General features: G+C 40.9%; 2 protein-coding genes across 2 annotated transcripts; both read left to right on the top strand.

The window, feature by feature from the left end:
* The first annotated feature begins 32310 nt into the window (after positions 1–32310).
* LOC133782021 (cytochrome P450 89A2-like) lies at positions 32311–34247 on the top strand. Its single transcript, XM_062221162.1, has one exon. It carries the CDS (start codon positions 32558–32560, stop codon positions 34097–34099), a length of 1542 nt encoding a protein of 513 aa, XP_062077146.1. The 5' UTR covers positions 32311–32557; the 3' UTR covers positions 34100–34247.
* A 1280-nt stretch (positions 34248–35527) lies between these two features.
* Positions 35528–37186, top strand: LOC133784942 (uncharacterized). Its single transcript, XM_062224207.1, has one exon. The coding sequence runs from the start codon at positions 35528–35530 to the stop codon at positions 37184–37186; it is 1659 nt and encodes a 552-aa protein (XP_062080191.1).
* Positions 37187–72089: the final 34903 nt, after the last annotated feature.

Below are 72089 nucleotides of genomic sequence, written 5' to 3'. Positions count from 1 at the left end.
GTGAGTGCTGAAGCAGTCAAAGCTGAAGTGGACAAGCTGATGTCCATAGGCTTTCTCCAGGAGTCACACTATCCCGTGTGGTTGGCCAACCCGGTTCTGGTCCCGAAACCCAATGGGTCCTGGAGAATGTGTATTGACTTCACGGACCTAAACAAAGCCTGCCCAAAAGACTGTTTCCCTCTTCCGCGAATCGATCAAATGGTAGACGCTACTTCTGGGTATGAACTCTTATCCTTCATGGATGCATACTCCGGGTACAACCAGATCAAGATGCATGTCGCAGACCGGGAACACACCAGCTTCCTCACGGACAAGGGTGTCTACTGTTACGTGGTCATGCCTTTCGGTTTGAAGAATGCTGGGGCGACATACCAGCGTCTAGTAAACAAGATGTTCAAGGACCAGCTGGGGAGGAACATGGAGGTGTATGTAGACGACATGTTGGTGAAATCCAAGACCTCCGGGGACCACAGTGACGACCTTGAGGAAGCTTTCGCCGTGATCCGAAAGTACGGAATGAAACTGAATCCGAAGAAATGTACTTTCGGGGTCTCGTCTGGGAAGTTCCTCGGTTTCATTGTCAGCTCCCGCGGAGTGGAGGCCAACCCTGAGAAAATTAAGGCGTTCATAGATATGCCTTCTCCCCGAAAGCATAAGGATGTCCAAAGCGTCACCGGGAGGATAGCTGCTCTCAGCCGCTTTGTATCTAAGGCCACTGACAAATGTGTCTCCTTCTTCAATGAGTTGCGAGGAAACAAGAGGTTCGAGTGGACCCCCGAATGCGAAGTAGCCTTCCAACACCTCAAGGAACATCTAACTCAAGCCCCCATACTGTCCAAACCTGTCGAAGGAGAGGCGTTGTTCTTGTACTTAGCTGTGACAAAGCATGCCGTAAGTGCCGCTCTCGTCCAGGACGACGGCCGTTTCCAGCTCCCTGTGTATTACGTGAGCAAGAGGTTACTGGACGCCGAGTCCAGATATTCAATGATCGAGAAACTCTCCCTCTGCTTACTAATCGCTTCGCGGAAACTAAGGCCCTATTTCCAGGCGCACACCATCAGAGTACTCACCAACCACCCTCTCCGGCAAGTCTTGCAGAAGCCCGAGTCTTCTGGCAGATTACTTAAATGGGCCATGGAACTGAGCCAGTTTGACATCCACTACCAGCCACGTGTTTCCATAAAAGTTCAAGCTCTCGCGGACTTTATTGTGGAATGCTCAGGAATGAATGACCTCCCGGAAGATCCTGTCCCGGAACTTCCCACATGGAAGGTCTATGTAGACGGAGCCTCAAATGAAAAAGGAGCTGGAGCAGGGGTTATCCTAATTTCTCCCCAAGGACATCAGCTCCAGAGCGCCATCCGTTTCACGTTCCCAGCATCCAACAACGAGGCAGAACACGAAGCCATGCTAGCTGGATTACAACTGGCCAGGGAAGTCGGAGCCCAAAAAATCGAAGTATACAGCGACTCCCAACTTGTGGTAAACCAAATATCCGGAGAATACCAGACGAAAGGCGAAAAAATGGCTGCCTACGTGTCTCTCTCCCGCGGCCTCCTGCAGCATTTCAAAGGCTACCAAATCCGCCAGGTCCCCCGGGACCAGAATTCGCTCGCGGACACGCTGGCCAAGCTTGCTACAGACCCGGAGATTGAACAATATGGCCTAGTGCCCATCGGGCACTTAGAAGCACCTAGTACTGAGACACAGAGGGTAAATGCCATCATCGACCATTCCCATTCCTGGATAGGACCCATCCTCAGATTTCTCACCACTGGAGAGCTCCCCACTGATAAAGCTGACGCAAGAAAGCTCCAATATCAAGCTCCCCGATACGTGGTTATGGATGGAAAGCTTTACCGCAGGGGGTTGTCCATACCCTTCCTTAGGTGTGTTGCCGGAACCGAAATCAGCACCATCATCCATGAGATTCACGGAGGCTTCTGTGGCGACCATACCTCCGGGCTGAGCCTCTCCAAAAAGATCCTTCGTCAAGGATACTTCTGGCCCACCATGAAGAAGGATTGTGTGGATTATGTCAGAAAATGTGAGCAGTGCCAGAGGTACGCCAAGGTTCCGCGAGCGCCGCCTACAGAAATTACCTTAATGACCAGCCCCTGGCCGTTCGCCGTTTGGGGCATTGACCTAGTAGGTTCCCTCCCAACTGGAAGGGGTGGAGTGAAGTATGCCATAGTCGCGGTAGATTACTTCACCAAATGGGTTGAAGCTGAACCTATGAACACGGTCACCTCTAAGAAAGCACTGGACTTTGTCATCAAGAATATAGTGTGTCGTTTCGGGCTTCCACGAAAAATTGTGTCCGACAACGGAAAGCAATTTGACAGTGAGCATTTCACGGACTTCTGTGCTTCGCATGGAATCATCAAAAGCTTTTTCGCAGTCGCCAGACCTCAAGCCAATGGGCAAGTGGAAGCAGTGAACAAAATCTTAAAGACCACGTTGAAGAAAAAACTCCAAGCATGCAAGGCTCACTGGCCGGAAGAGCTTCCGCGAGTACTTTGGGCCTATCGCACCACAGAGAGAACTTCGACGGGACACACACCTTATTCCATGACCTTCGGTTGCGAGGCCGTCATCCCAGTAGAAACTATGATCCCCTCTCACAGGCAGGACACCTACGACCCTACCCGGAACCACGCCCTTCTCCAGGAGTCCCTGGACATGGTCGAAGAGCTCCGGGAGCAGTCACAGGTCCAACTCAAAATGTACCAAGGCAAGATAGCCCGACACTTCAACACAAGAGTCAAGAGCCGTACATTCGAAGTTGGGGACCTTGTCCTACGGAGAGTATTTCCTGCTACGCAGGATCCAGGAGTGGGAGTCCTCGGACCCAACTGGGAAGGCCCCTATGAAGTCCAAGAAAAAGTGGGCCATGGGACGTATCACTTAAAGAGACTCGACGGATCTAAAGTCCCTCGCGCCTGGAACGCGGAGCACCTCCGCCGTTACTATCAGTAGGCCCCGGACTATCTAGTCGGAAGTCCTTGGTGGACGTAGCCAAAATGTAAAATATGGAGATAATCCTCCCAGTTGTAAAACGCATGCCTAACAGGCTAATTTAATAAAACACGGAGAGATTCACTCCGCTTTTACTGCATTTTTTATCCCTTCGTTCCAAGCTGCGTTTTAACAAGTGACCACGCGGTCCGGAGACGTCCGGAACCCACGCTCACTTGGGGGGGTATACATGGCTAAGGCATAGCCATACGCCCCTTGAACAAAACATACAGAGAACACCACTTATGTGTTAGCATTGTGTTTGAAAATTTTAAATTGTTAAGCTTAGGTTGATTTGTTGCCATGAACATATTTGCATTACGTGTCATATGTGCATTATGTGGTTATGTGAAAATTGCCATGAAAATGTCTGCCATTATGCATCATGAAAATTATCGCCTGTGTAGCCCAGCGATGAATAGGACTGGGGGTTGAGGCACATTCAGAGAGCTACGCCGAAACACCCCCAACTCCCTGACAAGTCCTTCGCAGAATACTCCGCGACCGCTGTAAAGCTTTGCTTTGCAAGCTTCAGCTCCAGGTTTCATAAAGCAATGCATGGCAAGGTCTGCGACCGCTGAAAGCTTTGCTTCGCAAGCTCCAGCTCCGGGTCCCGCAAGGCGAAAGATGGTAAGATCCGTGACCGCTGTTAGCTTTGCTTCGCAGGCTTCAGCTCCAGGTCTCACAAAATAATGCATGGCGAGCTCCTCGACCACTGCAAGCTTCGCTTCGCAAGCTTCATCTCCGGGAGCAGATATAATCGATCCCCCAATTACAGCAGGACTTGCTTCCCAAAGCCCCTGCTCCGGGATCGCACATGGTAGGCGTGGCGATTTCCCCGACCGCAACGAACCTTGCCTCGCAAGGCTTCATGCCAAGTCCCTGAAGTCGACCACCGTGAGGTCCGCAACGACAGTTAGTTTTGCTTCGCAAAGATCTAGCCCTAAGTCTAGCGATGCTCACCAAAAGAACTCTCGTTCCGACACCATCCCGCGGAATCGTACTAAGTGTTTGCCTCGCAAGCTTTGTAAAGATCGCAATGGGGAGATGGAATGGGTCACCTTAGCAATCCCTGCGAACAGTATAACTACAAGTCCCGGGATTGGCTATTTACCTTAGGGAAGCTGAGTATGGTGAAAGAAGGAGTCTGGCCGTTGGAACCAAGAAACCTCCGTAACCTAGAAACTACGTGGGAAAAGACATAAGTCGTTGGAGCTTCAAGTTAGAAATGCATAGGGTCTGGCCGTTGGAACCAAAACCTCATGCGCCCCTACAGCAGTTTCTACCGTATAAAAATCTCTACCCTAAGCGCAAAATTAAAACTCGGCAGAAAAGGAAAGAAGAATGCTATAATTATTGCAAATATTTCCGCAATTAGCAAAGAGTTCAGGGAGCTTCGCCCCAAAGGAAAATAAAAAAAAAAGATAATAATAAATAAAAGATATTTTTACAAAAGATAAGACCCCTTCAAGCATTGGGGGTGGCTGCGGCTTCCACGACCGGGGCCTCGGGGACAGTGGTTTCAACTGGGGACGGTGGAGTCGGCTCGTTGGAAGGAGGAACGACATCACAGGCTGGATCAGAGGTCCCCGCCTCTTCAAGGTCTTCTGCCGCAGGGGCTCCAGCAGGCTCGTCAATGTTGTAAGTTTGGACGTACACCTCTGGGCTTTGATCCCACACCAGTAGCTTTTCCCTCATGGCGTCGGCATCCTCTCCCAGATAGCCTACTACCTCTGGGTTTATTTTCCAAAGTTGGTGCATGAGGACCACGTGCGATAAATTAATCGTCCTGTTCAGCACCACCTCGGCATCTTCCTTCTCCTTCAAGCGCTCCGCCTCAGAGGTCACCAGCTTTGCCTCAACGACAGCCAATTGAGCCCTCAGTTTTTCCAGCTCGGCCTTGGATGCATCCCGCTCTCCCCTAAGGGAATCAATCTCCTTGCGCTGCACCTTATTTTGGTCCAGCAAGGATTGCTTCTCGGTCACATGCCCCCTGACAGTGAATTGCAGGGATCCAATCTGTTTATCCTTCTCAGCGAGCCCCAACTCCAGCATGGACGCGAGATCCTTGCTCCTCTTGTGACCTTGCTCCTCCTCGTGCAGCCTATTTTGAAGAGTGGCATATTCCTCGTTCCGCTTAAGGAGAATGTCGTTTTTCGATTGCAAGCGGGCATCCAAGGTATCCTTCTCCTCCCTGGCCAGGGATAGCTCTTCCTGGAGCTTGGAATTTCTGGCCCTCAAGTCATCCGACCGCAGCTTGAACTCATTCTCCGCGCTGGCCCGGTACTCTTGATATTTGGCAAGATATTTCTTGTCCGCCTCTTCTTCAGCCTTGCGCCGGGCCTGGTTAATTTTCTCCACAGCCTCCCCCTTTATGCTCTCGACCTGTTGGGTCAGTTTCTGCTTCTCCGCCTCCAAGGCCTGGCGACCGGCCTGGCTCTCCTCCAGCTGAACCAGAACTGCACCCACCTCCCGGAATGAACGTTCCGCGATGAGAGAGGCCTGCAAGGAAAGACAGCAGAATGAGTTAAGCAGAACCAAATGTACTAAGGCCAATGACCCCAGAACGCAACAACTGATAGCTTACCCCAGAAAGTTGCTGCTTTACGGCATGTGTCAGCAACAGCGGGTCCTTGCTGCTACTGATGGCCCATTTCTCAGAATTGAGCTCGCACAAGCTCAGGGCCATGTCCTCCATCATCTCCGCTCCGAACGGCGCCAATGCACGCCCGAGCCTAGGCACCAGCCTCTTCTCCAAGGCTGGGCCATCCAAAACCGCTCCAGCGGGGTGAAGGGATCTCACCCCTTCTGCCAGCTCAGCTCTCTTCACGGCAGACAGGTTGTCTGCCATTCCTTGAGTAACAGCCTTCTCGGCCTCCAACCGCCTCTTCAAAAAATTATCAGCCCGTCTTACACCCTCCAGGAGAGCAGCGGGGAAACGGGTTGGTTTCTGAGGGAAGTGGAACTTCAGGCCAGGCTGAGGAAGGCTCATTTGTTGAGAAAGTGGAAGAGAAGGAGAAGAAGGAGACCCCGACAGGGTGGACTCCCTTTGGACTGGAGGAGGAGGTAGACGGGGTATTAGGGACGGTAGAGAAGACACTACCGCCCCAGTTTGTTGTTGCTGCTGATGTTGTTGTTGTTTTTGCTGCTGCTGTGGCGGTGGTGGTTGTTGTTGTTGTTGTTGTTGTTGCTTTTGCTGTTGGGGTTGTGGTTGCTGTTGGGTGGGGGTAGTCTGGCGGGGACTGCACGCAGCTCGGAGGTCTCCATCACCTCCGGGAGAAGAATGTCTAAGGCGTTTCTTCTTGTCGCCCTCAGCCACTCCTCCGGGGCGCTTGCTCACCCCTGTCGTCTTTGCGGGGAACACAAGACCTTCCCCATCGCTGCTGCTACTCGAGGCCGCCATGGTCTCGGAAGGCCCCTTGACAGGAGACCTCTCCGCCACCGGAGACACTTGCGCCTCGCCACTTGTCTTCTTGGATGTGGCAGCTTTACCTCCCCTACCAGCTCTGGCCTTTCGTCCTTTCCCCTTGGACGGGTCTTGGCTAGTGGCAGCCTTCTTGATAAGTGAGGTAGCTCTCCCCAACATCTTTGCTTCGGGATGTTCTGCAAGAAATGTACGAAGCAAGGTTAACCACCCAGCAAGCGATGTGAAAAAAGATAAGCAGAAAACAAAACAAGCAACAACATAAAAGCACAAACAAGTCCACCAGCAGGGAACAAAAAACAAGCAAGAGAAAAGTTTGAAAGAGACGACCATGCACGAGAAACGTGGATGGCCTTCCCCGAGCAAAACAAGACACCGCTTCCTGCTCCAGGAAGCTCCCGTACTCCTCGAAGTCCGGGAATGACATGCTGAGGGAAGAAGGGTCAACCATGGTGACACCTTCTGGCAGACTACCGTCACTCAAACACCCAAGGAGCTCATCTACCCTATCGCAATATCTGTCAAAGGGTATCCTATGCGGATCTAGCCTAAGGAAACGGGGATCGAACCCTAACTGAGAAGTCCGGGAAACCTCAGACAGGCTGGGGGTGTGGATCAATCGAAAGCTAGTCTTACCTTTCCCGGAGGTACCAGCTCCCGGAGTCCCTTCATTGGGGTAAGCTGCGGCGTAGCGAGCCTCGATTTCTTCTTCCTCCGACTGAGGGTCGGGGAACCTCTCCGCCCAACTGGGGGATAAATTATTCTCGTCCTAGGCCGCTTGGCAGATCACCTTGGACAGCTTCAGGGCAATCTACTCCCGGACGTCAGCTGACACCTGACTTTGCCCCCTGCCACTCACTGGCTCAATATTTTGGAAAGAGGCGAGTAGCCCATACTCCCTCAAAGATTCGGTGGTCACAAGTCCTTCCACCTTCAGCTCTTCCTCCGAGAGCCCCTCGTAGAAGTTTAACCTCCTTATCATCTCCGCACAGCGAGGTGTCCGCGGGACGGCTTCTGCAAAATCCAAACACGAGTGTTAGAGATCCTCCCGGAAGGCAAACCAAACGTGAAGAAACAAAGTTAGAAAAGAAGGGAAGGAGCACTTACCAGGGACTTTGAAGTCCAAAGACAGGGCTGGCACCCTCTTCAATGGGAAGCCAGTCGTCAGGAACCAGTACTCCCGGAGATCTGGAACCCTCGCGGTATGACATGTGGGACACATCACGTCCGGATACCTCTCTAGCCTATAAAACTTCACCTTGTCTGCATGACCTCTCATGGGCTGAGACTTTAGCCCATAGAAGTATAGCACCTCCTCCGGGGTAGGGGCCTCCAGGTCCCGGGACTTGCAAAAGATATACCACCCCGCTAGAAGCTTGTAACTGAGGGGAATCAACTGGAAGGGGGCAATCCCCGCCTTCACGCAGAAGTTGGCAAAATAACTTCTTAGGGGCAAGTGTGCCCCACACACTATGTGTGCCCAGCTCCAGGCACCAAAACCCTCGTGACTCTGGCTGGCAGACTCACCCAGCACCGACAGACGGTGCCACATCAGGCCTGGGATGTTCTTCAGGCCCGCCTCTGAGGAATACAGCTCCAGCATGTCGTAGTTCCTGAACAAGTTCGGCTTCTGGTCCATCTCCCAGATGGAACTGTTGATAGTCGGTGGGCTAGCCGCGGCCACCTTAGTTTTTGCTTTCCCTTTTGCGCCGGCAACAGGGGAACCTTGCTCCTGGGCAGATTCAGCCTCTACCGCAGCGATGATTTGTTCCTTTGAGGTGTTCGTCACTGAACAAAAGAAACAAAGAAGAAAACACTCCAAGCAGTCAGCACCCTTGTCATACCCTAACGGTATTAAAGGCGTCAGAGAGACCCTCCCCGAAAACTGCTTGGAGAGGCTCCCACCGAGCTTGCTGAGAGGCTGGCACCATGCCACCCGGAGGACAGCAAGGAACCAGATTCAAACTTCGAGCCTAAGCCCGCCGAGAGAAGTGTTTTTCCCAGGGGAAGACACCCTAAAGACGTTCACGCTTATGCCCTAAAATAACAAACCAGAACAGCAAAAGCAGACGAGAAACAACTTTCCAAAAGCAAATCGTCAAAGCATGCAAAGAAATGACTTATTGACTCACATCAGTCACATGCCTATCAAAGCCCTATTCACGCATGCATATAGATGACACCAGCAGAAAACTCAACCCTAACAACTACCAACAATCTAAGGTTTGGAAGGAAAGAGCAAAGTAAAATTACTTACTGGTGTTCGGGTAGTTGAAGATTGAGGGAGTAACTGGGTCACTGCACCGCACGATCACGTGAAGTAAAGGCTGCAAAGACAAGCAACGATTCAAACCCAGAACTTCGGCAAACAAACCCACTGCCAAATCGAAAGAAAAGTTTCTGGATTCCTTACCAAAAGAAGTGGCGAATTCGAAGGAAAGGAAGCTTGGAAGCTTGAGAGTTCGAAGATTTGGGAATCTGAGAATCTGAAAGATCAAGAATTTGAAAGCGTAAAGAGGAAGAAGGGTCCGTTCCCTCGTTTTTATAGCAGGAACGAAGTCCTTTCGAATTCCACAAATGGACGGTCCCGATCTTCCCATACCGCATGCACCAGATCCGACGGCTGGAGATGAAGCGCCGGTCCCATTTATGACTCCTCGGATGGGAATAAAGTATTTATTTCCCATCATTATACCATCTCGGGCCCAGTGTACCATTAAATACCGTCAAATCACTACTCAGACGCCTGACGCACGCATACTCAGCCAGTCGCCTCACGCACACGTCTTGGTCATAGAGCCATTCCCTGCATGACGCGTGGCCCTTGCCACACTCGAGTACTTGAGTTCAAACAGAAGAAATTTCCTTTTTTCATACTAACACTCAGGCGGGAAAAAGGAACCCTTCCAGGAACACAGGAGGTGACCCCATGCCTAATCTAGAAACCAGAATACCCGGAGGACTGTACAAGCTCCCGGACCTCTCAAGCTCCGTGACCTTGGGGGGTAAATGTTATCCAGATTTCCGGATAGCGTTTAGATGGATAGCCTCGGGGAAGCATAATTATCACTATCTTTCACGAAAGGTGACCAGGGCTCACGGATGAACAGAAAGGCTTCGCCTCTCCCGTTTAGTGTCTAGCACACTCTCTCAAGCAACCGCGACCCGGAAGCTCATCAATTCTCCTGGACTCCCGAAGGGATATCCTTCCGGGAAGGTCCTTCCAGGAGAAGCACTTCAGGTTACCTTCGCGGATACAGTTCCGTGCCTCGCACGGAAGAAGACCAAGCGGTCGAGTCACGGAGGAGGCATAGTTGAAATGATACTCACCTGACACAGGATCCCGCCTGACAGGTCGAGACCGCACACATCCCAGCACGCCTAAAAGTGCCTTTTCGCCTACTGTTCCGCTGACAGCCTGGAAAAGACAGCTGCCTTTTGGCATTCCCCATATTTTCATGTAATTATACCTACGTAGAGCCTTGTAGCCATGCTACTACGGTAATTGTATTCCCTATTTATGGCTGGTGTAATTAAGACTCATGGGGGCAGAGTAAAACCCTAATCTGAAACCCTAGCTATAAAGACCTCCTCATTTTACGATAAAAAAAAAGGCCAAGAGATTACAGAGCAAGAACTCTGCCAAAAAATCTCTCTAGCTTCATCTTCTTCAAGAGAACCCGAGAGAAACATTGTGAGTTGGTGAGGATCTTATACACCAGCCATTTTACTGTAATTCTCTACAAGTATAATAACATCGGCTCGTGGACTAGGGCTCGTTAACGCCTAAACCATGTAAAAAACCTGTTTGTTTATTTATATTTCTGCACTTCTACAGTTCTTATCTTTTTATTATTTTGTTTGTATTCGTTTCCGAAAAACTCGGTAAACAGGTACCAAATATGTATGATTTCAAATTACAAGGTATCAAATGAGCATTATTAAAAACATACGGTACCAAGTATGTATTTCGATAAAACAAAATGTACCAAATGAGTATTTACCCAAAAATAAATAATACTAAAAGTTTCAAACTAACTAAATAAATTTTTAAATAATCAAAAATTAAAAATCTGATTAATAACAAATAAATTTTATTTTTTTACTTTTTCTTTTCTTTTACAATATAAAATAATTATATCTTTGTTGACCCTGATTTTGGTCAACTGACACGGAGTCAAATGCTTGATGTGATAGAAGGTGTTGAAGTAGATCTAATGGAAAGAACAGCAAACGACACAGCAAACTATAGTGGTTCAGCCCCACGAATTGGTAATGACCTACGTCCACTTAAACTATTATTGATATTAATTCTCAAAGGAGTGATCAAAGAACTAGGGTTCTCTGAGTTTCACAGACCTTACAGAACTGAATAATACAATCGTAAGATAATAGCTCTAATTCTCTTGTAAAGTATAAACTTAAATGAGCCAAAAGTCTCTTCCTTGAGCTATTTCTCTCTATTTATAGGCTCAAGGAGGATTACATAAATTTGTTACAGATATTCTTTCCTAAATAATCGGATACTCAGGAATTATGGGAGATAATCATGGATATTGTTATAATTGTATAAGATCTTCTCAGAATATACGGAGTATACGACCAGGTTGGTCGTATATAAAGTCCAAATGTTACGCTAGGGGAACTTCCCTGGTCGATAGTCGAATGGAAACTTTGCCAGGTGTCAGCCACGTGTTAAAAATGTCTGCCACGTTATCCACGCCTATTCTTTGGATAACATTTGCCCCCCAAGTTTATTTATTGCAACCAACAATAAGTAAACTTAGGAAAACAACCTTTCATATGCCCCACGAAATCTATCAGAGCCCTCGTATATTTTTGAAATCCGTGACCTAATCACGTCTAATCAAGCCTTTTCAGTTTTCAAGAAATCACCCCGACAGCTGTTACACTCCCCCATGCTTCGAAAAAGGGAAAGTCATGATTGCTACTTTTTGTCACACTTCGGCTTCTATAAGTAACCCCCTCATTCACCTTATAATCTTTTACTCACCCTTTTCTGCCAAGAACTCTCAAGAACTCCATCCCAGAACTCAGAGCTTCAAAGGTCTCAGACATCCTACCTAGGATCCTACAGACCCAAAGCTTCTATTTTTCAGAATCTCCAACCTTCATCCAGGTAATTTTCTTCGTCTTTTAAACTCTTTGAGATGCCATGCATACTTCTATGAGTTCTGTAAATTTTTGTGTTCTTGAGTAGAGATTTGTGAGGATTTTGTATATATCGTTGATGCTTGATAGGGCAGTGTACTTTTCATCTATATACGTTAGGAATTAGTTTGATAGTCAGGATCTTAGGCCTAGGGCGTAAAATCGACGTAAAAATTCGATTTTTAGGCCAGTTGAAAAACTGGGTTTTTCCCGCCCCTTAGGAGTTGAAAAAGTTTCTTTTTAGAAAACCTTTTACTTTTCTTTTTGATCCGTTTTTCAAACTGCTAGCATAAAACTTAGTGTTCGGTTAGAATGTTGCTGGTCGATAGACGCGAGCAACGTTATTCCAACTTTCAACATAAGTTCCCAGGCTGTGTGTCTTATCTCCTCCTTTGTCTGTTTGCAGTTCATATGCAAGACCCGTGGGGAGGAGAAAGACCTATCGACGGCGATCTCTTAGCCCAACTACTTGAAGATGAAGAACAACCTTCGATTCTGATACCAGCAATTCCTTTTTCTTGCCTTAACTTAAACAATCCCCCAGGTTCGACCCAAAATATGGCTCGCACCAAAACCAAAGCTCGAAAAAGAAAAACTCCCAACACTTCTCATCAACCTACTGCCGATGCTCCCTCGACCAGTGGTCGAGACACAAATATTCCTGACCTAGATGTGCAAAGGCATGCCCGCCCTCGACACGATATTCAGTCGGACGTCGAGTGGCATGTTGTCGCTGAGAGTAGGGTGACGATCAGAATGATCGCCAACTACTTAAATAAATACAATCTGACAGGGGTGACCCTAGTCAAACCTAACCCCGACCAAAGGGCTAATTTGCCTGGGGGTGCTTACAGCGCCTGGTCGTGGTTTCATGTTGAGGCAGGCGCCACTTTTCCTCTTCATGCATTCTTTCAGGGGGTGGCCAACTACTTCGAGTTGCCCCTTCCAAATTACCCCAAACAGATATAGAATGCTCGCTGCGCTCTATATCCTGTATAGCCAGAAAAATTGGCCTGCGCCATCGCCACATGAGGTCAACTACCTGTTCAACCTCAAATCTAACGCCAACCAAGAAGGCACGGGGTTCTTCCATCTTTGTCATCAGGAAACCGAGCGCACTTTCCTGACTGACACCACTCATATCTCCAACGTGGGGAGGTACTACCAGGAGTACTTCCTTACGCCTAACCTGGTCTCAGACAACTTGGCTTTTACACGAGGAGGTAAAATTTTCGCGTCGCTGGCTTCTTCACTTAGTGTTTTTCTACCACAATGTCTTGAACTTTCAATGTGTTTCAGGCCCATGGTTACGACCAAACCCAACTCCAGGGATGGATTCAAGGGCGGCACTCTTGGCCAGCATGTCATATGCTAGGAAGAGTGTCAAAAATTTAGTTACAGAGGCTAACCTTAGGTTGGCTGGCCTCTGGGACCCTCAACCAACGACGAGTGGACCTTCGGCGGGAAATGCTCACGCCGAAGTGGAACCCGAGCAGCAACCCCAAGCATCTCCTCCGCCGAGGAGACCAACTGGGGTTACAATCAGGGAACCTGCAAACACTCACCGAGTAGAGAGGCCCTTGGCTCCCAAGGGAAAAGGAAAGCAAAAGGCCATCGAGCCTACCGAATTATCTGACGACTCGTCGGATGATAATGGTACAGTAATTTTTCTTTTAAACCATTTGCCAATTCCCTGTCATCTGTTTGACAGGGATGGCAACTTTAAGAATGCTCCCATCTTAAATTCAAATTTCTTCCAGGTAGTAGGTAGTTCGGTAAATAATCTAGCGACCAATAGTTGTAGCGTGGGTACATTACTTGTAATCTTTTTACTTTCATTTTTTGGCCCTGTGTGACCATCTCATCTTACTGTTCGCGTTGTTTCCTTTTGTGCGGATATGGACTCTGAGGATGTGTTCGAGCATTACAAGGTTGCTGCCGCCTCTTCTGGCCAAAAGAAGGACAAAAAGAGGGCTCGAGGGGAGAGCAGCAAGGCTGCCTTAAAGAAGGCACGAACCGATGATCCTCCGACCACAACCCCTACGAAGGAGAACTCACCACCTCCAACACCCCCCGAGCAACTGGCCTCAACTTCCGCCGACCAGCAGCCTTCTCCTAAGGCTCCTAGCATCCATACATTGCGCACTCCTCCCGAAGGCTCCCTGCCCAGCCTCGTGGTCAGCTCTGCTAGGGAGAGGATATACAAACTCTCCAAGCATAGATGCAGCCAGGCAGCTATTACTGACACCACTTCTATGGAGGATGACCAAGTTCTCAATAGAGGGCTAAACGAGATAGTTAGCGTAAGCCAACTCCTGCTGCTATAACATTTATTTTTGATTCCCCGTCTTTACTTTATCTTTTTCTATCTGTCTTCAGGGGCTGCTGACCATAACTGCTGGCTGGCGCTGTGCTGGGGCGCTGGTGTCTCGGGGAAGGAACTTTGATTCCAGGCTCGCCGAGGCTAAGCAAGCACTCGATGCTAAAAACAATGAGCTTGCTACACAGAATGGCGAACTGCTCGGGGAGAACACGGAGCTGTCTAAGAAGAACGCTGAGCTGCTAGAGGACAAAGCTACTCTGACCAAGGAGTTGCTGGAAACCTGGGATGCCCTGAAGAAGGCCAACGAATCTAGGGAAAAGTTCAGGGAAAGTGCCAAGCTCAACTATCAACAAGCTGTACAGCTCGAGCTTGATCTGATCGCCAGCAGGCAGGAGGCGGAGGAACTCAGAAAACGAGTGCAGGAGCTTGAGGAGGCTGGGGCCAAGGATTTGGAGAAGTACAAGGAATCCACTCATCTTTGCTTCTACGAATTCTGGAAGCATAGTCAGGAGGCTAACTTCAGCTACCTGTCAGAACGCCTGAGGAGGACTCTAATGACGCAGTGCGTCATTCGTCTGGAAGAAGAAGAGAAGGCTGGAGTGCCTGCTTCCCCAGAGATTTCCCTGGCAGCAGGGATAGATGGTGCAGACGCTGAAGTTGGTTCAGCCGTTGACCAAGGCGCTCCTCAAGACCCCCCGGCTCCTTAATTCTTTTTTTTTCTTTTGTTATCTCAATTACACCACCCACAGGTCGTATTGTAAAGACAATTTATTTTTTATTGCTGCAAGGGCAGCCATTTTACTTTTACTTGAACAATTACATCCAAGTAATACTCCTCGCAGTGTAAAAGGATTCCCTTGACATTATAATATTTCTGATTTATTATAACATCTGTTTGTATGACCGAACTTAGCATAGTACTTTGGCTTGATTTTTCAAAACATAATTTTTGAAAAATACTCTAAGTACCGTAGTATGCTTTCACTTATTTTGTTCATGTGTTTACATACCTCTTGGTATGCTTTGCTATCGATGTACCTTATATGCCCCCCAAGTGATCGAGGAGCTTTAGGTTCTTGGTCACTTGCCTTGACCACGACCTGTACGAACATTACTGCTCGGTATAAAATGTAAAACTTATAATACAGCAAAATAACACACGTAATGAACAAATACTTGTAAAAAATTACAAAGTTTGGCAAGAATGACTGGCTGCACACAATCCCTTATAAATCTCGTATTTAAATGGACTAAACATGTCTTTACGAGCGATCTTTGACAGATCTTACACTTATAAGCGATCAGTCATATAACATGACTAACCCTTTTACAAAACTTGTAAAAAGTAAAAATTAATACAAACCAGTCCTTTAAAAAGGATTGTTTATTGATAATACTTGCGCAAGTGTTCTCCATTCCAATAGCGCGGAACGAGATCTCCATTTAAGTGTGCAAGTTTGTATGTGCCTGGATGAAGGACTTCTTCAATCTGGTAAGGTCCTTCCCAGTTTGGTCCAAGTACTCCAGCAGCTGGGTTGCGAGTGTTTAAGAAAACTCTTCGAAGCAATAAGTCTCCGACGCTGAACTTTCTTTCTTTCACTTTAGAGTTAAAATATCGAGCGACCTTTTGCTGGTACGCAGCTACTCGGAGTTGGGCTTTCTCTCGTTTCTCCTCAATCAAGTCTAGAGACTCCATCAACAGTTGGCTATTCCGGTCTTGGTCGTATGTGATTCTTCGATGTGAGGGCGGATCTAACTCGACTGGCAACATAGCTTCATACCCGTATGCTAAGGAAAACGGGGTATGACCTGTTGCTTGTCGATGAGAAGTCCTATACGACCAGAGCACTTCGGGCAGCTGTTTTGGCCATGCTCCTTTAGCCTCCTCGAGCCTTTTCTTTAGGGTATCCTTCAATGTCTTATTTACCGCTTTGACTTGCCCATTCGCTTGTGGATGTGCAACTGAAGAAAAGCTCTTGATGATTCCATGCCTCTCGCAGAAGTCTGTGAATAGGTCACTATCAAACTGGGTGCCATTGTCTGAGACAATCTTCCAGGGCAGTCCATATCGACAAACAATGTTCTTGATGACAAAGTCAAGCACTTTCTTTGTCGTTATGGTAGCAAGTGGCTCGGCTTCGGCCCATTGGTTGAAGTAGTCGACTGCTACAACTGCGTATTTTACTCCACCTTTTCCTGTTGGCAAGGACCCAATTAAATCTATACCCCACACTGCGAAGGGCCACAGACTTTGCATCTGCTTTAACTCATTAGGAGCTGCGCGTGGGATCTTGGAAAACCTCTGACACTTATCACATTTTTGCACAAACTCCATCGATTCTTCGTTCATGGTCGGCCAGAAATAAACCTGCCTCAGAATCTTCTTTGATAAGCTCTGCCCCCCAGCATGATCTCCACAGAAGCCTTCATGTACCTCCTTCATCAGTTCTTTAGCCTTTTCTGGCGTAACACACCTAAGCAGTGGCATGGAGTATCCTCTTCGGTATAGAACACCATCGACCAGTATGTATCTAGCAGCCTGTCTCTGAAGAGTCCTGGCTTTGTATCTGCTGGTAATACACCACTCGTGAGATACTCCCAGTATGGTGCCATCCATGTATCTACTAACCGGACCTCCATATTGGTTTCATCTGCTCGTATGCTCGGCTCGCGTAGCCGCTCAACTGGCACTATATTTAAAGTGTCTGCATCTTTCCCACTCGCGAGTTTGGCTAAGGCATCTGTGTTTGAATTCTGATCTCGAGGTATTTGCTGGAGGGTATATTTCTCAAATTGTGCCAACAGATCTTTGGTTTTGTCCAGATAGGCCACCATTTTCAGACCTCGTGCTTGATACTCCCCTAAGACCTGATTCACTACCAGCTGTGAATCACTGTAAATATCCAGTGCCTTTATGCTCATGTCTTTGGCCAACCTTAACCCAGCGAGTAGGGCTTCATACTCGGCTTCGTTGTTTGAAGCGGCGAAATCAAACCTAATTGCGCAGTGAAATCGATGCCCTTCTGGCGTTATCAATATCACTCCTGCTCTTGCGTGAGATTCGTTGGACGATCCGTCAATGAAAAGCTTCCACGAAGGAGCTACAACTTGAGGCTCAGGCGCACTAGGATTTTCGCTCTGTTCGTTGTCTGGGAGTTCAGTAAATTCGGCAATGAAATCAGCCAAGACTTGTCATTTTATTGCTGCTCGCGGTGAGTAAGTTATATCGAACTGCCCGAGTTCGACTGCCCATTTCAACAAACGACCATCAGCCTCTGGCTTTTGTAGAACTTGCCGGAGGGGCTGATCAGTTAAGATTGTGATCGGATGGGCTTGGAAGTAAGGACGTAACTTTCGTGAAGCCAAAATTAGGCAATAGGCTAATCTTTCAATGGGGGGATACCTCAATTCAGCCCCAATTAGCCTCTTGCTTACATAATACACTGCATTTTGTACGCCTTCTTCTTCTCTTACTAGCACCGCACTAGCAGCATATTCGGTGATCGCCAGGTAAATGAACAACGTTTCTCCATCTATAGGCTTTGATAAGACATGAGGCTGTGCCATGTGGGCTTTTAAGGCTTGAAAAGCTTGTTTGTAGTCTTCAGTCCACTTGAACTTATTGTTGCCCCTAAGTAGATTAAAGAAAGGGACGCATTTGTCCGTCGATTTTGAAATAAATCTACTGAGTGCGGCGATCCTTCCAGTCAAACTTTGCACATCTTTGATTTTTACTAGTGATTTCATATCGATCAGGGCTTTGATCTTTTCAGGATTGGCTTTGATTCCCCTCGAATTGACAATGAACCCCAAAAATTTCCCTGATCCAACTCCAAAGGAATTCTTGAGAGGATTTAGCTTCATTTGATACTTATTCAAAACATTGAAACACTCTTGTAAATCCTTCACATGTCCTTCTGCCTTTTTTGACTTTACCAACATGTCATCTACGTATACCTCCATGTTTACTCTGATCAACTCCTTAAACATGTGGTTAACTAGTCGTTGGTAAGTCACACCAGCGTTTTTCAATCTGAAGGGCATTACTTTATAGCAGTATAACCCTGTATCGGTCTGAAAGCTAGTGTGATCCTCGTCAGGGGGATGCATACTGATCTGATTGTATCCTGAGTATGCATCCATGAAAGAGAGGATCTCATGTCCTGCAGTTGCATCGACCAGCTGGTCAATCCTTGGGAGTGGGAAGCAATCCTTAGGGCAGGCTTTATTAAGGTCTCTGAAATCCACATAGGTTCGCCATTTGCCGTTAGGCTTAGGAACCAGTACTGGATTAGAGACCCACGATGGATAAAACGCCACCCTAATGAACCCATTCTCCTTTAATTTTTCAACTTCTTCTTTTAAGGCTTTTGATCTATCTTTATCGAGCAGCCTTCTTTTCTATTGCACGGGTGGAAAGCTTTTGTCGACGTTCAGGACATGGCTGATTACTGCAGAATCTATCCCAGTCATGTCTTTATGTGACCAGGCGAAAACTTCCTGGTTTTTCCTTAAAAATTCCACTAGTGCGTGCTTTGTTGTTGCGTCCAAATTTTTGCCGACCTTTACTACTCTGGTCGGAAATTTTTCATCAAGCTGGACTTCCTCGAGGTCCTCGATAGGTCCAACATCTTCCACAAAATCCCCAAAGCGAGGATCTAAGTCTCTATCCTCACTTTGGGCAACACCCTATTTGGTGACTTCATCACCTGATTGGGCTTGTATATCAATGGCCATCTGCAACCTTTCTGGGGGAGCGCTCCTCGACATTCCCTTCTTGGCCTTAGTAATTGAGGCATTATAGCACTCCCTTGCTTCCCTCTAATTTCCCAACACGCGTTCTACCCCTGCGTCTGTTGGGAATTTCATGGCTAGGTTCCATATTGAGGTGACGGCCCGAAGGTTAACCAGTATGGGCCTTCCGATTACAGCATTGTAAGCCGAAGGACAATCGACAACTATGAAAGTAGTGAGTAATGTCCTGGTAGCGGGCGCAATACCTGTTGTTACCGGAAGTCTGGTTGACCCTGTTGGAGCGAGTCCCTCACCAGAGAAACTGTAAATTGTTTGGTTGCAGGGCTCCAAGTCCTTGACGGACAACTTCATCCGTTTCAGTGAAGATTTATACAGGATGTTAACTGAACTTCCTGTATCGACCAACACTCTCTTTACCATCATGTTGGCAATTTGAACACCCACGACCAGCGGATCGGAATGCGGGAACCGGACATGCTGAGCGTCGCAATCAGAGAAGGTTATTTCACCGTCCTCTGACCGAGCCTTCTTTGATGCCCAGTCCTCCACAGTCATCATCTCGATGTCCTGTCCGTGGCGTAGGGTCCGAGCATATCGTTCCCTTGCCCTTCTGCTGTTTCCCGCGAGGTGCGGGCCACCGCAGATGGTGAGTAAAGTGCCAGCTACGGGTTCAGGCTGCAAAGGTGGCGAGCGTTGGCGTGCAGGCGCCTACTCGTTGCCACCTGGAGCCTCTCGTTGGGAAGCCCCCGAGGCCCGTACGTATCTCCTCAAGTGTCCTTGTCTAATAAGGAACTCGATTTCATCTTTCAGCTGGTTGCACTCGTTCGTATCGTGTCCGTAGTCGTTATGAAAATGACAAAACTTGGTGGTATCCCTTTTTGAAATATCCTTTCGAATGGCAACGGGTCTTTTGTAAGGCACACTGGAACTTGTGGCCTGATATACCTCTACTCGAGACTTGACGAGGGCAGTGTAGTTAGTGAACCTTGGCTCATAACGGTTGCCCTTAGCACGCTTACTCTCGGAAGTAGAAGGTTCGTTATGGGGTCTCTTCCCCCCATTCTTGCCGTTGTCGTTCCCGTTGCCTTTACCGTTTCCGTTGGGTTTTGACCCATTGGCGGCTTTGTCGGGGTCTTCAGTCCCCTTATCTTTGCCTGGGGTCTTTCCCTCGCTAGCAATGGCATCCTCCAGCTTGATGTATCGATCAGCTCGATCCAAGAATTCTTGGGTAGTCTTAACCCCATGCTTCCTGAGGCTACTCCAAAGAGGCGTACAATGCCTAACTCCTACAGTTAGGGCCATCATTTTGCCTTCATCCCCCACTGTTTTGGCTCCAGCAGCTGCTCGCATAAAGTGTTGGACGTAATCTTTCAGTGGCTCTCCTTCTTGCTAGCGTATCTCAACCAGCTGGTTTGCCTCAGTTGGGTGCACACGACCCGCATAGAATTGTCCGTAAAACTCCTTTACGAACATCTCCCAAGATACAATACTCGCAGGAGGGAATTTAAAAAACCACTCCTGTGCAGCATCAGAAAGTGTTGCAGGGAAGATCCTGCACCGAGCGTCTTCGGACACTTTCTGAATGTCCATCTGTATCTCAAACTTGTTGACATGAGATACTGGGTCACCGTACTCGTCAAAGTTCGGAAGTGTGGGCATCTTAAACTTACTGGGAGTCTCTGCCACAACTATCCTCTGAACGAAAGGAGTGCCCCTTCTCCTGTCGTATTCGATGTGAGACGTTCTTCCCCCGCCAGCTGTTGCACTGCTTGGTTCAGGGCATCTATCTGGGCTTGCACGGCTTTAGGAATCGTCGGGGCCTCTGCTGTCGGGGGAATGTATTCGTTGTGCCGTTCCTGACGGTCGTTGAGTACATCCCTTAAATCTTCGTCTCTTCGCCGTTTCTCGCTTGCTCCGAGTCGGTTAAAGACGTTGTTTTGTCTGGGCTACCCCCCAGCGTTACGTCTCGCTTGTTGGTCTTCTCTAGGTTGTGGTCTTCTGCCTCCACCTCTCTCTTCATTTCTCCGACCGGCATTCCCTCTGCCTGAGTCGGCCTCATTGTATCCATGGCCATCTCTGAATCTTGATTGTCTATGGTGGGACAGACTGTCCCCTCGGTTGCCTCCTCGGGCTGGAACTTCCCGAGCATTAGGGGGAGGCTTGCGCTGTTCGGTAGGTCCCCGTGCATTATCATGCCGTGGGGGACCCCTGACCGCAGAGCTTATGTCAGAGTTCCTTCTATTGCTAGAAGGACGTTGTCCCCTGCTCGGTGGGTTCGGCTCTTCACCCCCTTGGCGTCTAGGACTGCGGGGCTGCTGCCTGGCCCTATTCTGCCTTGGCTGCGGGGGATTGCCTCGACTAGCCTGGGATGGAGGCTGCATCTCAGGATCCCTTGGCGGGACATCATCCTGAGGCATTGGTGGCTGCTCGGGCCTTTGAGGGCTCGTTGGCTGGATTGGAGGGCTAGGATTGGGACCCCTTTGAGGTGGCACATTCAAGGGTTGATCAGGCTGTGAGGCAGGTGCAGCCTGATTCCTAGCCAATTGCAGGGCTGCTTCGAGGGCTACCATGGCCTCCCTCTGACGACGGTCCATCTCTGCCTGTCTTTCACTCAGCTCTTGGCGCTGGCGCTTTATCTCTTGCTACTGCCGCGCCATAGTCTCCGCAGCACTTTCTTGACTGGCCCTCAGATTGGCCAATTCATCTTGCAATACCCCCAGGGTATTTCTCAGCGTTTCGGAGTCCAATTACTCCTCATCAAATTCCAAGTGTGGCTCATTTTCAACCATATTCGGAGGAGGAATAGGTTGAGATGGAGCAGCGCAAGCCGTCTGCCCAGTCTTCCTTGTTGTTTTCGCCATTAGTGCTTCAACAATCTTGTCTCAAGCTCTCAATGAAAGCACCAGAATGTTGACCCTGATTTTGGTCAACTGACACGGAGTCAAATGCTTGATGTGATGGAAGGTGTTGAAGTAGATCTAATGGAAAGAACAGTACACGACACATCAAATTATAGTGGTTCGGCCCCACGAATTTGTAATGACCTACGTCCACTTAAAATATTATTGATATTAATTCTCAAAGAAGTGATCATAGAACTAGGGTTCTCTGAGTTTCACAGACCTTAGAGAACTGAATAATAAAATCGTAAGATAATAGCTCTAATTCTCTTGTAAAGTATAAACTTAAATCAGCCAAAAGTCCTTTCCTTGAGCTATTTCTCTCTATTTATAGGCTCAATGAGGATTACATAAATTTGTTACAGATATTCTTTCCTAAATAATTGGATACTCAGGAATTATGGGAGATAATCCCGGATATCGTTATAATTGTATAAGATCTTCTCAGAATATACGGAGTATACGACAAAGCTGGCCGTATATAAAGTCCAAATGTTACGCTAGGGGAACTTCCCTGGTCGATAGTCGAACAGAAACTTTGCCAGGCGTCAACCACATGTTAAAAATGTCTGCCACATCATCCACGCCTATTCTTTGGATAACAATCTTAAAATAAAAATTAAAAATAAATCCTAAAACAAAGTTTGTTCCCCTTCGTCCTCCTCATCTTAAATTAAAAGATTTGTTTAGTTAAGTCATTCGTCATTTGTCATCCTTTTTAATTAAATGTTTTTTCTTTGTTATAGTATTAAATTTATTTTAATTTTTCATTCTAAAATAGATTTATTTTATACTATAAAAGAAAAGAAAAAGTAAAACTAAAAAAGAGTTATTTTTTATTAATTAAAATTTTAATTTTTTAAGGATTTAATTATTATTTTTAGAAAAAAAAAATTAAGTTTTTTTTAATAAAAGAGGTATTATTCGGTAGCGGTCAAAGTTCGGGAGGCAAAATTGTTATTTATTCTACACATGCCAATGCCACATCAACAGACAAAATGCCACATCATCAATCTGTTAGTTGTTAGAATATTTATTTATTTGGTATATAAAATCAATTTGTTACAACTAATTGATTTAATATATTAAAGTCAATATTTAATTTATTGACAAAATATTCTAATTAATGGTCAACATTATTTGTTACCTGATTTTGTTGTAACCTGATTTTTCATAACCCATCTGATTGAGAGAATATCTCAATCTGTGGCAGACTCTGATGGTAGGTCTCACTCTATAAATATAGAGTACCGGTCTCCAAACTCGCTGCTCATTTTATGACTTTCAATAACTCCATCTAAAAGAGTTTGTGAGAGCTTGGAAGCCTGTGTACTCGTTCTAACTTCTGTTTCTTTTCTTTTGTAGATCTAAAGCTAGATCGAGGTTATCAATTGCAATGGCTGGAGTTATACAATATTCGATCCTCTTTTTGTATATGTTCATTCTATATATTAATTCTGCCTACATGTATATATGATTGTTCATATGCCTATATTTCATTTTAATCTAACATTTGGTATCAGTTGCCATAATCATCTCTGCCTTGCTAATTTTATCAGCATATATATTTATTTGATTTATATATACCTTTATATTTATATTCATATTCACATATATATCTATAATTTTCGGATATGTATTGACCGTATATCTCAAAAATTTCTTTTTGTAATTTGATTGTGTTTGTATTGTTTTGTGTTTACATATATGTTATATCTAACATATTTTGGCAATATAAACATAATTATACACATATATATATATATTCATTTGTGTACATACCCGAAAGTTTTTAATACCTTAATATTTTGTTTTTTTTTATTCAACAGCGGTTTTTCAATCTCCACATCATTAGAAATCATTAAGTTTATATTTTTCAAATGATTTTATGCATTAAAAACGAGTTTTCCAACTCATTGTGTTGCTGAATTTTTTTTAACGAATCCAGTTATGGCCGAAAACAATTTTGATATTAAAGTTTGATTTTTTGTTGTTTTTTAATCAATATAAAGCCATGAATCTCTTCATATAAGGTTTTCTAATTGATTTGGGCTTTAAAATCTTGAAAATCGACGTCAAAATGGGTTTTCCAATCGGGTTTGGAGGCCGGGTCTCGTGACCCGTTTGCAGGAAACCGGGTCAAAATGACCCGGATTGGCTGAAGAAGATGACCGCTGCAGAAAACGACCCGTCGTTTGACGGGTCATACGATGATTCTAAGGGGAAACGACATGTCGTTTTCCCCATGGTGATTTAAAATAATAATAATAATAATAATAAGAAAATTTCCGAAAAATTACATTTTTTATTTATTTTGGGATTTTATTATTTTCTTGATTTTAATGCTTATTTAGATAATAAATTTCATTTTTAATTTTTGTAAATTTAATTAAAACATATAATTTTGGTAAATTATATATTTGGAAATTAATTAAAATGTGCAATTACTTGATTTTGGTATATTTATTGCATGGTATATTTCTTTTATTCATGCAATATTAAATAATTGTGCTATTTTAAGAATGTAATTATTTTTTTTATTTTACAATTAAGTTTGTGCAATTATTTTATTAATTCACCAAATCAATAAATGATTTTATTGTCTTATTTAGCATGAATATTTCTGCCAAGCATATATATGGTATTATTGTATTTATTTTCGTACATATAGTTAATTATGCTAATTTGTATGATTATTTTGTTATTATTCATGCAAATTTATTCTAAGTATAATTATCTTTAATTTTATATATAACTTTATAATTTTAAATACGTTGTATATTCCATAATTTTGCTAGATATATTTAGATTATATTCAAACATTAAGATAGGTTGAATAATATTTAGCACATTAATATTCATAATTTATTCATAAAATATTCATAAAACATTTAGGGTGAATAAAATTATGAATAATTCATAAACAATTTTGTGGTTGACATAAGAACGCATGAAACTGAAACAAATGCTCAATCTAGAACGGTTTTTAATGATCTTCGGACGACCACACTAGGAGCACTACTCTCTGTGATTGCCTATTATGTTATAACGAAATTGTTCTTAGGTCTTCCTAGAGCCTAAAACATAATGTCTACTGAACCATATAATTTTACATAATTAGGGAGTAGCCACAGCATCTTTAATTATATGAAATTATATATTAATTTGAAAGGATCACATAATGGACATAAATTTTGATTAATTAAATAGATATAATAATTTTACCCCACAGGGATTTTATTATATTTATATAATTAATTAGGATGATATATTAAATTAATTTTCTTAATTTACCCACAGGAGTTATGAAAATTAATTTAATAGTTTTATCATAAAGTTTAATAAAGATAGAAGTATCAAACCTTAATTTAGCCTAAATAATTCGTTTGAATAATCTATCATCTTTTACATCCAATTTTATTAAATTAAAAATTTAGCCCACAGGCAATTTTTGTTTAATAAAATTTCATCCTTCAGCATGTTATATATTGGTAAAACATGAATTCATTAAGCCTCAATCTTCAAAATCTAAGTTTGTAATCCTATTCCTGCAGCTTCTTCATCATCCTCTAGATTCGCTAAAATCCTTACCGAAATTCCTGAGCTTAGGGGTGATAATTTCAAAATCTGGAAATAACGAGTTCTTCTTCATTTAGGCTGCGCCGACATGGACTATGCAATAAGGAATGACGAACCTGCTGCAATCACTGCAACTAGCACTGCTGCTGAGATCGCACTATATGAAAAATGGGAGCGATCCAATCGTCTCAGCATCATGTTCATTATGTCCAAGATCCCTGTGGGAATGCGTGGATCGGTGGAGCAACCTGAGAAAGTCAAAGACTTGATCAAACTGATTGATGAGCAGTTCGACACTTCAAACAAACCACTTTACAACAACCTCATCCACCAATTCTCATCCATAAAACTCACTGGTGTCAAAGGAGTTCGAGAACATATTTCAAAGATGAGGGACATTTCTGAACAAGGTGAAAGTGCTCACATGGCCACCCAAGGGAAGAAACAAAAACCATCCAAGAAGGACAAGGGGAAAAATAAAGTGCCTCCCCAAGGCGAAATAAAGAAGGATTCCATCAAGTGTTTCTTCTGCAAAAAGAAGGGACATGCGAAAAAGGAATGCGCCAAGTTCAAGAAATGGATGGACGACAAAGGTAATCCAATTTCCTTCGTATGTTATGAAACTAATATGGCTAATTTTAATATTAACACATGGTGGATTGATTCTGGATCAACAATTCACATTTCAAATTCCTTGCAGGGTTTACAAAACCTAAGGAAGCCAGTGGGAAGTGAGCAAACCATCTTATCCGGAAACAAGATGGGCTCACATGTGGAGGCTATTGGAACGTGCCATTTAGTTTTAAGTAGCGGCATTGTTTTAAAGTTAAAAAAGACATTTTATGCACCAAGTTTCTCTAGAAACTTGATTTCCGTTTCAAGACTTGTACCTTTTTGGTTTTTCCTTTACATTTTCAGACAAATCTTTTAATTTATATAATAAATCTGAATGTGTTGGAAATAATATTTTGTCTGATGGTCTTTACTGCCTTAATTTACAAAACAATACCGCTTATAATACTGTGCACGTTCACGCCGGCATTAAAAGATGTGTTATGAATGAGAATTCCTCTACATTATGGCACCGACGATTGGGACATATCTCCATTGATAGAATTAGAAGGTTAGTAAAAGATGGGGTACTCAATACCTTAGATTTTACTGATTTTGATACTTGTGTGGATTGCATTAAGAGAAAGCATACCTCCAAGTCTAAGAAAAGTGGTGTCCATAGGAGTTCCGACCTATTAGAAATCATACATACTGATATATGTAGTCCAGACATGGACTCATTTGGTCAGAAATACTTCATCTCTTTCATAGATGATTACTCACGCTACATGTATATCTACTTACTTCATAACAAAAGCGAAGTGTTAGATGTCTTTAAGATATTTAAAGCTGAAGTAGAGAAATAATGCAATAAGCAAATTAAGATAGTGATATCAGATAGAGGTGGAGAATATTATGGTAGATACACTGAAGATGGACAAGCACCTGACCCTTTTACAAAGTTTCTTCAAGAAAATGGGATTGTTGCCCAATATACCATGCCCGGTACACCCGAGCAAAATGGTGTTGCAGAAAGGAGAAACCGAACATTGATGGACATGGTGCAGAGTATGCTTAGCAGCAACCCTAAACTTCCTAAATCCTTGTGGACTGAAGCTCTACAGACATTCGTGTACATATTAAACCGAGTCCCAACCAAGGCAGTCTCCAAAACTCCTTTTGAATTATGGAAAGGTTGGAAACCGAGTCTGCAACATGTACACATTTGGGGATGCCCATCTGACGTTAGGGTATACAATCCACAAGAAAAGAAACTGGACCCAAGGACCATAAGTGGATACTTTATTGGATACGCTGAAAGGTCTAAAGGTTACAAGTTCTATTGTCCATCTCATAGCACTAGGATTGTGGAATCAAGGAATGCAAAATTTCTTGAAAATGCCTTGATTAGTGGGAGTGATCAATCCAAGGACTTAGGTTCTGAGAAAGATCCTTCAGAACCCTCCACCTCAAGAGCAAGATTGATTGTGGTTGATAACACCCCTGCAGTCCAAATGGATGTTGAACCACGACAGCCAATTGTTGAAGATCCACAAGTCAATGTTGAAATTCAAATGGATCAAGTTGTTCAGGAGTTGCCTATAATTTTTGAACAACAAGCTGAACCACCCGCTCCTCAAGAGACTGCTGGTGTAGCCTTAAGAAGATCCACTAGGACAATAAAATCGGCAATACCTAGTGACTACATTGTGTATTTGCAAGAATCTGACTACAATATTGGTGCTGAAAATGATCCAGAAATGTTTTCACAAGCTATGAATAGCAAAGAATCGGAACTGTGGTACAATGCCATGAATGAAGAATTGAATTCTATGAAGAGCAACAGAGTCTGGGATCTTGTTGAGTTGCCTAATGGGGCGAGGGCTATTGGGTGTAAATGGGTCTTCAAAACAAAGAAAGACTCATTAGGCAACATTGAGAGACACAAAGCGAGATTCGTTGCTAAGGGATTCACTCAAAAATAAGGAATTGACTACACGGAGACCTTTTCTCCGGTATCTAAGAAAGATTCCCTCAGAGTTATCCTGGCATTAGTTGCTCATTTCGATTTAGTGCTGCAGCAGATGGATGTGAAAACTGCCTTCCTAAATGGTGACCTAGAGGAGGAGGTATACATGAGCCAACCAGAAGGATTCTCCTCTAGTGATGGTGAGCATTTGGTGTGCAAGCTTAAGAAGTCCATCTATGGTTTAAAACAAGCATCCCGCCAATGGTATTTAAAATTCTATGATGTCATCTTTTCTTTTGGATTTGAAGAGAATGTCATGGATCAATGTATATACCAGAAGGTCAGTGGGAGTAAGATTTGTTTTCTTGTTTGATATGTGGACGATATTCTTCTTGCAACCAATGATAAGGGCATGCTACATGAGGTGAAGCAATTTCTCTCAAATAACTTTGAGATGAAGGATATGGGTGATGCGTCTTATGTCATTGGCATTAAGATCCATCGAGATAGATTCAAAGGTATCTTAGGTCTATCTCAAGAAACCTACATTAACAAAGTTTTAGAGAGATTTCGGATGAAAGATTGTTCACCAAGTGTTGCTCCTATCGTTAAGGGTGATAAATTAAATTTGAGCCAATGTCCAAAGAATGATTTTGAAAATGAAGAAATGAAGAACATCCCATATGCTTCTGCTGTTGGAAGCTTGATGTATGCTTAGGTGTGTACACGACCCGACATTGCCTTTACTGTTGGAATACTAGGAAGATTTCAGAGTAACCCGGGATTAGACCACTGGAAAGCTGCAAAGAAAGTTATGAGGTATCTTCAGGGTACTAAGGATTACTCATGTTCAGACGAACCGACAACCTAGAAGTAGTTGGCTACTCAGATTCAGACTTTGCTGGTTGTACTTATTCACGTAAATCAACTTCTGGTTACGTGTTTATGTTTGCTGGTGGAGCTATATCATGGAGGAGTAACAAACAGACCTTGACTGCTACTTCTACTAAGGAAGCCGAGTTCGTTTCGTGTTTTGAGGCTACATCGCATGGTGTATGGCTAAAGAGTTTCATTTCAGGCCTTAGAGTTGTAGATTCTATATCTAGGCCATTGAGAATGTTCTGCGACAATTCAGCTGCTGTGTTCATGGCTAAGAACAACAAGAGTGGTAGTCGAAGCAAGCACATCGACATCAAGTACTTAGCTGTGAGAGAACGTGTTAAAGAAAATAAAGTGGTCATTCAACACATTAGCACTGAATTGATGATTGATGATCCTATGACGAAAGGCTTGCCACCTCATAAATTCAATGATCATGTAGTGAACATGGGACTTGGTTCCCTTATGTAAATTTATTGTACAAACTGAAGTTATTATCAATGAAACTCTTATTTTGATGTTTTCTCATATTTATGCGCATCTTAATTTTCTTTGAGAAAATTTTATCTTCATAGGACCTGAATAAACATAGGGTTTATTCATTTAAGTGCATAGCCATATAAATTACATTGTTATGTAATAAATATATTGTAATACATGGAAGATAATACTCTCCATTAAAAGAGGACCTATCGCCATGATTCATGTGTTTATTATCTAACAGGGATAATCGTCGGGCTTAAGAAATACATTAATTTAAATGCTGACCAAGTGGGAGAATGTTAGAATATTTATTTATTTGGTATATAAAATCAATTTGTTACAACTAATTGATTTAATATATTAAAGTCAATATTTAATTTATTGACAAAATATTCTAATTAATGGTCAACATTATTTGTTACCTGATTTTGTTGTTACCCAATTTTTCATAACCCAAATGATTGAGAGAATATCTCAATCTATGGCAAAGACTCTGATGGTAGGTCTCACTTTATAAATATGGAGTACCGGTCCCCAAGCTCGCTGCTCATAATCTGACTTTCAGTAACTCCATCTAAAAGAGTTAGTGAGAGCTTGGAAGCCCGTGTACTCGTTCTAACTTCTGTTTCTTTTCTTTTGTAGATCTAAAGCTAGATCGAGGTTATCAATTACAATGGCTGGAGGTATACAATATTCGATCCTATTTTTGTATATGTTCATTCTATACATTAATTCTGCATACATGTATATATGATTGTTCATATGCCTATATTTCATTTTAATCTAACATTGGCCACCTAGGACGAAATCTAACAAAAGTCTCATATTTCAGTAACGTGAATAGTTTGAGAGGAATTTTTAACATCGCGAATCATTCGGGGGACACAATGATATAGTGGTCATAGTTCGGGGGGCAAAAATGCAATTTATTCTATTTTTAATAATTCTTCGTTATTCGATGAATAATATATTGTAATAAAAAAAATGTATTTTCTTACAAAATGTTGTCTACTATTAAAGTATTATATTTTTAATTAATTTTTATAGCTATAAATTACTATAATTTTATGAAAAAATCTCCTAAAAATCACCATATACTTATTATCACTAAAATTGGCATAGATTACACACTTACTGCAAAATAAATAAATCATTGGTTAGAGAAACACCATTGATATTTCTCAAAAGCACAATAATAATAAATAAAATACTCAATTGGAAATAATTCACGTGTTTATAGTAAGCTTGATGTGGCAATAATAAATCACACTATTATTATTAAATTCTTTAGAAATTGATGCATTGGCTCATTGATTCGAATAACAAATTGAAAAAAAATATTATTGTTATAATAATATTTAATATAACACTGCATATATAATAATTATATTAATTTAAATTTAAATTCAAATTCAAATTTAAAGGTTATAAAATATTATTATTGTAAAATATTTAATAATTATATTAATATAAATTAAAATGTTATAAAATATTATTATGATAATAATATATAATCTTAAGTTTTATTAATTATATTAATATAAATTCAAATATTACAAAATATTATTATTATAATAATATTTAATACAAAACTAAATATTTAATACTTATATCAATATAAATTTAAATATTATAAAATATCATTATTATTATAATAATAATAATAATATATAATACACCATCTTAATTTTTATTAAAAAAATATCATTTATGTTTAAAAATGTTATTATATTATATATATTTAAAAAAAATCATAAATCGTGTTTTAGTTTAATTTTTCATTTAATATATTTATGTCATTCTTTTTTATATAATATTGTTTATTAATTTGAAATTTATATGACAATAATACAAATTTAATAAATATAATCAATAAATTTTATAAATAAAATTAAGCAAACGTGCATTGTATGTTGTTTGTATTTAGTACTCTTAAAATGGTGTAGAAGTGAAAGGGAGGCCTAGTGCAACATAAGGAAGCAAAGGTGGATGACCAAGAATCTGTTTGATTGGTTCATCTGAATTAACTACTTCTCTTAGATTATTATATATAAAAATGTATATATATATATATGGAAGACTTCTCAATGGTTACTACCCATAGAAGGGTACTAACAATTATGATAATGTGGCAATATAATGACTTGGTAAGACTTCTCAATGGTTACTACCCATAGATGTGTACTAACAATTACGATGATGTGGAAACATAGTGACTTGGTATAGCAAGTCACCAACAAGTAAATATTTTTTTTCTATAATAATTTCGAATTTAGTTATTTTTTTTTTTGCCATAATTAATGGTGTTTTCAACCAATGAGAAACACTAGCTATATTTAGAAATTAACATGCATTTGAAAAATGAAAAAAATTACAATATTATATTTTCATAATAAATACACATTTTTTCATCACGTAACCTTTCCAAAAATTTGAAAAAATCAAAATTATTGTTAGAAATATTAATTAACAACTATAAATATGGACCATTAATCTTAATCTAATGGTATATATTAGATATGTTAGCTTTTTTCATGATATTTTAGATTTTGGGAATTCTTCTCTTTTGTCTCGTAGATAGAATTTTTTTTAATATTTAATTTTTTTTTATAAATATGAAAAATGATCAATTTTGAAATAAAATATTTTAAATATATTTTTTATAAACAAATAAAAGCTATATGATTTTTTAATAAAAATATTTCAAAATTTTAAAAATAATCTTTCCAATTATTCATCTTATATGTTTTTTTTTTCACCAACAAGATATTTATTTGAAGAGAAGTAAATAAGAATATTTGTATAAATTTATAATAAACATATATATATATATAAATAATTAATTGATTATAGGTGTGTGGAATATATGTAACTACAACATGGACCTACTTGCAGTGTACAATATGAATTTTGCTTAAAAAAAAACAATAACCATGCTCCACTGTCTTTAACTATATTATATGTTTTGTAAGCTTATATTACTTGTCAAAGATTGTGTAAACATATTTTATAATTATTGAGAGATTTATTAGGATTGGTGCAATTCAATTACATATTTTAATTTAAAAAGTATTATTAAATATTATTAATCAATATAAAGTATCACATATGTGTTGCACACCCTTAACTTGCCAAATAATAATATTAGTAGAATATGAATGAATCATATAATCATCTATAGTTAGTTTGTATGAGTGCGCTAATCCATGACATAATAAGGCCCCTCGAGGGACTATGAGTCACCATCGCCATGGAGAAGTCAGTCATACAAATCTATATATTAAAATGTTAACAAATATGTGTCGTTAGCTATCTTTTAAACATGAGCTACAAAAATATATAGTTTAATGAAATGAAAACTTTGTACACACCTGTGAAAGAGAAAGAGTGACTGAATATCTCCTCGTCTCATGTAGATTACACTTGACGACCAAACAACATATTTATTGTAATCCAATCTTTCAGTTTGGCTGGCAGAGTTGAGTTGAGTTTGAGACAAACCAATGGAAAGAAGCAGTTCCGGTTGGTGGTGGCTCTGCCTCATCCTTCTCACTCTCTTCTTCGTCCCTTTCTTTCTTCCCAAATTCATTTCCAAAAAAAGCCCAAAACTCCCACCCGGACCTCTCACCCTTCCCATAATCGACAACCTCTTCTTTCTCCGCAAAACCTTCTTCCAGCTCGTGCCCGTCTTCCGCAACCTCCACGCCAAGTACGGCCCCGTTATCTCACTCAGCTTCGGCTCCCGCCGTATCTTCATCATCACCGACCATGTCCTCGCCCACCAAGCTCTCATCCATAACGGTGCCGCCTTCGCTGACCGCCCTCCCGCCCCACCCATTACTAGAATCTTCAACGGCAACCAGCTTAACATCAGCACCGCCAGGTACGGCCCAACCTGGCGCTTCCTCCGCCGCAACATCACTTCAGAGATCCTCCACCCTTCGCGGGTCAAGTCCTATGCCCGCGCTCGCAAATGGGTTCTCGATATTCTCCTCAAGCGTCTCGAGTCCGATGATCAAGGCAGCGACGCCGTCGGAGTCCGCGTAGTGGATCACTTCCAATACGCCATGTTTTGCCTCTTGGTTTTGATGTGCTTTGGAGACAAGTTTGAGGAGTCAAAGATCGAAGAAATCAAAACCATGCAACGTCGCATGATGATGGCCTTCTCAGGCTTCAACTTACTCAATATCTGCCCCAGTTTGACCAAGATTCTTTTCAGAAAACGGTGGCAGAAGTTGTTTCAGCTCTGCAAGGAACAATATGCGATTCCGGCCCCCCTCATAAATTCCCGGAAGAAGGTCAAGAAAACCAAGGTTGCTGCAGATCATGATGATGATTTCGTGCTTTGCTATGTGGATACCTTACTGGGTCTGGAGCTACCAGAGAAGAAAAGGAAGCTTGAAACAGGAGAAATGGTGAGCTTGTGCTCAGAATTTCTTAACGGGGGCACGGACACGACCTCCACGGCACTGCAGTGGATCATGGCCAACGTAGTGAAACATCCTGAGATTCAAGAGAAGCTGTATCAGGAGATAAAAGGGGTGGTACTAGTACAAAAAGGGAATGGGATTGAAGAAGATGATTTACAGAAGATGCCGTATTTGAAAGCTGTGATACTGGAAGGGCTGCGGCGTCACCCGCCAGCGCACTTCGTGTTGCCGCACGCGGTGAGTGATGACGTGGTGGTGGGTGGACATTTGGTGCCGAAGAATGGAAGCGTCAACTTCATGGTGGCGGAGATGGGATTGGACCCCAAGGTGTGGGAGGATCCCATGGCGTTCAAGCCGGAGAGATTTATGATTGGTAATGATAAGGTGGAGTTTGATATAAAGGGGAATAGGGAGATCAAGATGATGCCTTTTGGGGCCGGGAGGAGGATATGTCCTGCCTCTGCTCTGGCCATGCTTCACCTGGAGTATTTTGTGGCCAATTTGGTTTGGCAGTTTGAGTGGAATAAGGTTGATGATGTTGATTTATCGGAGGTGCAGGAGTTCACCATCGTCATGAAGAATCCTTTGCGTGCGCGCTTGACTCCAAGGCACTAGGGTTGGACGACTACATATCTACTTGGTTTGGCTGTGTTTCAAGTCAACTTTGAATAATGTAAATTATTAAGTTTCATACAAATCATTTAAATGTTTTGCTCTGTTGAGTTGTGGTGGAGAATTATTAATGGGGTCTTTTCATTTCTTATTCAAGTTAGTTAAATGGTGATGTTATGAGACGTCTAGTGATTAACAAAGACTAACTGCATACAATAAGAAAGCAAAACACTAAAGCCTCCAACAAGCTCTTAATGAGAGGTGGTTTGTTTTGAAGTTTTTGAAGTGGGATATTGGGAAACTTTTTTCCTAAACAAAGTTATGAGCTGTTTCTCAAAACTATGTGTTAACTAATTCAGCATACATATCTTTTACAGTAGCTACAATTTATCAGTATATTTATGATTTGACAACAAATGGGTATTGCATATGTAACAGCCTTTTTAATATGAATGTCAAAATATGTCTGTGTTGTTTCATCTACAGGGTTTGTTGTTCAGTCTTTGAATTGAATATTGCATATGTTGTCTCTGTTCGTACTACTTAGTCTCCAGTTACATCTACTGTGTGCTGCAGATTAATAAGTACATGTCAGCTATTGTCGGTTTAATTGGAAACGTGTTAAATCTTTTTAGCTGTTTGTTTAGTTGATTAGTTAGTGGTTAGGGTTGCTATAAATAGATTAATCTGTTCCTAACAACCTAACCCTCTTTCTGTTAGTTTTTCATTTTGTGAGAAAACATAATCTTGTTTTTCTCTCTTCGTTTCTTCTTTCTTTCTTGTGTTTTTGCAGGTTCACCATTGTTGGAGGTGAAGCTTGTTGCAGAGCTGTGGGAGGTTCTAATCTGATTCGAAGGGAGTTCGGATCTGGCTAGTAAAGGGATTCAACTAGCATGCTCGAGGGGATCTTGAGTGTTTTTGAATCAAGGGATTCGGTTCATAAGTTCCAAGGGATTTGGAAACTGTTCTTGAGTGGTTATTCAAGTTTTTAGGGTAATCTGTAACTTTAGTAGTGTAAAGATGTTGATTTCATTTCTGAACTAGTCATTGTAATTAACATTGGATATATTAGTAAAAGTTACATCTTACCCGATCCAAGCTCTAGTCGGCTGGAATTTATTCAAGTGCAGATGAAGCTTGTAAAATTCTATGTGTGATTTTACTTTGCTTTAATTGTCTCTTTCGTTCTAGTAGATTAATTCTTGATTCAAGAAGTTAGGTATAGCACCTTCAAATTGGCATCAGAGCCTTCTGATTCTATGAGAAGCAGTGATTTCCTAGGGTTCTATAAGGTGTCTTTAACCTAGTCTGTCTTTCACTCGGTTCTTGATTTTTTTTCTTGCATTTATCTACTATTGAACTTTCTGTTGCGACTAACCCTCTTGGAGTTCCATCTCGACGAGTGTCACGAGTTTGTTTGTCTCTTGTATGATGGAAATGTTAAGGGAAGGAGGTTCTACTAGTCGTCCACCCATGCTAGAGGGGGCTAACTACCATTACTGGAAAACGAAGATGAGAGCTTTTCTCAAGGCAGTGGATGAAAGAGTGTGGATGGTTGTTGAGGAAGGTTGGATCGCGCCAAGGGAAAGAGAGGACGAAATCGAAAAACCCAAACCAATGAGTGCCTGGACACCTGAGGAAATTGAGCTGGCCAACTACAATTCCAAGGCCATGCATGCTCTGTTCAATGCAGTTTCCACCAATCAATTAAAGGTGATCGCCAACTGTGAGGTTGCCAAGGATGCCTGGGAGAAATTGAGGATCAAGAACGAAGGTACTGATGCGGTAAAGAAGTCTCGGCTTAGATCTCTTGCAAAGGCAATTGAAAATCTTTCAATGGACGAGGACGAAACAGTTGCAGAATTTCATGCTAAACTCTGTGACATCTCTAACGAGTCATATGCATTAGGAAAGACGTACTCCAATGCAAAATTAGTTCGAAAGGTTTTGGGAGTCCTTCCACGACGTTTCAAGTCCAAAGTTACTTCCATTGAAGAAATGAGGGATGTTGAGACATTGGATCTTGATGAGCTGATCGGATCATTACAAAACTATGAGATGACCTTGAAGATGTGGAGCAAGAACAAGAAGCCAAAAGATTCTGAGAAGGATAAACCAGAGAGTGGTGTGGCGTTTGTTCACAAAGAAGAAAAATCTAAAAGTGTAGATTTGTCTGGGGACATGTCTGATGAAACATTCACACTGTTGACCAAAAACTACGCCAGATTCCTCACAAAGAACTTTAAGAAGAATAACTATGGAGGGAAGGAAAATCAAAACAGAAAGCAGTTCTACAACGGTCCCAAACAAGGTCAACAACCTGAAAAGAAGAATTGTGGAATCAAATGTCGTGAGTGTGAAGGTTTCGGTCACATTCAAGCCGAATGCGCTAACACACTTAAAAAGAAAAAGGCGTTTGCTGTAACTTGGAGTGACAGCGACGAAGATAAAGAAGAAAACAACAGTGGCAATTGTGATAGAGAAAAACAAATGGTGGCATTTATGGCAAGAAGCTCCAAATCCGAAACCTCAGAGGAAGAAGAATCATGTGGGTCCGATGAGGAGAGTCCCCAGAAACAAGCGGCGTATGAGCAGATGTTTGCTCAGTGGGGGTACATGGCAAAAAAGACGAAAGCCCTAGATGACCTTAACAAAAAGCTTGAAGCTGAGAAACAAGCTCTAGAAACCCAAGTACAGAAGCTCAATAAGCAATTGGAGGAAAAAGAGAGTGAGATTTACAAGATCACAGCTGAGCTTGTCCGTGCCAAGCAATCGTTAGAGTTTATTCCTCCTGGTACAGCCACTATAAATCAGACGTTACAGCTTCAGAAGCCATATGGTGACAGAACCTCAATTGGATACAAAATGTTGTACAAAAAAGGGAATGATTTGTCAATTGAGGAGCCATCATTCGTGACAGCCAAATCTGATCCAAGCGGAGATGAGTCTATAGGTAAGGCTGATGGAACAGATGTCAGCATTAAGGACAACACTGGAGGAAGACCCATTTCTGTACATAAATCAGCCCAGGGAAGTCGATTTGTCCCCATCTGCCACTTTTGCAATAGACGATCCTTACAGCATACATAAAGACCCCAAGAAGAATAAACTTTCATACTTGCCCCAAATCTACTCCTAATTCTTTTTTTGAGGGGAAAAAGTAATTTTATTAAAATCTATATGCGTGGTTGGTTAACTTGGTGTAGTGTAAGTCATTTTTATAATTACAATTTATATGTGATGAGTCATTAGTATTTGATAGGACAGACAATATATTTTGTCAAAAACAAGAGCCGAAGATTGGCATTTGTTTGTGTTGACAATATATTTGGTCAAACACTAGTGACTGGTTGTCGTGTCCCCATATAACGGAGTCCCACTTGCCTTGAATTTTGCATGTAAATTGGAGAAGTTGGGAACAGATGATAGTATTGGGAAGTCTCTCATCTATTTAGTATACTTATTATTATTTGAATAAGGATCACATTGTACAGATCCCATACTTATTACTATTATGTGTTATTTGAATAAGGATCACATTGTACAGATCCCATACTTATTACTATTATGTGTTATTTGAATAAGGATACCATACCCACTTTTTTTGGCTTCAGCAATTTGGGACCACATGCCAAGTTGATAGCATAAAATATTTAGTCAAATGTAACTCAATAAAAATATTATAAACAACAACGACCAGTTTCATATTGCGTAATAACTTCATTATCAACTTCATAATATATATATATATATATGAAGTTATTACGCAATATGAAACTGGTCGTTATATATATATAAAAAGCAGTGGGTGAAAGGTGACTATTTTAGTTTTTTTTTTTTAATCATTTTCACTTTGAACTAGTTTTGATAATTTGTTTATAAAATAATTTATGTCTAAAATTTTGATCAAATTTGTACAAATTTCGAATAATTATTTGAATTTTTCAATTATTTGTCTTGAGTGTCCGAAATTTATTTTGCAAAAAATTATATTAGATTAAATTACAAAATAACTTCAAAATAGATTATTTTGCCCAAAAAAAAACCCCAGAAAAAACTTTATGAGCTTTCGAATCAAGTCTGAAGACTTCTCATAATTTATGTGATTATTACGAGTAGTTTTTATATGTTGTGTTAATAATTTGTTGTTATGCGATGAATAATATATTGTAATAAAAAAAATATTTTGTTACAAAATTTTTGTTTAATATTAGAGTATTATTTGTAATTAATTTTTATAGCTATAAATTACTATAATTTTATGAAAAAATCTCCTAAAAATCACCATATACTTAGTATCACTTACTGCAAAATACATAAATCATTTCAATTGGTTATAGAAACACCATTGATATTTCTCAAAAGCATAATAATAATAAATAAAAATACTCAATTGGAAATAATTCACGTGTTTATAGTAAGCTTGATGGGGCAATAATAAATTAATTGAGATCAAAATAAAATAATAAATCACTCTATTATTATTAAAACTAGAAAACATATCCGCGTTTCGCGCAGTTTTTTGTAATGATTAAAAATATATATTTTTAAAATATTTTTTTGGAGATTGTGTGTAAGATATTCATTTTCATCCCGTACAACATGTTCATTATATGTATACGTAAGAGCGTCTTGACCATAATTTTTTTTTCATGATAATGTTTATTACATAGCGAGTCTCCTACAGGTTTTCGAGAAATTCTGAATAATTAAAGTGCCAAAAATAAAATTCGAACTACTTGTTCTTCGTGTGCTTTTATTTAATATTAGGATTATTTTATACGTTTTGCGTTGTTTTTTTATTTATTATATAATTTTTTTAATTTTTAGGGTAGAAAATTTATAAATCATGAGTTTTTGCACGATCATTCATTTTTTTAAATAATTATTTTTATTAATTTAATTAATAATGTTCTCAATTAAATTAATATCACATGTATACATGTTGATATTTTTATATTGTTAAGATATTTTGTTTTTAAATTTGAAATATCTAAACAATAAATCTTGAAGATAAATGTCAATTTATATATGATTTATTTATTATTATAATTATTAAAAAATTAGTTATTTCTAAATATTTTATTTAAATATAAAAAATATTTTTATTTTTATTTTGAAATGTCAAAACAATAAAAAGATAAATATATATGTTTTTTTAAATAAATGTCAATTATATATGATTATTTATTATTATTATTAAAAAATTAGTTCCTTATAAATAATAAAAGATATTTTAAATTTTGAATTTGAAATATGAAATAATAAAAAGATTATCATGAATTGAAAAATCTTCAAGATAAATGTGAATTTATATATGGTTGATTTATTATAATAATTATTAGAAAATTAGTTATTAATAAATATTAAAAAAAAAGTTACGAAAGAGGTATTGTATTTGGTTTTTTAATTATTTAATAATCATAAATTAAATAAAATAGAATAAAAAATATAGAAAAATTAGAAATAGATTAGAGATTTTTACTTGAATTCTTTTTTTTTTTTAATGTGACATTTTCCAATTTTGACATTTTCATTTAAAATATATCTGACGATGAGTGTGGCATTATTCATACTTGTTAGTTTTAGAAGTTGGTAGATGTGGTAAGTTATTATATACTATTTCTACAAAAAGATATTACAATACATATACATATATTAAATTTTCTATATAGCAGCATATTTTTATGGGAGGATAAATTTAGATTTTTTCCATTCTATTTACTCGTATCTCTTTCGAAAAAAGGAAAGGAATATTAAGAGAGATTATAGGTTTTTGTATCATAATTATAAGATTTAATTCAAATTGTACCAAAACTTCACATATAATAATAATAATAATAATAATAATAATAATAATAATATCCATCGAGAATAATATTTAATTAATTTGAAAATTAATTATTTAAAATTAAATTTATAGTCATATAGAAAAAGATATTTTTTTATAAAATATCTTTAATTTAAAAAAAAAGTCTACAAAAATAGATATAAACATATTATTATAAATAAGAAATTAATATCTTATTTAAATTTAAAATAAGTAAATTAATCAACCACAAATAAGCAAATAAAAAATAAGATGGTTATATCAATTTTATTATTTTTTCTATTTTTTATTCATTTTTAATAATAATAATATAAATTAAATAAAATATAAATATATTAGAACTTGTTGACGCCGTTTTTCGTCAACTTAAGAATGAGAGCAATTAAACAAGAAAATGTCAAAGGAAATGAAAAAAGATGAATACAGGAGATTTTTACGTGGTTCAACAGTTAAATATGCATGGTCCACGAGTCGGTGTTATTAGCATTTGGGAGTTTTCCGAAAACTTTGAAGGGAATAGTTGCCCATAGTTTTCTCTTAAGAAATCAGTATATCAGTCCCTTACAAATGGATTTGTCTTCTCTATTTATAGAGAATGTCACAGAATTCATTCCCACATATTTCGGGAAGATATTCTGTGAATCAATTAATATAATGCTATTTAATGCATTATTTCCTACGTACACGAAAACGTCCCATAAAATATGGGATCAGATAACAAACTAGATAATATCCCTTAAACATCAATTGTACAACAATAAATATGTTCACATGTAACTGATTAACTCAGATATGGGATTCATTACATCTCCAAGATTATCAGTCGATTACGAGCTCGTCGACTAACTTCGTCTAAGCTCGGAACAAGTGACCATTGACGATGTCACCACATTCGAACTCACACATTCCGAGCTCGAACCATTTCGGAATGCAAAGGAGGGATCAAGGATATATGCAAGTGTCAAACCATGCTATTTGCGAGCTCAGAGCATATTCCAGGATACACACCCCTCGAACCTTCGGGGTCGCTATTTACAGAAAAACGGTTTGACTAAAGAGACCTATGACAATCGTGCCTATTTCAAACTTACACATAATGAGCCTAGATTTCAGGATTACAATTTCTCATGCTCGAAATCTGGGTGTAACATTTTGCCCCCCTCAAAAGTATTAGTTCGAATCCTATGAGAAGGAAACTTTTGAACTATCCTCCTTGGAAACTGTACCATTAAGCGTACTCAAGTGTAGACACGGGTCAGTCAGGGATTGATTAATCAGAGTACTCGAGTGCTTTTTCTCCATTCCCACGTCTATTGCTTGCCGCCATCACTTCATTTATACTTGACCGTTAGATCAGATACCAAATCTAGCCAATGGCCCAGATCAATTCGACCCTTGACATTCTCTGGGATCTATAAATACACCCCCATCGTCTTCCTCATTTTACTTTATCGTTTTGAGTTTTCGGGAAGAAAAAACCAGAGCCTAAAAAGTTTCTTCCACTTTTGCATGTTTTCCAAGCCACAGAAACAATCTTCCTCCAACATATTCGATTCAGTGAGGTCCTCCCTATTACCTACACTCCAGTCGTCGATTTCATTGTATCTGCAAGCTTCATTGTGTAAGTCTTTGTTCTTAACCTTATATGCTTATACATATTTTTTCTCCATGCACGTTTGTATTGTTGTTGCACTGTAGGCACATTTACTAGTTTAACACTAGAATGTTTTTGCCGATTCTATGTAGCTCTTAGGTTCTTTTGAAATTACGGGTTCCAAACCCAGATTTTGCGTAAACGATGCAAATATTGCTCTTTTACTGTGTTATTTAAATTTTGGATATCATATCGTGTAGACAAAGAAATAAGGTATGGAATTAGGGTTTTTAAATTGCATGTTTCCCAAAATTATCACCTTTTTGAGTAACCGCCAACTTTTTCCCTGAAAATCCGGGATTCTGAAAAGTAAATCCACTTTCCCCCCTTCGCGTCAAATACACGCTCGGAGCCTGACTCCTTCAATAGCTCAGGTTTCCTCCGAGCTTGATCTCATTCTTTTGATCGAGGTTATTCTATAGTTTTGAGCATTCGAGCTCGGACCATCTTGATCTTTATCTTTTATTTCTTAATTTCTTGTGTGCCTGGCCCTCACCCTTTTATTTCTTGCTAGATGTCGCAGAATTTGGAAAAACGGTGGGGGTCAGCACTCGCGATTTCCTATTTGCCGAAAACTCCAAGCCCTAAATCGCCCTTGACTCGGAATCAGCGGCTGATTCGTGAGTACGAAGGGAGGTGTGAGCAAGAGGATATTCGAGCTCACTTCCGACGCCAAATCGACGAGGTCGAAGAGAGAAAGAGGAAAAAACTCTGGGTCGCGATCTATCCAAACCCGGACCCTGAGCCCAGACCACTCCTTCTTGATCTCAAGCTTAAAGTAACGGTCGCTTTCAAACCGAGCGATCTCAAATTCTCACTGATGGAAGAATAATCAAATCGTCCCTCCACATCCCAACCGACTGCCATTCCCACCTCGAGTGGGGAGTTTTTCGAGGCCGACTATTATTGGAGCTTTGTTTCTTCGTTGGGACAAATCTCCAACATCCTAGCTTGCCATGGTCTAGGATTGCCTGGCTCGCTGAGGTGTCGAGCTCCGGTCTCCAATGAACGAAGCTGCTACGCCCCGAGAGATGGCTGTCCTGACAATAAGCTGAAGCTCGCGGCTTAGAGCCACGAGCATTTGAAGGCAGGGGCCTTATTGCCCTTGAAGTCCTTTTTTAAGGGCTTTCTGGATTTTGTTGGGCTCGCGCCCTTCCAACTCCAGACCAATTCATACAGGGTATTATCAGCCTTTAGGTCGCCATACCACGAGCTGAAGTGGGAAGGACCTTCGCCAAGAGATATTCTTTATCTCTTTTGCTTGAAAAGTATCCCCTCCCGAGCTCAGGGAGGAGATGGCTTCTACTATTTATCGAGCTATCTCAGGGAGAAGAAGATCTTTGAGGACATGCCCAACCATCCTCCTAACTTAAAGTAGGCGTTCTTTTGGACAGACGGCCTGGCTCCCTCTAAGTATTATTCATTCAGACGAATTCGTAAGTATACGATCCTTTTTCCTTTCGTGCTCGACTTTTGCTTAGGCTCGAATTACTCACAATGTATTCGATTCTTCAGCCAACTATCACCGTCCTACTCCTACGGACGCAATGAAGGAGCACAAAGAAGCTTTGATCCAGCTCCCATACGGTAGGCGCTCCCTGTCTTATCTTCTTCATGAAGATAAACTTCGAGCCTGTGGTCTTCTAGAGCAAGACCAGTCCAGAGATGATACTGCCTACAGGAAGTACACTAAGTGGGAGCATGTGCCACTCCCAACTAACAGGCTTCCTACGAGGCGAAGCTCAAAAGCACGATCCCCAGCTCGTCGACACAGGAGACCGTGCTCAGGGAATGACGCCAATGATGAGGCCTCGAGCTTAAGTGACAGAGGTAAGGTCATTCTTAGTTCAGCCTTGTTGTCTCATTCCCTTCTTAAGCATAGACCCGACACCTTGATCATACTCCCGGATGATAGGGATAACTTTTATGTATGGTCTTGGGTAGATGAGAGGGTCCATAGGTTTGATAGCTGGCTGGGGAAATACCAAACCATGTATAGCTTAAATGAAGTTTGGGATGGGATAGTCGTTTAGTACGGGACAAATGACAATAGAGACCTTTCGAGGCTAACTTCCACATATAGGGAAGGGACTCTCCCAACCTCCTCTAAAGATAGGGGGATTACATGGTCGTTGAGCACAAGCTCGAGGGAGAGTTCTAGTTAGGTTCCTTGTCACTTGCTTTTATTTCCTTTAACTGTCTGTTTTACGCTAATTTTAGCGTTTTAAGATAGTTTTCTAATGTGATTCGATTATGCAGGCAATATGGATTCCGACCTCGAGAATATGCTCAACAGTGGCACGGGGGCCAAGCAAAGCAAGCGCCCGAGAGCCTCACAAAAGACTGTTCGGCCTGCTAAAGTCCCTAAAAGGACCAAGGTGACTTCTCCTCCCCCAGTACCTATTGCTCCGAGCCCAAAAGCAGCCTCCACTCCCCAGGTTGACATTCCTACAGCAGATGTTCCTTCTTTTCCTCCTACAGTCCAGATCCTTCCAACGCTCAGCCCAGTTCCGAAGAAACAAGCGACCACTAGGGGGTGTCTGCTGTCGATTTCTACTCATTCTGATGAGTATGTTATCGACAACGCCGCCGGGACTCACAAAGCCACTCTTGGCTCGGACGTCCTATCTCGTGTGGGCCAAAGCTTCAACAGTCTTGAGGCTCCTCAATGGTAGTTCCTGGTCAATGCTCGGGACTCCAATGTCCTTTATGACAAGAGTACCGAGCTTATCTCCTCGGTAATTTCTCTTACTTCGTTATTTATTGTAATTTTACTTGGAGTATGTTCTAACTTGATTTGTTTGTGTGTTAGGCTCTCGCTGCAGTTGCTCAGCTAAATTACAAGCTGAACAACAAGGTTCATGCGAGCATGTCCTATGCTCAGGAGTCGAAGGATCTCCAACTTAAGCTTGCTGACGAGTTCAAGGCTGCAAAGTCAAAGATGGAGGCTGAGCTAAAAGAGAAAAACTCCAGGGTTGAGGAGCTCGAGAAGCTGAACGTCGAGCTCAAAGAGAAGAGCTCCAGGGTTGAGGAGCTTGAGAAGCTGAATGCCAAGCTCGAGGAGGAGAAAAATGCCACCTTCGAGATAACAGAGGGTGAAAAGGCTCGTCTTCTCGAAGATTTTAAGCAGAGGAAGGATCAGGCAGTCGACATGGCCATGTCTAGGATTTGGGCCAGCAACGCCGATCTCGACACGAGCTTCTTGGGCACCTTTGAGGACGAGCTTCTATCCAAATGGCAACTCGGCTAGAGGCAGAGGAAGTTGCTCGGGAGGATGCTGAGAAGGCTAAGGAGGATGCTCCTGCTCCCTAGATCTCGATCATGGGCTGTGTCCCTTTAAAAAACTTTGTAATAGTTTAGAGCCATTATTTTTCATGCCCTTGAGGCAAAAACAATTTATAGCTCATAAAAGAGTTATTTACATTTGATATTTTTAATACCATGTTCGACTTTACTTTAATATTTTTTCTTTACATCTCTCATATAGAAATATTTTAAGCAATTTATATTAGAGTTTTGCCTTTATGTTAGTTTATTCATACAAACATATGTTGGATTTAAGCTCGAGTTCCGATTCATTCGCGCATAGTTTTCTCGATATATCCATATCTGATCTCGTTATTTGTCAAGGTCGGATCTTACTTTTACCACGCACTCAGAAGTACTTAAGTGATATGTAAGCTAAGCAGTTTAGTTGTATCTTTCTTTTTGTAGTCACTTTTCCTCTTCCTCGGACAATTCCTTGTGGTTATGAGGTTGAAACTTTTGTTGCAAAATACTCTGACCTTGGTATCGACTTAGCTCGTAGTAGGCTAATCTTTTTCCCACTTGTGTCGATCGATTTTAGTCGGTTTGTTCCAAACCTATTTAGGTCGTGTTTGGTTCGTAATCCATACACTTATATATTTTTGATCTAGTTATATCCAGATCACACTAGTTCGCATATCTAGTCATATCCAGACACTTTATTTTTAATAATCTGGTTTCGTCCAAATATTTTTGGCTCGCGTATCTGGTTATATCCAGACACTTCATTTTTAATAATCTGGTTATGTCCAAATTATTTTAGCTCGCGCATCTGGTTATATCCAAACACTTTATTTTTAATAATCTGGTTTCGTCCAAATATTTTTGGCTCGCGTATCTGGTTATATCCAGACACTTCATTTTTAATAAGCTGGTTATGTCCAAATTATCTTAGCTCACGCATCTGGTTATATCTAGACACTGTATTTTTAATAATCTGGTTATGTCCAAATTATCTTAGCTCACGCATCTGGTTATATCCCGACACTTTATTTTTAGAATACACTTTTAACTTCTATGTCGGGTTAACGATCCAGACATTTGTTTGTTTTTGTGTATGCTATATTTGTGTTTTTTATTTTTTCAAACTTATGGTATATATACCACTGATGCCCCCTTAATATCCTATGAGTGTGATCATAGGTTATTAAATTAAGAGAGTTTGCAAAAAATACAACATATTGAAACGAAAATGACTTTTAATCAAAATTGAACAATTTATTATCAGGAACTGTGTAAAGATAAACAAGCATGGTTACATGAGACATCATTCATACACTATTGATAGTAAGGTCATAGGTGTTCACCATTCCAAGCTCGTGGTACCAATTCTCCGTTTAATCTCGCCAATTTATAGACGCTAGGCCGAATAACTGACTCGATTTGGTAATGTCCTTCCCAATTAGGCCCAAGTACGCCAGCGGCTGGGTCCCTTGTAGCTAGGAACACACGCCTTAACACCAAGTCTCCCAATCCGAATTTCGTGTCCCGACCCTTTTTATTGAAATATCGGGTAGCTCGTTGCTGATATGCTGCATCTTTTAGTTGAGCTTCATCTCGCCTTTCTTCAATAAGGTCCAGACTTACTTCGAGCTGGGATTGGTTCGAGGTTTGATCATAAGCATGGCTACAAATAGTGGGTATTTCGACCTCGATCGGTAACATGGCCTCACATCCATATGCCAGAGAAAAAGGGGTATGTCTTGTTGAAGTGCAAGTTGTAGTTCGATATGCCCACAAAACTTGGAGCAACTCCTCAGGCCATTTTCCCTTAGCTTCTTCCAATTTCTTTTTCATAGAACTCTTGAGAGTCTTATTTACTACTTCGACTTGGCCATTTGCTTAGGGATGGGAAACAGAGGAGAAGCTTTTCATTATCCCATTTTTCTCACAAAAGTGGCTGAATAATTCACTGTCGAATTGAGTATTGTTATCTGATACTATTTTCCTTGGCATTCCATATTGGCAGATGATGTTTTTTATCACAAAGTCCAAGAATTTTTTCGAGGTAATTGTTGCCAGAGGTTCGACCTCGGTCCATTTTGTAAAATAATCGACCGCGACCACTGCATACCTAACTCCACCCTTGCCGGTTGGCAACGAGCCTATTAGATCAATTCCCCACACCACAAATGGCCATGGGGAGGTAATCATGGTTAGCTCTGATGGTGGAGCTCATAGAATTGTAGCGAACCGCTGGCATTTATCACATTTCTTGACATACTCGAATGTGTTTACTTTGATAGTGGGCTAGAAGTATCCTTGTCTTATAATTTTCTTTAATAGGCTATGCCCCCCAGTATGGTCTCCACAAAATCCTTCATGAATTTCTTATAGGATTTTCTTGGCCTCAGGTGGAGTCACACATCGAAGTAATGGCATAGAATATCCTCTCTGATATAACCTTCCTTCCACAATAGTGTATCTGGGAATCCGATACATCAATTTCTGAGCCTTGTTCACTTCTTCTGGGAGAATGCTGGTTTCGAGGTCATCGACTATTGGGTCATTCAGGTTGGTTCAGAGTCAATCATGCAAACATCTTCCTGTTCAAACTCGCTAATACTGGGTGTCGACAGGTGCTCAATTAGCACCACACTCAGCGCATTGACCTCGTTGGATGTGGCGAGTCTGGCTAGGGCGTCCGCATTTGAGTTTTGCTCTCAGGGAACCTGCTCTATCGTATAAAACTCGAAATGCTCGAGGGCTGCTTTAGCTTTTTCTAAATATGCGGCCATCTTTGTTCCACGAGCCTGGTACTCCCCTAAGATTTGGTTGACCACCAACTGCGAGTCACTGTAGCAATGTATTTCTTTAGCCCTGAGCTCCTTGGCTATTCAAAGTCCTGCCAATAGAGCTTCGTATTCAGCCTCATTATTAGATGCTTCGAAGCTAAACCTCAAGGCAGAGTGAAATCGACTTCCAGTTGGAGTGATCAATATGATTCCTGCCCCCGATCCATTTTCATTGGAAGATCCATTAACATAAAGTTTCCACAATTCGTGGGCTCGGGTTATAACTTCATCATCAGACACTCCTGTACATTCCACAATGAAGTCTGCCAGGGTTTGCCCTTTTATGGTCGTTCTGGGATGATAAGTGATCTCGAACTGTCCGAGCTCAACAACCCATTTTAATAATCGACCCGAGGCCTCTGGCTTGGACAAGACTTGCCGTAGTGGTTGGTCAGTCAGCACATGGATGGGGTGTGCTTGTAAGTAAGGTTGGAGCTTTCAAGATGAGTGGATTAGGCTAAGAGCCAGTTTTTCCATTAACGGGTTTCTCAATTCTGCCCCCAATAACCTCTTGCTGACAAAGTACACTGGTTTTTGTACCTTCTGATCTTCTCGGACGAGCACGGCGTTGATGGCGTGCTCGGATGTAGAGAGATACAGGTATAAAACTTCTCCTGTGATAGGTTTCGACAAGATGGGAGCTTCCGCGAGGTGTTTCTTTAGGTCTTGGAATGTGTGCTCGCATTCTTCCGTCCACTCGAATTTCTTGCCTCCTCTCAAAAGATTGAAGAATGGAAGACAGTGGTCTGTAGATTTAGAGATAAATCTACTTAATGCCGCCATCCGTCCAGTTAAGCTCTGGACATATTTATGGTTTCGAGGTGAGGGCATGTCAATTAGAGCATGGATCTTGTCAAGATTAACCTCCATTTCTCACGCGTTTACTATGAAGCCCAAGAACTTCCCCGATGATACTCCGAAAGAGCATTTTTGGGGATTGAGCTTCATGTTGTACTTCCGCATCACAGCAAAGCATTCTTTGAGGTCGTCCACATGGTTATCGTTATGTTTAGATTTGACTAACATATCATCAACATATACTTCCATGTTATTACCTATTTGCTCAGAGAACATCCTGTTCACCAGCCTTTGGTACCTTGCTCCAGCATTTTTAAGTCCGAAGGGCATAACATTGTAACAGTACAACACTTTATCGGTTACAAAACTTGTATGTTCTTGGTCAAGTGCATGCATGGCGATATGGTTATATCCAGAATAGGCGTCCATGAATGACATAAGACTGTGCCCAGATGTGGCATCTACGAGCTGATCTATCCGCGGTAGGGGAAAGCAGTATTTTGGGCATGCCTTGTTGAGGTCGGAATAGTCGATACAAGTTCTCCATGTTCCAATAGGTTTCGAGACCAACACTGGATTGGCGATCCAATCAGGATAGAAGGCATCTCGTATGAACCGATTTTCCTTTAACCTATCAACTTCTTCCTTCAAGGCTTTCTTCCTATCATCGTCCAGGAGTCTTCGTTTTTGTTTCTTCGAGGGGAAGCTTTTGTCGATATTGAGTGTGTGGCTCATTACATTCGGGCTTATCCCTACCATATCCAAATGTGACTAAGCGAAGACATCCTGGTTTCTCCTTAGGAAGCAAATTAATTGCTACATTGCTTTTTCAGGAAGGTTTCTTCCTACCTTCACAGTCTTTGAAGGGTTTGCTTCTTCGAGCTTGACCTCTTCGAGCTCTTCCAATGGTTCAAGGTCAGCCCACTCTTCTACTCTAGGGTCAATCTCTTCGTCTATCTCGAAGATCGTCCCATCCTTATTCTGAATTACAACAAGTGCTTGTGCACTTGTTTGCTTTTTCCCTCTAACATAAATGCTATAGCATTTCCTCCCTGCAAGCTGGTCCCCTTTTAGAGTCCCGATGCCACTAGAAGTCGGGAACTTGATGGCCAGATGCCTAAGAGACGAAACTGCCCCCAGCCCTACTAGGGCGGGTCTTTCGAGCAGTACGTTATAAGTCGATGGGAGATCCACTATGACGAACTCCATCATCTTGGTTATAGAGACTAGGTAATCTCCCAAGGTTACAAAGAGTTCGATGAACCCCATGCAGGCAATCCCTTCTCCTGAAAATCCGTAAACATCGTTGCACAGGCCCTTAGGTCGCGAAGCGTGAGTTCCATCTTTTATAAAGTAGCCTTATAAAGGATATTCACTGAGCTCCCGTTGTCAATTAGGACTCGATGTACCCTCTTGTTCGCGAGCTGAAGGGTGATGACCAGTGGGTCATTATGAGGGAACTGTACATGAGACACGTCGTCCTCAGTGAAAGTTATGGGTTGAGATTCAACCCTTTGTTGTTTTGGAGCTCTGGGTTCGGGTTCGTAGGGAGACCCGTCACCAGTTTTCAGCTCATTCACATATCTTTTATGGGCATTCCTGCCCGATCCTGCGATATGGGGTCCCCCCGAGATGGTTATTACATCTTCTCCATCAATCGGGGCAGGGGGGGGGGGGGTGTCGGTCATCCTCCTAAGATCGAGAGTTACTGTTCTGGGCAAGTGGTGCAGCTGCTGCCCTCTGGCTGGTGGAAGCCTTATTGGGGTTTTGGTTTCTTACATACTGCCTGAAATATCCTCTCGAGATCAGTCCTTTGATCTCATCTTTTAATTGTCTGCATTCATCAGTTGTATGTTCGATATCTCTGTGGAACCTACAATATTTTTTTAGTCTCTTTTTGCCTTTTGGTTTCCCATGGGGTCAGGTCGTCTGAAAGGGACCTGGTTTTCATTAGCCAGGTAGATATTCTGCCGAGACTCATTGAGCTCAGTATACACTTTGTATACGGAGAAGTATCTTTCCCCTTTCTTCTTCTTTCCCCCATCTGCCTCGGGATTATTCCCTTCATTTTTTTTTCTTTTAGAAGGGTTGTCCCCGGGGGGTTTTGAAGTCGTAGGATCTGCCGAGGTCGAGGCAGATTTTGCGTTTGTTGTTGTAGTTATGGGTTAAGAGGTCATATTCAATGCTGAACTCACCTCTTCTACATTAACAAACCTCTGAGCTCGTCGATTGAACTCGGTTAAGGACCTTACAGGCTTCCTTTGTAAATCTTCCCAGAGAGGGCTTCCAGGCTTTACTCCGGCTCGAACAGCCATTAAATGGCCACTATCATTGACTTCACGAGCTCGAGCGACTTCCAAGTTAAACATTGTGAGATAATCTTTTAGTGGCTCATTTGGCTGTTGTCAGACATTGGTCAAGGCAGAAGCGTCGGGCCTAATGCCGACCATGGCCGTGAATTGTTTCTTGAAATCTCTCGATAGTTGATCCCAAGAAGCAATCGAATGTCTTTTATATTTTTCAAACCAATTTTTTGCTGGTCCCATGAGAGAGGCTGGGAACAGCATACACTTGAGCTCGTAGCCCACATTACTGGCTCGCATGATTGTGTTGAACGTACTTAAGTGGCTGTACGGATCTGAATTTCCATCGAATGGTGGGACATGGGGAATTCTAAATTCTTGAGGAAACAAGGTTCTAGAGATATACGGGGCAAAAGGCTCGAGTTCCTCATCGAACTCTTCGTCCAGTTCCCAGCTACGTTCGTTCTGCAAAAGCCTGAATGCTCTTTCCAACTGCTCAATCCTTTCTTGGACTGGATCTATGGCGGGTCTTGCTTGAATCAGGGGGAACTGGTTATCGTTGATTACAACTCCAATTCCCTGCCTCGGCGCGGGTTGCTTGCGCCCTTTGAGATGATCTCTCAGATCTGGATTCAGGGGAATATCATGTCCCCGATTATGGTTTAAATGCTCCCGTAAATCTGGGTGATCTCCTCGATTTCTGATGTTCCTAGGTTCCTGGTCGTATATACTCACCGACCTGGTGTCACCCGAGCCTTCGCTGACATGGCTCGTTGCACGATTATTACGAGATAAGTTTCTTGCGGGTCTCCTTGTCTCAATAGTTTGAGATCGAGACACTTAGCTCCTTGCAGGATGGGGACCCCTACGGTCCCTAGCAGTTTCTTCATTCCCATGTCTTCGCCCAGCTTGCCATTCCTTATCCCGATGGGTCGGTTGTGCATCCCTTCAAACCGGAGAGGGGTGCCTTATTAGCGATGGTGGGTGCCTTATTGGAGAAGGTGGTTGTCGAACATTATGGGGCCTAGAAGGCCCTGAATTCGCTCGATCGGGTTGTGCAACATTCTGTGCAGTACCAAGATTTCGGGTGCGAGCCTCTGAGGGAGCTCGGTTATTCCCTACTCCTGCTGGTGCCTCTGCAGTTGGGTTGGCAGGACCTTCAGCCCAGTTACCTCTCCGGGGTCTTGGGTGGACAGGCTGCTCTGCTGGTGGCGGAGGCTGCTCCGCTCTCCTGGTGGCTACGTTTTTACATGGCCTTCCCCGAGGCCTACGAGGTGGGACGTGAACGTCCCGTGGAGGCGGAGCCTAGGAATTTTTTGAAGGTGGGTCCTGAGCCACCTGCGCTTCAACAACTAGTTTGGCTAGCTCTTCGTTGCGTTTTTCAGCTTTTGGCAACTGCTTACGCAGTTGATGATTTTAGATTTCCACAATTGGGACATATCTTTCGGGGTTGTAGTACATGTCCTCATCGGCCCTGGGGACAAGTGGTCCCCAAGAGTCGGATGAACCACTCCTATCATCGGGATCATAATTTACCATAGGCTGCTTTCTAGGGCGTTGGGGGTACTCATCTTCATCGAGGATTTCCTCCTCAGGAAAATTAGGATCATTTGTAGCCATTGCTAATTCGATAGGCTTCCTGACTAAACAGATTCACGCACTGTTTAATGGCTCTCAATGAAAGCACCAAACTGTTGACGCCGTTTTCGTCAACTTAAGAAATAGAGCAATTAAACAAGAAAATGTCAGAGGAAATGAAAAAGGATGAAGACAGGAGATTTTTATGTGGTTCAGCAGTTAAATCTACCTAGTCCACGAGTCGGTGTTATTAGCACTTGGGAGTTTTCTAGAAACTTTTCAGGGAATAGTTGCCCAGAGTTTTCTCTCAAGAAATCAGTATATTTGTCCCTTACAAATGGAGTTTCCTTTCCTTCTCTATTTATTGAGAAGGTCACAGAATTCATTCCCACATATTTCGGGAAGATATTTTGTGAATAAATTAATATAATGTTATTTAATGCATTATTTCCTACGTACACGGAAACGTCCCATAAAATATGGGATCGGATAACAAACTAGATAATATCTCTTAAACATCGGGATTGTACAACAATAAATATGTTCACATGTAACTGATTAATTCAGATACGGGATTCATTACATCTCCAAGACTATCAGTCGATTACGAGCTTGTCGACTAACTTCGTCTAAGCTCGGAACAAGTGATCATTAACGATGTCGCCACATTTGAACTCACACATTCCGAGCTCGAACCATTTCGGAAGGCAAGGGAAGGATCAATGATATATGCAAGAGTTAAACCATGCTATTTGCGAGCTCAGAGCATATTCAAGGCTACACACCCCTCGAACCTTCGGGGTCGCTGGTTTGACTGAAGAGACATATGACAACCGTGCCTATTTCGAGCTTACACATAACGAGCCTAGATTTCGGGATCACAATTTCTCATGCTCGAAATTTGGGTGTAACATAACTCCCAATAGCTTCCACATCATTGGAGATGGTGGAAAATCTTTCGATTAATGATGCTACATAATCTATTTGAAGATAATAATTGATTAAATACCCAAACTTTAAAGGTTAAGAAACATTAATAATTGAATAAATACCCGAGAGGATTGTGTTATCATTAACATGTAAATCAATCAAATTTGGAGATATGAATTGGAATTTATTGAAAATTGAAATTGATAGAATTTAGAGAGAAGAAGAGAAAAAAAATTAAGAGATGGTGGAAAATCTTTCGATTAATGATGCAAGAGAATCTATTTGAAGATAATAATTGAATAAATACTCAAACTTCAAAGATCAACAAACATTAATAATTGAATAAATACCCAAGAGGATTGTGTTATCATTGTCATGTAAATCAATCAAATTTGGAAATATGAATTGGAATTCATTGAAAATTGAAATTGAAATAATTTAGAGAGAAGAATAGAAAAGAAAAAAAGAAATTAGAGTAGAGGAAAATATGATATTAATAGAGAATGTTTAGAATATATATAGATTCATAAAGAGATATTTATCTATTTTTAAATAATGATATCTTATAAATATCTCATTTAAATTTAAAAAATTATATTTATTATTATAATCTATAAAATGAATAAAAAAATTAAAATAAATGAAAAAATAGATAGAGTGGTTTGAAGAGTTTTTAGAGCGCCACATCATCATTTTGGTGCTCTCCTTTATATATATACTAGAAAACATAACCGCGCTTCGCGCAGTATTTTGTAATAATTAAAAAATATTTTTTTTAATTTTTTTTTTAGATTGTATGATAAAAATTCTTTTTTATTCTACACGTACAACATGCTTATTTCATGGACAAGTGAGGGTGTTTATACCATAGTTTTATAATGACTATGTTCATTGTATAGCAAATCTCTTGTAGGTCGTTTTCGAAAAATTCTAAATAATAAATATTATTTTGGGCGATTACCCGTTTGGATCATTTATTTTTAAAAATTTACTTTTAGACCTCGTATTTTGTCAAAATGTTAAAAATAGGAATAGAAAGATCAATTATTTGAACAATATATATTGGTCGATTACCCATTTTGACACTTTATTTTTTTAAAATTAACCTTTGAACTATGTCTTTGTTCAAAAAGTTAAAAATTCTTTATAAAAAGAAAATTATATAATTTATATTTTCTGTAAGAGTTCACACTATTTTGAACCTTGTATTTTAGTCGGTTACCCGTTTGGACCCTTTATTTTTAAAAATTAACTTGCGGACCTTGTGTTTTGTAAAAATGTTAAAAATATGAGTAAATAGATAGATTATTTGAACCATGTATGTATTTTTGTCGATTATCCGTTTAGACCCTTTATTATTAAAAACTAACTATAGGATTACATGTTTTATCAAAAGATTAAATAATAAAAATAGATAGATAATTTAGTAATATTATTATATAGAGATATTTTTTAATTGACATATATTATAATCATTATTAAAATAAAAAAGAGAAAATAGATAGAATTTTTTTGTTGATTAATTAATGGCCATCAATTAGAAAAATAGAATAAAAAAATGAGGAAAAAAAATGATGTTTAATATTATAATTTTTATATGTTGTTAACATATATTTTTATAAAACTATTTACGTTTAAATAAAAAGCATAAATAATATGAATATACTATATTTTTATGATAATATTTTCTCCATCAATTTGGTCTTGGTGTTTATGAATTGTCTATCAATTTATTAAGTTTGTTATTAAGTTGTTTCATTTTATTTCATTCAAAAGATTTTATTTAAATGAAAATGATTAAATTTTTTTAAGATATCAATAAATTATACATCTCTTCAAAAATAAATTATTATAATAATACTAATTTGAATATAAGTATTCGAAATTTGAATAATTCGGTTATGACTCTGTTTACCCAAAAACGGACTACCTGATGACGTGACAGGATTGGTCTACACGTGGGAGGCATGTGGCGGTTTCAAGTGAGTGTATCCTACTTGACCATCGACCAGAAGATTATTTGTTTATCAAGCATCATACTTATGGGCGACCATCTTGGTCGCGTATAATCATTTATTTCCTTCAGATATGTAATCTTGTAATTATGCATAAATTGTAATTTCCCAGATTATTTAGATACGCAAGTATTAATTGTAATTAAGGCCCGTTGGCCCATGTAACCTTCTTGAGCCTATAAATAATAATCAAAGGGCTCAAGGGAAGGGACTTTTTGGCTTAAGAACGCTTAAGCTGAGAGATCCTAAGAGAGAAAAATAGTGTTGCTATCCATCACAATTGTATCTATCTGAGAACTAGTGAAACTCGTGAACCCTAGTTCATTGATCACTGTTCTTGGAATACTATATACATAAGAACACTAAGTGGACGTAGGTCATTACCATCTCATTGGGGTCGAACCACTCTAAATTGTTTGGGTCGTTTACCTTTTCGTCTTAATTTCTTCTTGTTTTCATCTAACTTTATATCGTTTATCTGACTCCGTGTCGTTGATCAAGTTGAGGGTCAACGTTTTGGTGCTTTCATTGAGAGTTGAACTCAAGACTTCCAAGAAAATCAAATGGCAAAAACATCCAGAAAGACGAGACAGACATCCGGTGTTGCATCCACCCAGCCTCTTCCACAGAATGTGGCTGAAGACGAACCACAGTTGGATTTCGAAGAGGAGGAAATGGATTATGAGACTGTTAGGAAAATATTGTTTTGCCTCAATGGAAATGATTAAAATATTACAACTCTATGCAATAATATTACAAGTAAATATAGATTGATTAAATAAGGTTACAACTCTATAACTGAAAATACAAATAAACTTAAGAAAGGAAGAAGATGATGATGAAGAAGAGAATAGTGAGAATACAACTCTAAGCAAAAAGATTACAAGTAAAATAAAGTGTTTAGATCAAATGAAAAGATTACAACTCTTAAACAAAATATACAAGTAAATAGAACAAGAGAATAAGAAGAAAAGCAATAGAATAAAAGAAGAACAGAAACACAATCAAACTCTCACTTACACAACCTAAGTGAAGAGGATTGGGGATCACCAACTTGAACAAGGTTTAAAACCTTTGTCCAAAAGCTTATTTCCCCTAACTCAAGCACTAAGGGATCTCTCTCAGATATTGGAAAAGCTTTCTGGAATTATCAAGCCTCAAGGTGTTTCTAGCCAAGTCTAGTGGATAGAAAAGTTGTGTCTTTCAAGTGAGCTATAGGCTCCTATTTATAGAGTTTAGAGACACCCTTTGAATTTCCAATTCCACCAACCCCCATGGTTGTTACCAATGTTTAATTGGATTAATATGGAATTAAAAAAGAGATTTGGGAGTTATTTGGGTTTTTTGAGCCGTTCAACAAATATTGAAAAAACTAAAAATTGGTCAGTTTTTTGGCCTGTGGCCGCGGCCAGAGACATTGGTGGCCGCGACCACTGGTCTCTGTCCCACAGGCCGCGGCCACTGAATGTTGGTGGCCGCGGCCACTGACCAAATTCAGCACAAAAATTGTGCTGTTTTTCCAAACGGTTCCAAACCCTCCCAAATGATTTTGTAACTCCCAAAACACATTATTGGGGTTAAAATCATATCTCTAACAGCCATATCACATATGGCTTTTATGAAATTCATCTCAATATTGTGCAACAACAATTTACACAATAAAGGGTGATATTTGGAGGTTACAAATTTGTAACACCAAATATGTTACATTATTTGGATATATCTCATATATCTAAATATTGTAACTCTCTATTATATGTTACAATATGTGACACACTTTGTCACATTTATTTAATCTAAAACATTATATTATAATATAATATAATTTTACATTATATTATAAAATAATATAACAGAGACCTTGAGGACAACACTGATTGTGTTGCAGGAGGAGTTAGCCAGTCTGAGGACTAATCGGGAGAATGCGGCTGAGACAATGGCGTTGCAACAGAGGGAAATTGAACGTCAACGTCAAGAGTTGAATGCGCAGCAGGCTGACATGGACCGTCGGCAGAAAGACGCCACTGCCGCCCTGGAAACAGCCATTCAGTTGGCCTGGGGTCAAGCTGCGCCGACTTCTCAACCGGATCAACCACCAAGTGTACCACCACAGCAAGGCCCAAACTCAAGTCATCCACCTCAACTAGCAAGCCCTCCAAGGCCGGATCAACCTCATACTGCTCAATAGGATATTCCATTTTCAAGATCCTGAGCAGCATCCACCTTTTCGTGCTGGTCGAGATAATCCCCAGCGTCAAAGGCAGAATAGGGCCAGGCAGCTTCCCCGAAGCCCTAGACGCCAAACTGCTGAGGAATCGAATACTCTGAGCAGAGGACAGTGTCCTTCTGCTAACAGAAGGCATGCTGAGTCAGGCTCTGCGGTCAAGGGCCCCCCACGACATAATAATGCCCGGGGACCCACCTACCAACGCAGGCCTCCCCTTATCGCTTGAGAGATACCAGCAAGAAGAGGGAATAGTGCGATCAGCTGGTCACGTCATAGCCAGTCGCATTTTCGGGACAGTCGTCACTACAATGAAGCTGATTCCGGTCGAGGAAATGTTGGTCGAGGGCAAGAAGAAAAATGGTGGAAAAAGGGCGAACAACGAGCTGTCGACGTCTGAGAATAAGCGCCCTAAGGGCAATAGGTACGAGTCAAGATTCACCAACTACACGACCCTTGTCAAAAGCAGAGCGGAGGTGTACCAGGCGACCAGCACCAATGTACCTTACAAGCGACCAGCACCGATAAGGAAAGATATCTCCAAGAGAGATACAACGAAGTTTTGTCGTTTTCACAACGACTATGGTCATGACACCAATGAGTGCAAATAGAAAGATGAAATTGAGTTCTTTATCAGACAAGGACACCTGAGGAGGTATGTACGAGCCACTGGAGGCTCTCAGCGAGAGGCTCAAGGAGGCAACGAGCAGGCGCTTGTATGCCAACACTCGCCCCCTTTACTGCTAGCTCCTGTGGCAGGTACATTGTTAACCATCTGTGGCGGCCCACACCAAGCAGGAGATAGTGGGAAGGCAAAGGAGCGATACGCCCGAACCTACGCCATGACCAGGAAATTGAAATGCTTAATGTGGAGGAGCGAACTCCCAAAAACGCTCGAACAGAGGAAGAACTGATAACTTTCTCTGAGCTTGATGCCCAGCATGCCCGATTCCCTCATTCGGACCCTCTAGTCGTGGACGTCATAATAGCCAATATGATGGTTAAGCGGGTGTTAGTGGACACAGGGAGCTCAGTGAACATTTTGTACAAGTCTTCGCTGGAAAGAATGAAATTGTCAATGAAAGACCTGAAGCCATGCAACCAAACCGTTTATGGTTTTTCTGGCGAAGGACTCGCGCCAACAGGGTCAATTAGGCTTCTGGTTACAGTAGGAACTGCACCTACGAACAGGACATTACTCACTACTTTTATAGTAGTTGATTGTCCTTCTACATATAATGTTGTGATTGGAAGGCCTCTTCTTGTCGACCTGCGAGTTGTAACCTCGGTCTGACACCTCGCCATGAAGTTTCCAACTGACGCAGGTATAGGGTGCGTATTGGGAAACCAGGGAGAAGCGAGGGAATGCTATAATTCCTCGATTACTAAGGAGAAGAAGGGTGGGTCGAGGGAAGGAGCCAGAAAAGAGTAGCAATTGGCCGATGAGATACAAGCCCAATCAAGTGAGAGCGTCACCAAATAGGGTGTTGCCCAGAGTGAGGATAGGGAATTAGATCCTCGCTTTGCGGATTTTGATGAAGAAGTAGGACCAGTCGAGGACCTTAAGGAGGTCCAACTCGATGAGACAGATCCTACCAGGGTTGCGAAAGTCGGTAAAAACTTAGAGACAACACAAAACAAAGACTGGTGGAATTTTTGAAGAAGAACTAGGAAGTCTTTGCCTGGTCGCATAAAGATATGGTTGGAATTGACCCAGCAGTTATCAGCCATGTGCTGAACATAGATAAAAGTTTTCCACCAGTACAACAGAAAAGGAGGCTGCTCGACAAAGATAGATCGAAAGCTTTAAAGGAAGAAGTAGAGAAGCTAAAGGAGAACAAATTCATCAGGCTAGCATTTTATCCATCGTGGGTCTCTAATCTCGTACTAGTTCCCAAGCTGAATGGAAAATGGAGAACATGCGTAGATTTCACAAACCTTAATGAAGTCTGCCCAAAAGATAGTTTCCCACTCTTAATGATCGACCAGCTGGTCGATGCCACTTCAGGGCGCGAGATCCTATCATTCATGGATGCATACTGTTGACACAATCAGATCAGTATGCACCCACCTGATGAGGATCACACTAGCATTCAGACTAATACAGGGCTTTACTGTTACAAAGTAATGTCTTTCGGTTTGAAAAACGCCGGTGCGACTTACCAACGGCTAGTCAATCACATGTTTAAAGAGTTGATCAGTGTAAACATGGAGGTATATGTTGACGACATGCTGGTTAAGTCGAAGAAGGCAGAAGAACACATTGGGGACCTACAAGAGTGCTTCAACATCTTGAACAAATATAAGATGAAGTTGAATCCTCTTAAGTGTTCCTTCGGAGTTGGATCAGGAAAATTTTTGGGATTTATAGTGAACTCACGAGGTATCGATGCTAATCCCAAAAAGATCAAGGCCCTGGTTGATATGAAATCACCAACAAAGATAAAAGATGTTCAAAGTTTAACCGGGAGGATTGCTGCTCTAAGTAGATTTATCTCTAAATCCACGGACAAGTGCGTCCCATTTTTTAATCTACTTAGAGGCAATAAAAAGTTTGAGTGGTCGGAAGAGTACGAACAGGCTTTCCAGGCTCTAAAGTCTCATATGTCTCATCCACCGATTTTTTCTAAGCCGGTTGAAAAGGAAACTTTGTTCATCTATTTGGCGGTCATAGAATATGCTGCTAGTGCTGTCTTGGTAAGAGAGGAGGAACATGTGCAAAAAGTTGTGTATTATATAAGCAAAAGGCTAATATGAGCATAACTGCGATATCTGCCCATTGAGAAATTAGCCTACTACTTGATTTTAGCCTCGAGAAAGCTGCGACCATACTTCCAAGCTCACCCCATTGCAGTACTCACCGACCAGCCCCTACGGCAAGTCCTGCAGAAACCAGAAGTCGCTGGTTGATTATTGAAATGGGCAGTTGAACTTGGACAGTTTGATATTTCTTACTTGCCATGAGCAGCAGTAAAGGGACAAGCTCTAGCAGACTTTGTCGCAGAACTCAGTGGGCTTCAGGAAATTGAGCCGATAAAAGAGCCTGAGCCTCAAAGCCAAACTCCCTCTTGGAAGTTGTTTGTAGATGGCTCTTCCAACGAGCACAACGCTGGAGCTGGTGTGATTTTGGTCACGCCTAAAGGACATCAATTCCACTGCACAATCTGATTTGACTTCACAGCATCCAACAGCGAAGCTGAGTACGAAGCTCTGCTCGCAGGATTAAGATTAGCCAGAGACGTGAACATAAAGTCGCTTTAAATCTATAGTGACTCCCAGTTAGTGGTTAATCAAATTACTAGAGAATATCAAGCCCAGGGCCTGAATATGGTTGCTTATTTAAACAAAGCAAAGGGTTCGTTGGCGCAATTTGAAAAGTATACACTCTAGCAAGTACCTCGCGACCAGAACTCAAACGATGATGCTTTAGCTAAGTTAGCAAGCGCAAAGGATGCTGACACTTTGAATATAGTGCATGTTGAACGTCTATCCGCACCAAGTATGAATACAGAAGAAACCTCTCTAGTAATCCAAGCAACAGACACAAGGATGGCACCCTTCATTGAGTACTTGATGCATGGAGTACTGTCGACAGACAAGAACAAAGCAAGAGCCCTCCAGAGGCAGTCGGATCGGTTTATCCTGGTCGACAGAGTATTATACAGAAGAGGGTACTCAATCCCACTCCTAAGGTGTGTTTCAAAAGAAAAGGTCAAATAATTAATATGAGAATTCCATGAAGGTTTATACGGGGATCATGCTGGGGGGCAGAGTCTATTGAAAAAGATCCTAAGGCAAGGATACTTTTGGCCATCAATGAATGAAGACTCTGTGGATTTTGTTCGAAAATGTGACAAGTGCCAAAGATTTTCTAAGATACCACGAGCAGCTCCTAATGAGCTAAAACAGATGCAAAGCCCATGGCCGCTCGCAGTGTGGGGGATAGATTTGATTGGGTCTTTGCCCACAAGAAAAGGCAACGTCAAGTTATTGTTGAATACTTCACGAAGTGGGCCAAAGCTGAGCCACTCGCAACAATAATGACCAATAAGGTGCTAGATTTCGTGGTCAAGAACATTGTGTGTCGCTATGGGTTGCCAAGAAAAATTATCTCAGACAATGGCACACAATTCGATAGTGATCTATTCACCGATTTTTGCAAAAGGCATGGGATTATCAAAAGCTTTTCTTTAGTAGCTCATCCACAGGCAAACAGACAGGTGGAGGCTGTCAACAAGACACTAAAGAATACTCTAAAGAAAAGGCTTGAAGAAGCGAAGGGGGCATGGCCAGAGTAGTTGCCCGAAGTCCTTTGGTCGTATAGAACATCCCATCAAACAACAACAGGCCATACTCCATTTTCCTTGGCCTATGGGTATGAAGCTATGTTGCATGTTGAATTAGATCTGCCATCGCATCGAAGGTTGTCTTACGATCAAGACGTTAACAGTCAGTTATTGTTAGAATCTCTAGATCGGGCAATGAAAGGCGCGAGCAAGCTCAACTCCGGGTAGCGGCTTACCAGCAAAAGGTCGCTCGGTATTTCAACTCTAAAGTACGCGGAAGAAAATGTAATGTGGGAGATTTGGTACTTAGAAGAGTTTTCCTCAACACCCACGATCAAGCTGCCGGATTGCTTGGACCTAACTGGGAAGGGCCATTCCAAATCGAAGAAGTCCTAAAACCAAGCACCTACAAACTTGCCCGCTTAAATGCAGATCTCATTCCTTGTTATTGGAATGGAGAACACCTGCGCAAGTATTATCAATAAACATTTATTTTTAAAGAATTGGCTTGTATTAATTTAACTTTTTACAAGTTTATGAACAAGGGTCAGTCAGTCATATGACTGATCGCTTATAAGTGTAAGATCATTTCTTGATCACTCGTACAGACACAAGAAATAAAAGGAATTGTGCGCAGCCAGTTATTCTTGCCAATTATTGTATTTATTACAAGTATTTTCTCATTACGTGTGTTGTTTTGCTATATTCTCATTCTCATAAGTATTTATCACGAGCATAAATGTTCAGACAAGTCTTGGTCAAAGCAAGTGACTGAAGACATTAAGCTCCTCAATCACTTGGGGGGCATATAAGGTACCAAGCAAGCAAAGCATATCAACGGGTATATGTAAACACACGAGAAAAATAAGGGAAAGCATACTACGGTACTTAGAGTATTTTTAAAAAAAAATTTAAAATTTTGTTAAATCAAAACAAAGTGATATGCTAAGTTCGGTTATGCGAGCAGATGTTATAATAAAATGAGAATATTATAATATCAAGAGTAAAATCATTTACACCGCGACCAGTTTCTGCTCGGATATAATCGTTAGTTAAAAGGGAAAGCTTCCCATGCAGCAAAAAATATATTGTCTTGACATCACGAACCGAGGTTCGTATGTCCCAAGTTACAAACTAAAATAAAAACAGATAAAATTATGAAGCAGCCGGAGGATCCTGCTGAGGCTCTTGTGGCTGCTAGTCGACTGTGGCCCCAGCATCTTCGTTGGCATCCTCAATGCCTGGTTCTAAGGATATCTCAGGGGATCCCTGAGCCTTCTCCTCCTCTTCCAGGCGAGCAACACACTTTGCCAGCTCAGCTTGCCTTATATGATCTGGTAGATAGGAAAAATCAGCCTTGGGGTTGCTTCTCCATAACATATAGAAGCACTGGAACGTCGCCCCCTCGTACTTCTCTAGGTTGCGGGTGTTGGTCTCCTCGAGGTTGGCAGTCTCTTTGCGGCTAATCTCCAACTCCGTTTGAAGTTTGTTGGCTTCTCAGTAGTTTATCAGCGAGGCCTCCTTATACCTCTCCTTGGAGGCAGTGATTTTGGTAATTGATTCCTCATTCTTCTTCAGTTCCCCCTCAAGCTTGGCGATTTTGGCCTCAGCTATTTGCAACTCCTCAACATGCTTGGCCTCGACCACCTTGTGCTGCTCGGCGAGCCTTTCCTCCGCTACCTTGATCTCTTTGGCATGCTTGGAAGCCATCTCTTCCGAACGGCGCCAACCAGTACTCACGATCAGAATCCCCTACGATCAAAAAGAAAAGTTGTTAGTATTAATCAAAGAAATAAACGATTAAACTACAATGAAATAGGCAAGTTACAGTGAGTAGTTCATTCAGCGCGCGACTGAAGAGCTAGTCGACTGGCATGGTAGGAGCACCGCGGAAAGATTCCAAACTACATCGGTGTCTGGACAGTTTCTTCAGCCTGTCACTGGCCGAGGTGCAAGCAGAGTTCAGCAAAGCCCCAGCCAGAGTTCTATTTAGCTGAGTTGGAGGATTCTGGTCGGTAGGAGCTGGAGAATTCTGGTTGACAGGGCCTGGAGGAGGAGTCGTCTCTTTTGAAGGAGTTGGTGCAGGAGGGTCCTCTGTCCAAGCCGTCTTTGCATAAGGGTCACTGCAGCCTTCCCCAGGCTAGCGCCAGCTCGATTTCTTCCTGCTCGCAGGAGGAGAGGAGGTGGGATTGGTGTATAAGTCGAACGCCTTCTCGGCAGACATGTCTACAGAAAAGAAGTATACGATCAGTCAGGGCAAGTTGTTATGCAAAAAAGACAAACAAACAGAGAGAAAATAAATTATAAGTAAAACACCCAAGCTACAACTAGTAGTCGCTACATTATTTATTGTACTACTGCTACACTCGCTCTCTGCCTTGAAGAAGTCTGAATTAAAACTAGGCGCGTATTTAAAGTTGCCGTCCCCGTCAAATGAATGACAGGGAATGAGAAAACTATCTAAGAGTGAGAAGTCAGTACCGTTCTCATCCGAGGACTCAAGTATAGGCTCGGAATGATCAGGAAGCATCTATTTGCCTTTCCCATGTTGGGTAGGGATGGCCGCTGCACGCGGGGTGCTGGAAGGTTCCCTGATGGTCACTCCCATTGCCCTCCTCCTCGGGGGTTGTGACACATCTTGGTGCTGCTCAGGAACTTCTCCCCCAGTAGCACTTCCCGCAGTTGATTCCCTCACGTCCTGGTGAGGTGCCAAAAGGCCAACCAGCCTTAGATTGTTCTCTGTGACCAGCTCTTTGACACTTTTTTCAATATTTGTCATGTTGGCCAAGGATGCTGCTCGTATCTCCATTTCTGGAGTGAGGACTGGTCGATGCCATGGACCTGAATGAAACCAAAGTTCTAAAGAATGTGTAGAAAATCCAAACGAAATCTAACGATCAGTAAGTAAATAATTTACCTCCCTCGGTGAAGGCCAGGTTGTTGGCGACCAGGTCCAGTGTTAAAAAGTACTCCTGGAAGTACTTTCCCACGTTGGACTTATGGGTAATATCACCCAGGAAGGTGCGAGCAGATTCCTAGTGGTAGAAATGAAAGAACCCCATGTTGTTGTGGTTGGGGTTAGATTTGAGATCAAACAAATAATTGATCTCATGTGGCGTAGGAACAGGCCACTTCTTGTGACTGTACAGAATATAGAGAGCAGAGAGCACTCTATATCTGTTTGGGGTGATTTGAAAGGGAGTGACCTCGAAATAGTTGGCCACCCCCTGGAAAAATGGATGCAGAGGCAAGGTTGCCCCTGCCTCAATATGATATCTCGACCAGGCACTGAAGGTGCCACCAGAAAGGTTTGCCCGTTGGTCGATTGAAGGCTTAATGAGGGTTATCCCAGGAAGGCCATACTTCTTGAGATAATTCCCTACCATCCTAGCTGTAATATTACTAGGAGGTGTTACGTACCATTCGACCTCTGGTCGAAGGACGTCTCGAAGTCGAGCTTTTGTTTGAATTTATGGCTAGGAAGTGTTTTCAGATTGAGGGCTAGTTGAAGGAGTTTCAGCCCGAGGATCAGGTTGATTGGCAGAATGATTGGTTGTATTCTTTCTTCTTTTTTGAGCGATGGACTTCACACGACCCATATTTTTTGGGTTGGTCGGTGGTTTATCTGCAGGGTTGGGTCGAGAAAAAGGTATTTCTGAGAATTGCAGCGACGGCTGTTCTTGATCTTCGAGCAAAAGTGCGAGCAGGTCGTTGGCAATCGACCTCTCACCTCCCCACGGGTCGTGCATGAAAATCTGCGAACAAAGAAGGGGAGGTGAGAATCTACGGCCAATAGGCTAAAGAAGTGGAAGCTTTGAGATAACGTTGCTCGTGTATAAAAATTAAGCTTTTATACGACCAATAGCATCCTAACGTAAACACTAAATAGTATGCGAACAACTTGGAAAACGAATTAAAAAACAGAAGTGAAAAGTTTTTTAGGAAAAACTTTTCGACTCTGAGAAAGGGCGGGAAAAACCCAGTTTTTTCTAAGTGCCTAAAAATCGAATTTTTACTTCAATTTGACGCCCTAAGTCAATAATCCTAACTCCCAAACCAACTTCTAGTAATATTAGCAATTGGTTCCATGATGCTCAAATTTTTACTAACACTTTAAATGTCAAACAAAGATAAACATCTTTTTACAAATCGATTTTTAGAATTACGTTCCCAATGATGCATACAATTTTCACAAACAAGGCAACAAAGATAATCTCAAACAAACAATTTTCTGATGTGGAAGATCATTTAAAACTGCAACCACAGAGCATACTTAAAATTTTTAGAGATTTCACAACAATATAAATTTTATGGTTTACTTGTCCCTAGGCCTATTTGATTCCACTTACTCGCACACTGCTAACAACTCGCCAAGGTTAATTAGTAGAGGCGGATTGAGAATTTTGTTCAAATTTCCTTTAAGCAAAGATTGCTTATGGTGAAAGGACAAGATTTAGGTTTTTTTTCAAGTATTTTTCACAATTACACAATAATATGATAAGAGACAAAGAAAAATAAGGTAAAATTAAATAAGGCTATCAAAAATTAGACAAGAGTAGAGAGGCATAGTATGCCATCAACCATAACAAAAATAAAGTAAAAATTAGGAGGCACAAGTTCCATCAACTATAAAAATTAAAAAGATAGAAATGAGGCACAAGTGTCGTAAACTAAAAAAATAATAAATATAAATATATAAGTAAGTTTTTTTTATGGGTGGTAGAACTGTCCCAGATTTTCTTTTTATCTTTTTTTTTTAGTTTTTATATAAATATATTTTTTTTATATTTTTGTATATATATATTAAGTGAAAAAATTAAAATAACTAGTAGAAGAATTCACTAACCTTGAGAAACAGTTAGTTTCTTTTCTTGCAACTCCCCGACAACGGCGCCAAAAACTTGATGGACCCAAAAAGGATATGTTTTTAAATATTTATATCGCAAGCGCACGAATCATTCAATAAAAGATAATAATAAAGATATTAAAGACAATATATATAACTAAATTAATAATTGTAAACAAGATGGTAGAAGAAAGATTATTAAGATAATAGAATCCACAAAATATAAGTTCAATAGTATTTATAAGTACATTGATTCCCAAGTTTTAGTAATAGTAGAAATTAATCAAACCATCACTTATTCAAATTAGATATTCTATTTAAGCACAAGTTTTTATAAAAATATAGGATTTATCTTCACTTTTTAAGATATAATTTCAAAGTATTTAGTGCGAATCAATCTAAAGAAACAACAAATAAATCAATGAATATTATTTATAAGGCAAAACATAATATTTTTGTTCTAAGCATTTGATGTGCACAATTTAATGGCACACATTAATCAAAGAATATTATGATTTTGCACTAATGAAGAATAAAGTGTAAATATGTGCTAACAATAAAAGATACATGATATTTAAGAAAGAAGATATTTGAAGAAGAAAAATCTATAAACTTTGTTGCACAAATGGGAAATCAACATACAGAATAAATATTATCTAGTTGCATATTGTTTCATCATCACCTTAATAATCTTAAAAAAAATTAGATACTCATAACTAGAATAGAAATTACAAAATAAGGAGACGACATACTTGAAAAATGCTCTTGAAAAACACTAAAATGGAAGAGAGAGTGGGAGAAAAGAAGATGGTAACCAAAAATTTAGCACTCTAAAAATGGTCTTGAAATTACATATTTATAGCCAAAATGAGATTATTAAAATAATCAATTTAAATTAATTAAATTGATTAAATTAACTAATTAAAGTAAATATGGCATGTAGAGCTAAATTTGAGGTGTAATGATGAGATTGGGGTAAAATTTGTAGAAAAGTTAGGTAAAAAAATTGGCATTTTTGGACAAAGGGACAAGGGGACAAATGATGGGCTCAAGGAAGGAGGCAGGTGGCTGGGTTGAGGGGTGCAAGCGACTGGGCTTGGGCTGAGGCGTAGTGGGCCGAAGGAGGGCAGCTGGCTGGGCAAGGGGGCAGGGCAGGCGGGCTAGGCCTGGAGGCGTCGGGCCCAGGTGGAGGTTTGGGGCAGCTGGGGGCTTCGGGCTAGGCCTGGAGGCAAGCACGTGTTGCTAGGAGAAAGGCTTCGGGTGGGCTTGGAGGCAGGCATGGCCCGTGAGGCTGTGAAGCGGTAGGGTGCGGGCCTGGGGGGAGCTTAGGCCTGGGCTGTTGAAGGCTTCACCATTTTTCTTTCATTTCCTTGAAAATGCCATTTTTTTTCTTCATTTTTCTTGCTTTTCAAGAGCCCAAAAATACAACATATTTCTTATAAAATAAACATAAATTAAATTAAAACTAAATATTTTCAATAATAAAATATACAACATAAGTTCCATGAAAATATTAATTAAAACTTAATTTACTTTAAACAATTAAGCTCAAAAGTGCATATTTTTACTTCTAACTTAACAATACTAATTTCAAATAATTAAACTACAACATATTATAATAAAATATCTATAAAAACATATAAAAATCTAAAAAATTACAATAAGACTAATAACTTCAAAATTACTTAAAAAATTAATTAAAAAATCAAAGAACTAAGCAACAATTGGCTTACAAAATGTGGTAAAATAACTCTATTTTGTAGAATTATTAATTCCTTATTATGCAAAACTATTTCTCTACATATCTGCTTGTTTGTTTTTGTTTTGTAGTCATGCAAGATGACGACACATGTGACATCTACACTTCTATCGGCACTCTAGCTAGCACGAAGAAGTCGAACAGAAGAAATCGTAGAGAAGTCAGTGGGGAACCTTCAAGAAAAAGGGCTCCACCAGAGAACCCTCCAGCTCCCATCCCTTCTAGATCAACTATGTAACGCCCTACTACCCAGGGACCATTACACTGTGTATATTAAATAGTGTTAAACTCTTTAAACAAGTCATTTGACCATAATCGTGTAACTAAATGTGATTAATGGTTTAGGGTTAAAATTTTTGGTCAAGGATACAAACGTTTCACTAAAACATTTACTGTATACATTGGGATCCCAACATACATTTAAAAGGTTCATTACAATAAAAGATGTACAACCAGCCGACCTAAGCGGCAAAATAGGGTTTAACCCTAGTTCTTCTTTAAACCTCGGCCTTTGTGGTCAAGCAGCCGCATATGTACACATCGTCACCTAAGCTCTCCAACTCAAGGATGGTCCAGCTTTCTTTTACCTTTACCTACACCACATAGCACTCGTGAGCCGAGGCTCAGCAAGAAAACTCAAACATTCTCATAAGCAGATAATAACATATCACCAAATCATAATAAGCACACCTAGCAGTAATAACCCTATTCATGCATGCAGACAAGTACAAATAAATGATTATGGGGTCCTGTGCCCTGAGTAGATGACTATTAAGTCAATTTGGGGTCTTGCTCCCTGAATAGATGACTATTAAGTCAATATGGGGTCATGCGCCCTGAATAGATTACTATTAAGTCACTTTGGGGTCCTGCACTCTGAATAGATGACTATTAAGTCACTCTGGGGTCATGCATCCTAAGCCATGTGACGTTCTAGTCACCTGAGCCTTTTAGCCCTTGCTCTGAGTAACTAGTCTTAGGCTAGCCAAGCGCTTTAGTTTTCTTCGACCAATAGGTTGGTCGAGCACATAATGCTCATGTTGATTAGATCTAATCATATCGACCAGCGTTCAATGTGTTATTGCCGCTCTTGACTCATAAGTCAATTCCATACGACCAACGCTTAGTACTATTGTCGATCATGACTGATAAGTTAGAGCTTCATGACCAATACTAAACACCATTGTCGTTTCTGACTAATAAGTCAGTACGTAGCTCAGATAAACAATGTATTCCAGCATTCACAATGCAACAGATATCCAAATATAGAGCACTCGACATGCTTCATAACCAATCACCAACATAATTATGATTATGCATATATACAGAGACTCAAGCTCTGATCAATTCCATATTCAACATTCATGTCATGCCATAATCACATGTATCACATGCATCACATGCATCATATACTGGGTGTAGTTTTCTTACCTTTAGTCCAAGCACAGGTTACCAATAAACGACCCTCGAGCATGATCCTGATTATGAACCCCTTTTAATCACCTAGTCACAACCATAATATAGAATCTCATCAAAAACGAGTAAATAAAGACTTCCGGACCAAGTCCTAGCCTCTGGGATATCGAAACCTACCAAACCGGGTAGTAGGATTGATCCCGAGCCCTTAGAGTTAAGTTCCCATAACTAAAATCCAAACCTGGCAAAAAATGCACAGGCGGGCTGGAACTTGGCCCTAAGAGTCGCGACGCACCTCCCTGATAAAGAGCCCTCTGCCTGGGCTTCAGGGTGTGGGCCAAGACTTGTCCCCCTAGAGTCGCAATGACCCCCCAGGAAAAACCCTCCTAGTTCTAGGTTCACTCAGGTCGCGACTTCCTAGAACAAGGTTGCAACCCAACCTCGAACCCAGCCATTTTCTACATTTTCTCCACTTAAAAACCTTCCAAAAACCTATCCAAACATATCCAAATCCAAAAATCAAAGTTTCCAAACATCTCAATTTCCCAAAACCATAAAAACCCAAGTCTCAATCAAATCAAAAACTCATCAAAATGTAAAATCCAATCAAAGCGTAAAAACTTGAAAAACTTAAAACTTAGATTACCCCCAATTGAGTCATTTCCCAGCTAAATCCTCTGGCTAATATGCTTCTAATCTTCCCTAGAATTGATGTGTCTCGATCCTTGCCTGAATCTGAGTCCTAAAACTCGAGTTTCCTTCGAAAATGCGAACGGTGTGAAAAAGGGAACAAGAGAGAAAGAGAGAGAGAGAGAGAGAGAGATAGAGAGAATGTTCTGAACGTTCTTTTTATTTCTGACAGGTTACTTCAAGCTTAAGTAACCTCAAGCAAATCCTAATGCTCGGGGTCCTAAAATGCCCCCCTGGGGGTAAAATAGTCAAAATTCCTAGAATTCCCTCCTGATCTCACTAACTCCCAATATATCATCAAATAATCATTCACATTACCCAATATCCTAGTAATGTACTAAATACCCAATATACCCATTAACTCACTCTGAGTCAAGTATGAGTCTCATTGTGACTTTCCCATTAGCTTATTCCCTAAGATCGCCTCCTGCAGAGTAACCCAAACATATCCACATAGTAATGTAGTACCACACATACCACATATTTGCCAAATATACCCAATTAATCATAAATGAGCCCACATGCATATTTAATACACCAAAACATGCATATCAAGTCATATTATAATATAACTCACATAATCACATAATAATGCACATATATATATCACATAATTCCATAATTTTCCATCCTGGCCCCCTAATCAAGGCTCTAAGCCTTATTAGGAAATTTGGGACGTTACAAACTACGCCTCCCCCTCCTCCTCGCAATGGTCTTTCCACCAACCAGACAGGGGGATCTTTGGCTGGAGAATTGTTGAGCAATGCTTATAGCTCAAAAAATGATAAACTGTAGAAATTGACCAAGCACCGTCGCATCCAAGAGGCCTTTGCTTGTCTTCCTTCGTTGAAACCCAGCCAGGTCCTTGCTCATGGATTCAATGAAGTTCTCAGTGTAAGTTTTTTATGCATTGAATTTTAGTCGAACAACATTTCATTTGATTATCTCTGACAGCTTCATTTTTCAACTGTTCGCAGGGTATTTTGACCATGAACAACGGTTGGCACCGCGCTGAGGAGGTCGATTTAAAGCATGTCAAGGAGATCAAGGCATGGGAGGCTAAGGTTAAGGCAGCTGAAGACAAAGTTGTTGTTTTAACCGAGGAGCTGAAGATGAGCCAAGAAGATCTGGCTAAGGTTGTTGCTGCCAAGCAGAAGTTTAAGGAAGCCTCCGAAACAAACTACAAGGAAGCGGCCAAGCTTCAAGAGGATCTGGAGGCAAGCATGAAGGAGGCCATTGGTCTATAGGAGTGAGTCAAACTACTTGAGGAGAAAAATTCCCAAAACTTGGAGAGATTTCGAGGAGCCACCTTCAACTTCTTTTACATGTTCTTGAAGAATAATCAAGAGGCAAATTTTGACTATCTTCCTGAGCAGGTAAAACAAGCCGAACTCGCCAAGCGTGCTGCTCGCCTAGAGGAGGAGAAAAATGCTCAAAATGCCTCAGATTCTCCTGAAATTTCCTTGGCAATGGGCATTGATTGTGTTGATGAAGAAGTCGGACCTTTAGTCGACCAACAGCCTCAGCAGAACCCCCTTTCAGCTGCACAGTAAAAATTTGTGT

Source organism: Humulus lupulus, chromosome 6 (assembly GCF_963169125.1).
Source record: "Humulus lupulus chromosome 6, drHumLupu1.1, whole genome shotgun sequence".
In the NCBI taxonomy this organism is placed as follows: Eukaryota; Viridiplantae; Streptophyta; class Magnoliopsida; order Rosales; family Cannabaceae; genus Humulus; species Humulus lupulus.
The sequence above is the reverse complement of the archived record's forward strand: the minus strand, read 5'-3'. Positions and strand labels throughout refer to the sequence as shown.

Bases quoted from the DNA above. Each gene is read 5' to 3' on its own strand.
- LOC133782021 (XM_062221162.1), top strand. From the start codon at position 32,558: ATGGAAAGAAGCAGTTCCGGTTGGTGGTGGCTCTGCCTCATCCTTCTC.
- LOC133784942 (XM_062224207.1), top strand. From the start codon at position 35,528: ATGGAAATGTTAAGGGAAGGAGGTTCTACTAGTCGTCCACCCATGCTA.